We start from the raw sequence: 54,004 nt of genomic DNA, 5'->3' as shown, positions 1-54,004 counted from the left end.
CACAAAGTTATGACAGGATTTAAAACAGCTTTCCTTTATTAAATGTACAAGTACTGATAATATTTTGAGAACATATAGCATTTCCAGCCTGATTGTTTGGGGACAATATTGAATTCTGCTAAGCGCTGTTGTAATTTGTTCATCAATGACAGTGTAACAAAATTTAGAATTACGAACACATAGACTTCTTAATATTTTCCCCGAGGCTACGCCAATAAGAGATTATTAATAAAAAAAACTAGTAATACTGATGTACTCCAATATATATGGGCACTTCCTAGACCTTGCATCATGATGTGTCCTAAGGCAAAACACAATTATCTTCCATACTTAAACCTCACACTGAAGAAATATTTGTTCAATTGATTTTCTTATATATTTGTTGATCTTGATGCTGTTTTAACAAACTGGTGATAAAATTTAAATATTTAATTTCTCCCTTCCTTCTTTGCTGGCAGTTCAAATATTGAAATTGTGGGGAAAAATGAAACCTTTACTTATTTATCAGGAAAGATGAAACAAATATGGATGGCTATTATTTTTTTTAACAAGGTATAGCCTTCAGGACAGGTTAAATGATTAAAAGCAATTTAAAAGCTTTTTTTTAATGATTAATAAGCTAGGTGAACATCTGTATTGATTGTGTCACCACTGCTCAATGTTGAAATTCTGCCTGATTAAAATCAAATATCACCAAAATCAATACGTTCAGGTACCTCAAATAAATTTGTGTGAAAACACAAAACTTTGTCATGCTTCATCTATCCTTAGTATCAGAAAAATCTTAATTCATTTTGATGAAATAGAAAAACTTAAAAGTGGGAGCATTTTATTATTTATTGATGTGAAACAAAACTGTTCAATTTTTTCAGAATTTGAAAGCAGAAATAGAAGTTTCATTAAATTGCTCAATCTAATTTAGCTTAGCATCAATTAGTATGAAACACGGTTTTTCTTTCCGATGAAGATGCATCATTAAATTTTCATCAAAAAATCTGCTCGCGACAGGAAAAAGTAGCATACAGGCCAGGAAATGGAAATTTACAAGGTACAAGTCCATACACACTTCTAAATTATGTTCCATAAAAACATTTTAACATTTAGCCAACCATTAAAAACCAATACAGAAATAAATCGGAGGTCTCGATTCCTTAAAAACTTTTCAAACAAATTTAATCCACACTGTAATAAAAAAAATTTCTCTCCTAAAATTTAAATGCCAGAATCCACTTCATGTAAGAAATCATACAAAAGGTAAAAGAAATTAGGAGACATAAAATTTTCCACGTACCAGTTCAGGTTTAGTGCTGATGGGAACATACTGTACATAGTAGTAAGGGTAGGGATGCATCCTGACAGAATTTCCTAGGAAGCGGCGAGTGGTGACCACCGGTTTGAGTCGAGGTACCGTGGCAGGGGCAGTCAGGGAGTTGGCGGAGGCAGCTTGAAGTTGAAGAGCTGCTAAAGCGTTGAATTGATCCAGATTACTCACAGAACAGCCTGGCCCTATCAGTTCTGGTGAAGTGACTGGAGACGTAGTGGCAATCATATACAAGGCTACAATTAGAGCGCTACACTGTAGCACCTTTCCTGGGTCAATACAGTCCTTCTGGTGTACTGGTAAATATCGCTTTTTGTCTCTCACATCAGTGTATCAGTATCTGCTTCACTGAACCACGTACATATCACCACTTGGCAATTGTTGCAGCAAAATTTCACCCTGTGACAGCCTTACTTGGTGAGAATCAGTTTAATTCAATCATGCTCCGTTCTCGTAGTCAATGCGGTCTTTTTTTTCACTTTTAACACGTTTTGATTCAATTGTAACTCAAGTTTCCTCACTTTGAAGAAAGACCATAAGTGAAGTCCTGAACACAAGTGTCAAAGCCTAGATTGAGATGCAGCAGTTTTAGCCACTAAAAAAGAAAATTACTCTGCACCAATTCAGGCCAATTATCTCCTAACAGACAAAATGTGAAAATGACAGACACACTTTGCCATCCACACACACTCTCTCTACAGCTAACAAAATCTACGTCTACACAACTGACAGAAGTCTCCAAAAACCGTGTAGCCGGGTGAGCGTGACTCCCGGAGTTCAGGGTATATAGTAAGTTAAATCAGTGTACACCGTGAACTGTGATGTCGTCCCTCTCATCAATCAATGAATCATACCATCTATGTTAAAACACGATCCTTTAATCCATGCAGTTCATTCAAGCGTGACCTGCATTTTACACTTTTCCTTCTACCCCTACAAGATACCTATCAGGTGTAACGACAATTATCAAAATTTTCTGTCATTTTCTTTTCATCTCCAATTGAAAAGGCAGCCTGGGACATTCAATTCTAGAGACTGTTTAAATTCAATAGTGGTCTATTTAGATTTAAATTGGTTCAGTATTTTGCACTCCTGCTGGTGTATAAATTATATTTAGCCCCAGACAGGGAAATATCAACTAGTGTTATGATCCTGGCACACATAACCCTCACCAGCCCTCCCTGGGGGGGACACATCAAGAATCAATGGCCTCTCAGTCCCTGTAATCAATAAAGACAATATGCTTTTACAGGTCTTTATTTTCAAACTTTTCTTTTTTAATTATTTACAGCATGGTGGCATTTTGCGGCTGCTGTCCTCGGAGCTGAGTGATATTTTTGACGGTCTTTGACACATTGTGTGTGAGATGGGAGTATCGGGGTACAGATATGGCCCGGCCATTAAATCTAATTAGGAAGAGCCGGGATATATTATGGAGTGATCCCGATGTCACCTGGGAATGATACATCAACAGATCAATAGAAACTGCTGCAGTAACCAACTCCTGTTTTTCTAGAGTTTTAATATACACCAAGCCATTGTTCATCTTTCTAGTATCAAGCTCACTCTTTATTGATTTAATCTTTCAACAATTCTCCCCTATAAATGCCTTTTAGTCTTAATTCACGGAGAGTGAATCTCTAATTAGTTTGCCTTCGTCTCCTGACTGAATCCCCAGGATCAGAAGCTGCTACAAAGTTACCATACATCTTGAGGGATTTAAAATAATGGCAGAACAAGAAACGGGATTCTGGGACCGTGGGATTAAAGGGAGATTACTGGGAAACCAGCAAAGAACTTTGATAGCTGGCTATTAACAGAACCTGGATCAAGTGCAAAACAAAGACAATCCAGTTCCTTTCAATAACTTTCACACAATAAAGCTTAAAATCATGTAAAAAAATATGTCTTAAAATAATTGGGGAAAACAAGTGATAAGCAATTTCATGAAATTAAAATTGTTAAAACTTTCTAAGAGTAAATTGTACCAAGGTATTAGAAACAATTTATGTGGTGACTCTTCACAATTAGGTGAGCTATTACATTCTATACATCATAGATTGTACTGTTCTGTTGGCTATTATAAACCTATCTCTATGATTTCCCAGGACGACGGCAGAGAGTCTCGTTAATGTTACGTGTCAATAATTAACAACGTTAGATAACTTCACGTTAGTACACAGCCAAACTCAACAACTGACCTCAAAATTTTCAAAACTAAAAACAATTTTGTAAAAAATATTTTCTTAAAAAAAAACAACAAGTTTTTACAAAAATAGCTTGATTGGAAGGTAAATAAATATTTTTGATAATTCTGAGACATTCAGATGAAAACTATATACTGCTAACTGTACCAAGCCCAGACATGTATGTATAGCCTACAGGGGCTATACTGGTATATGTAACAGAAGATTAACAAATTATAACACCCTGTAATCAAATCATCAGTGTCCACTTTCTGTGATTAGGGTAACAGGGACAGGTAGATTGACACCTGGTCGTTTTATAAAACCCTCAGAGAGACCTGACCTAGAGTCCTGGCTATAATTGGATCAGTCATTGTACTGCTCTGATGTTTCATCATATTTATTATCGTCCCCCCAATGTTTTTTAACTCTGAGGACACCTTCACAAAGCCCCTACCTGCCTGGGGTAATTTGACAGTTTACTGTTAGGGCCCCAGTGTGGGCAGAACAGTAATTGATCTGGACAATTGCCTACAATGGCTGAGGTACCCTAATCTTTTGACTTCTTTTTAATCGTTGGACTGCGATGACAAGATGTGACCGTTTGGACACAATGTCTCCACAGCTGTGGCATTATTTCACCTGACTCACACACACACTTTATCGTGGATCGAACCTCCGATGCTAATGGTGAAATATTAAACTGACAAAGTAATAGGATCTACAGCTGCAACATTATGTCAATATTTGCAATAAAATCCATCATTAATCACAGGGAATAATGTGCATATTCCAACTTCATTTGAAAAAAAAATGAAGCAGAATTAAACAACAGAACAAGACAAATCCATTATAAGCCTCAATTTTACCTATTGTTCCATACCTCAGCAAATTGCATCAATAAAACTATACAATAACTGTTTTCTCCATAGATGTTACCTTACGTCTGCTTTCCAAGCTGACAAAGGCAATGACCTACAGGAATGTCTACTGGACTAAAGGTATGCACACACTCAGATTTAAAGGAATGCATACTCATCATCAGAAATGCACACTGGGCCAAAAAAATTGCCAAGACATTCAAAAAATGCACTCTGACATGAAAATAAGCATTGGCCTTACAAGATTGCACAATGACCATTATGCATACTTTGTTTAACAAGATTGGTCATTAGGTCTTATCATTTAGTAATGTACTGTTTCATCTACCTAACAGCTGATGTTTTATTGCTTCGAGTTTGTTTGTTCTAGAAAAGGATATTATGATTCCTTAAGCACATATAGGTATGGTTAAATTTCATTTTCTTGGAACCTATCTCAAATGCCAGTGTCATATCAAAGAAGTTTTCATTCCCTACCTCTTTTTCATATTTTATACTAGTCTGCACAAGTTCAAGAAAGCAGGATTGATTTTTTATTGAAAATGTCTTTTTAGATATTAATGTGTACACCCTTCATAGAATTCAACAAGATGAACTAAAAAAAAGAAAAAATGAGCAAAAGTTGTGCATGCATGGTCACAGAAAATTCCAAGTTCAAAATATCATGACACAGTTGAACTATTTTCATTAGTTTGTATCAATGTATGAGGTTTGAGGAAGATACCATGAAAAATTTCTTTTGGAAAGTAAGAGCAAAATGAGGAGTAGCAAGGTCAAGGTCAAACAGAAGGTCATGGCACAATGGAATTTCTTTTATATATTTTCATTAAATTTTGTTGAAAATTTCTTGATCAATGTTCTTTAAAAATGAATTATCAACAGAAAGAATTCTTTGAAAATGAGTTATCAATGAAAGAAGAATGAAAAATGGGGAAGTGGAATATTACTAATTGCTTCAGTCGGATTCATGGCAGGGCATTCAAAAAATCTTTAAAAAAATATTCTTTTTGACTATGTCCTTTTTATCCAGGATAATGGTAATCCCTGATTTTATCCAGGATAATGGTAATCCCTGATTAAAAAGGAAGTTTTATGAAAAAATGTATGGATTCAAAATCTTTAAAGAACATTAAATTATGAACATAAAGAAAGTGTGGAAAACAAGATAAAAAGTAGGTCTTTGCCTGCAGATCTCAAATAAAAATGTGGAGTTGTTTTGCAAATTGAGAATGATAGGTTTCTGGAAATTCATTTTTTTCTATGATAAACCTTAGCACCTTCTACAGAGACTTTTTTCCGGGCTTGGATTCATTCACATGCAACAGTAACCAGTAACCAAAAGATTGATGTCTTGGCGTGCTGGAAAAGAACACTTCATTCATATCTATAAAAACCGCATAATTATGTCCTCTTTTTAATCTCAACATTATAGGATTGAAATGAACCAAAAAAAGAACTTGACACATATTCATTGCGCGAAAAAAGTCTTTGAGAGTGTCACATCCTTACCACTGATCATGAATTACAGATTGCTAACCCTAGTCACTATATAACCCTTTTGTTCTTCATCAGCAGATTCCCCTCCCATCCTTTTTATCCTGCAACCCCCCTTTGCATTGACCTAATAAAGGTAACCTAATAAACCAAAGCTTAATCCGGTCACTGCCCTAATAAAGCCTCGTGCATGTATTCCGACGTTCTAAAAGCATTGTGACGTCACGTATATTGCAATGTTTACGCCATGGTGTCATACTTTCCACTGCACAGATGTGCCTAAATCTGTCAAAAAATAGCTTGTTTTGGACGTTCAAATGTAAGAAATAGGTTGCAGGATAAACGAAATACATGATCACTGTCTTGAAATATAAGCGATATTTGGGCTCGGGCCGAAAACGTAAGAGGGCTCGGCAAGCCTCGCCCTCTATCACGTTTTCTTACCCTCGCCCAAATATCGCTTATATTTCAAGACAGTAACCATGTATTTTATACATATTTCTTTGTAAAAATTGGATCACCAATTGTGGCCCCTACTAGCCCCAGGAACATGTTCTAAAAACTTAAATCTACACTACAAGATGCTTGTTTCACATATCAAGCTTCTGCTTTTATTTAATAACTTTTTTATGTTCAACTCTACCCACCCATTGTGCCTCCTCCTAAACTCCAGGTATGATTTTAACAAATATGAATAACCACTATATACATTGATTTCCTACTTTCAAATCCCCTCATTTGAATGAACTTAAATCCCTTTACCCAAAATTGCTTAGTGGTTGAAAAGACCAAGTTGAAAATTTTAAAGTTTGCAAACATAGACAAAGGACAAAATAAGATCACAAAACTTCAGGTGAGCTAAAACCCTTTTAAACAAACTGGATATGTTTAGTCAGGTTTAACCTCCAGATTAAAGACCAGTAAATGATTGCCCCTTATTCTACTGTATTTTACCAGAGACTGAGAACTGTCTCAAGTCTGGCAATCCCTGTAAGATGAGAATCATTTATTTTTTCTCAATTCATTTGCCTTTTTGTTTAAGAGTTGTAATACATAAATGTAATGATATTGTTCTCTGTCTGTCACATTTTGATGGCCTTTATATTTACAGTTATTTCTGTGTTCATCACCAGCCCTACGCAGAACAAACAAAAACCTCGCACAACCATCAAGTGAAAAGCCTCGCACAAAACATGATCAGGAAATGTCACTTTAGAATCTTATCAAGTGGACTATGATTTGGTTTGAATTGAAATATTGATTAGGATGACAGGAATTCATATCTATGCACAACAATGAATAATTTACATTGCCTCTTTTTTTTTCTCCTCCAATATAATTCTGAAAGCCTTTGTTTCGCTCATGGAAGAGCACGGCAAAATAAAATAATAGGGTAGAAGTTAGGAGAATCGTTACGGGAGTAATTGTCAGGCTGCAGCCATGCACAGCCAACCAATATTAGCAGCGAAGTTTGACACCGGGCCATTTATTATTTATTCCTACTAACTATGTAATGTTTGCCGTAAATCTATAGGCACTTGAAATTTCACCTTCAAAAATCATGAATTGTTTATAAGATGCTGAAAAGAAAAGCTCCGAGGGGAAGTTATTTTTTATATCTCGGCTACATGTCCATGCAGAAAATCCCCAGAGAGTGACGCAGAAAATAATGCTGTGTGATGCCAATGCTTTGACATAAAAAAAAATATCTGTTGTGCTGGAACAAATCAAAAGAATTTAAAACTCATTCAATGCCCTTTTTAATAAAACAAGTCATGTTTAGATAAAATGGGATATCCTCACACAACTGGGGTCTATTGAGGAATACAATATGCTTTATGACAATTCAAAAGTGAGAGGAATCAAACGGAGACCAAAGCATGCCAGCACATGCTTAACGCCACCATATCAAGTACACCATCCACTAACAAAGGGAGTCCCAGCCTTTATCATATTAAATATACTCCAGAGAGAAACGTCATGCCCATACTTTTATCTTTCTCAGTGACATTAAAACAAATCAATTATAGAAAAAGAAAATTACTAATAAAAATGAAACAAAATATCTTTAAGACTTGAAAGCAACCAAGCAATTTTCTATGAAAATTCCTAATTTTAATTCTTTGTGTATTTATATGTATGTTCTTTGTTTGTACATGCTTCTTTATTTTTCTTTGAATCTCTTTCAGATCAATGGATGAGTATTAAAATATTGTTTTAATATAGCAGAATCAGTCAATATTTTTTATGATAAACTTCCTTCCTACATATAATGTACAATATGCATATTTTGTTAACAATTGAAGGTATGAAAACATACAAGGTTCAACATTATCTCCAACATTCAGAGAGAGGAGTTTGATTTTGTGTGAACGATTTTACAGAAGCCAAGCAGACATTGGAATCTCTGTAGATTTCTAAGATTAAAGGCTGTATTTATCAGTACAAACAACGGTCTTCATTAGCAGAACAAGGGGAAAATTCTGACTTCAAAGTGGAGTCTTTTGTTACTGTATAATGAAGTCCAACATTAAGTCAGGAGAGAAAAAAAATCTCTGTGAAAAAGATCTATGTTTGGAAATGTTCTGTACACCATCGAGCAAAGCTTGAATGATAAGATGAAGGTAAAAGTAGTTCTCTACGATTACGATGTAAAAATAAGGGAACAATAGAGGGACATCTGATATACATGCTCTGTTTCTGTTGCTTACAGTAAATAAGTTTTAAAAGTAACAGATCAAACTTGGGACACATGATGGATCACCAGGCATCCCTCTAAAAACCCTTTCTGCTGCATCTTCCTCTCCAACAATCGGAGAACTTTTAAACCGTTAATGGAATCAGATAACTAAAATAGTCGCCTTTACAGGATACGATTATCTCTGGCCCAGTGTCACTGTTGGACTGAATCTTTGGACCATTCTATCTGGCATTTTATCACTGTTTCCAGTGATTGGGTTACATTCTACATGCAGCACATTTCCGTTAGATTCTACAGGGCTGGGATAATACCTATTCATAAAGCGATGATCTCAGTCATTAAGACCTGTCCAATGGGCCGATAATCGCTGGTCAATGGTAATTATCATAATGTCACGCTTTATGTTCCTAGGTAGCTACCCTTTATCATAACAACCTGGCTAGAGTTACGGAGGCTTCACAACAATCACAGAATTAAAATTACGGGAGACACCAAACAGTTCCTGGTGCTTGGTTCATTTCCCAGTGACAATGAATTTATCTTTTTAACAACACATTTTAGACCAATGCATTATTGCATTATCCTGAGTTTCAAAATATAATTAGGGATTTTACATCCATTTTCAATATTGAGCAATGAAAATATTTAAATAAATAAATTTAATTAAAATCTGTAAGCATTTGTCTGTTTCTTATTAAAATTCCTATTCCTTTTCTGTTTGAAAGAATCTTGAATTTATCATTGATTTTCATTAGAATTGTAAGGGAAACACTACAATGTAGAAATCTAAGACCCAGCAGCTTATTTATCAGTCATAGATTTTTTGACCAGAATTCAACTCCTATAAATCCAATTTAAATGCAAGTATACATTATAAAGTACTATAACTTCAGAAACATTTTGCTGTTTTTGTTTGATAAATTGTTTTAGGGGACTGAAAACAAAGGAATGAAATTTCTTGTGTCCTTAACACAATATAAATTTTATTGAAAAAATTTTTTGTAAGGATAATATCAACTTCTGTTTATTTATAATTTAAAATGAAATGAACGTTTCCCATTCAACCTAGAAAAATCAAAGGAATCTGTTGATTAAGAAATGACAGCAAATCAATTTTACTTTAAAATAAAAAATTGTAGAAGAAAAAGATAAATTTGTCTGTAGTTTCAAACTCAGAAATCCTTTACAGAATACAGTTTACTTTAAATTAGAAAAAGGAAAAGATGATACAAGTGTAAGGTTAAGCTGACCTTTGCTCTTCATTATTGATATACAGTTATAAGAAAAAAAGTAAGCAATATGATTTCTTCCATACTGGGAAAAAACAATAGTTGTTGATTTATTCTTTAATTATACGAGTACATAGAACCTTTTTTCGGATTCAATCTTCTGCTGACATTTCATACCTCCATTGTTTATTACGTCTGTTAAGAATCATTAAGAATAGCGAATTCTCATTAATTAAAATCAAAATCATACAAGCAATGAAAAGTGACTTTTTGTGCAGAATTATAGGCTATGACACTTCAATTACAAAAAACATACACAAGATATTAAATTCTAATTCCTAGGGAAAACAAAGAGATATGTTACTTCAGTAGAAAAAGCACTCCTTAAGCTTAGAGAAAAATAGCGAAAATCGGGAGAAATGTGGCCAAGTCCATAATTACGGCAGAATGATAGAATACCCCTCAGTCCTAGGAGAGCCCGCGTTTGTTATGCCATTGGGCCCAGTTTAAATGTCAGATTCAAACAGATAAAAATTGGGGGAACTTTATGGAATCTGTCAGAGTTGCCATTCCGACAGGATCCCCCATTTATCAGTCACATCCTCTGTGATCAATCCATTTCCTGTGATCATGGTTCATACAAATTTCTCACCTCCCGGAATTCGTTTTAGCGGATTCACTCCAGAGGGAGCCACGCCACCTCACGCCAGACTAATGCTTGCCGGTTTTAGCACCAACAATATTTTCCATTAACTTCTTTTCTTTGATTTTTTTTTCATAATCACAGTCTATTTGCTCAAATTTCTATATTTCGCCATAAAATATTTATAATAGACCACATACTGTAAACAAAGGAATATGATTCTTTCTCTCTAAGGATATGACAACTTAAGACTATAACACAGATAAAGCATTTTTTCTCTCTCATTTCTTGTGATTTATCTGAAATTGTAACCACTTTATGGCAATAAGCAATTCCCTTGGTAAATGCACAATACTTTTACACAGAGAAAATGAACACTACCTGCATCAACATAAACATTTAAAAACCATAGTAACCACACAACGCTTAGCAACATACTTTTATAATCCATTTAAAGCAAATAATAATGCTGATGATTTTGTAGTCAATTAAACTTTGTCTAAAATTTATTCTGTGAAGGACCAATCAAACGATCCTCGTTTTTTTCTGGGCATGAACTTTGACCCCTGACCTCTGCATTCTTTCTAGTGACCTCGGTGTTTCCTTTATTTTCAACTAAACTGCCTTAAGATAAAATTAGTGTATAAGATGTTGATTTAAAAGCAGGGATTAAGATTTATTGATCCTGACACTGCAAGGAAAATAATCAGAAAATACTGGAAGTTTTCCTGAGATGACGGCCACCATATTGATCTATTGTTATCTTCTACCATCAAGACACCACAAGTAAAAATACACTGTTCATTTTGTTCTACAGTTTGAATTTGGGAGCAACTTCTCCATTGAGAATTCTGTGGTTGACAAGCACCTTGTCAAAGCTCGCGAAAGTTTTTACAAATGGTTATTAATGACATCAGGATTCTTCACAATGTCCTCATCATATTTCCCAAGGTTCTAATGAATTCAAAATTAGCTTTTTTTCTTGCTGATGAAAATTGGGAAAACTTGTAATTTTTATTGCCTTCACAATCAAATTAAAACATTGTCAATGGTAATGTTGATCAATATGTATGAGAAATCATTTCAGCGTAACATTAAGCTGATTTATTCATAACACCATAGAAGATTATTTGTTTGTCATCATACTTAACAAATTAAAATATTTCTCTGACTTTAACAGATTTAAAGAAAGACAACTCTTCACAAACCATGGCATTTATAGCAAAGAGAGAAAATTGATTAATCTTTCTCAATTATTCTGTGTCAATAGCAACATAGACTACTTTGTTTCCAAAAGACAAATTTATATAAGAAATAAAAATTCTTGAGACCTGCATTTGATTTCACTTCCATTTTACACATCCTAAATATCTTTGTAATGATGCAATTGACTATTTTTCAAAATCACTGACCTTAGACACTTACATGTAAATACAAATTACAAAAATTTTGGGTGATAAAATTAACATTCCTTTTTTTTTTGGCAATTCAGATACAGGCAATCAACATTTGAACAATTCCATTAAAGAAAAATAACTACAGAGCATTGTTTATCATCATTTCAAGCTAAAAACTTTTTTTTCCAATTAAACAGTGTGATTTTATCAGGTTTTAAGAGATTTCCACTCTGATTGATTAGAAATGTTTGCCTTCCTAGATAACATATGAAAATGCCTGATAAGAATTATCAAAATGCTAGCATGTGAAGTTTAATTCTGATTTCATTATTTTTGGTTTAAATGTGGACATTATGATGTCAAGACAGTTAGATCCTTTAAAATAAGCAGTCCAATTTGACTGTCACACATTGCTTAGTTGATGAGAAAATGATTTACGCAAGAATGTTTCAAAAAAAAATTAATGAACTTGTATTTGGTCAAAACAGTTAGCTGATCTCAAAAAACAACATTCTGCTAACCCTTGCGGTATGGTTAACATATTGTTTTCCTCAGCTGCTGTATGAACATATGGATGTCTTACTGTGATACAAATTTAAAAAATACATCTATATCAAAACACCAGATGACAAACACTGAAGTATATCATGCTATTCATATTCAACCTCTTAACTCTGCACTTATACAAATTCATAACATTTCTGACAAATTACTTTATTCAGGTAACATTAAGTCACGAGATGAGTAACAAATCAAACAGGCATGTAACACCACATATGTTGTGTTAGCTTTCATATTTAATGAGAAACGCAGTAATTATAATGACATTAACATATCAAATGTTTCCTTTACCTAGAAGTTTTCATGTGGCATTTTTCTGCATTATATTTTACATTACTAAAAAGTAAAGCTATTTGTAAAACAATTGTTATAAACTTTAATTCTTTTCTATTATACATCATTTCAATCGTATTTTGTTCTATGCAGTAAGTATCTGTTACACAAACGAAACATATGGAGATGAATTAAATTATGTTTTTAAACTTGATTCGGAATCCTGTTTGTCTGTAATTTTGCTTGTGATTTTAAAATAAAATAGGTTTAAAATAAAACACCTACCCTAATGTTAATTATGCCACAAAAATTTTGGGTTGATGGGGGTAGCTAGGTCATAAAATATTATCCTTCATATACATTTATTTTAACATCTTTGTGTAACTTGTGTAACCAGTAACAGGTTTTTTTTGCTATATGTCTCTAAGAGTCTCTGAATGCCAAAACTGATCCACACACAAATTATGAATGTATCTTAAGTTACGGAAGCTTCATCTTCAGCTGACATACTTACCTTGTCACCTTCATCTGTCTCGATCATTACCCCCGTGGACAGAGGCTACTTTTTACATAAGAAATCTGGCCTGTATAACATTTACACGCGGTGACGTTTACTTACCCTTCCCAGGCACATCCTTTTATTCATGGCGGCGAGGGCTGCTGCTGCCGAGGCGTGGTCGTAGAACTCCACGAAGCAGTACGGATCCACCGGTCCCTTAAATAGCGAATAATAAATGTTACCAACATACAGACAGCAACACACACAATATCTACTACTAAATCGCCAGGAGCTGCGACAGCTCTGATTTAGCGAATCTCTTCCCCCCATAAGTTTTAGTTGACCTAGATATCCCATTCTTATGGTCTTCTTTTTTCTAATCTATCCCCCAACCCCTTTTCATTTGTATAGCTTCTTCAAACCTCAACTGTGAATTGTTTAACACATCTGTGAGACAAGCTATGTGGTAAAAAGTCACTTACTTCTACCGACTCCATAACTGGAACTCTTCATTGAGGGAGGTATATAAAAGAGAGGTCAAAGGTCATTCTCCTTAAGAATCAAATGAATGATTAACACTATTACACGTTTGAAAATTCAGATAATTCTACAGGTTAATAATGCTATAACACAGAGAAGAAGAGTAAAATGGTACCTTCCATCAACTTTTTCTTTTCCTGCTTTTTCCCCAGTTGAGGTTTTTTCCTCAGATAAAATAATAAAGATTGGCTTACCTCCCTTGTACAGCACCCATAGGGACAGAACAAAGATCTGACAGAAGGGTTGTTTTTAATCCAATAGGGGGCATTCAATTTTTTTCAGAAATGATTTTAAAGAGGAACAAGAAGAAGCTGACAATTTCAGCTGTAGCAAATGGTTGAAGAACAAGTCGGAGGTCCTACAACCAACTTCTGAGAGAAATTGGGTCAAAAAAGGTACAAAAATGTGATAAAAAGGTCTAACCTGTACAAAGTCTCTGCCCCCGCTGGTTACAGAACAATACACACAGTTAATAAGATTATGATACAATAGTAAAATAAATACATCTCACATGTGAACAGACTAAGCTGGAACCTCGGAAATCATGGCGATTCCTTGTTCCTGGGTTCCGCTGCAACACCCGGCTGTAAAAGCCAAATCAAGTCCTCTCAGTTCTCTATCTCAGGGCACCTGCTCCCAAATAGGAGCACTGCCTTACAGATTACACAACAGTGCAACTACTGACAATATACCAGCATTGCTGATAATGGAATGTGCATTACATACATGCACCATTTTAATGTTATTTTAACAGTTCAGTGGTTTGTTTTTGTTTCTAAGAACAACACAACCGTGTTATATTGCATTCAATGACATGAATGGTAAAGCAGCAAGTCTGTATTAATATAAAGGGTCTTTTCCTACACAGATAATAGAGAAGTGTTTTGAGAACAAGGGACTGATTCAGAAGAACCTCTGCTGTTCCTGAACCTCCTATTTATCTGGAGCTCAAAACAGCAGCTTGTTGTAATATTTCTTGTGTTATTTTACATTATAAAGTTATTTATTAAGAATACATAACATAAATCTTTAAGAAATAAATTGTAGCTTATATACTATGTTGCTTTAAAATCATTCTATACTTTTTGGCTATCGTCATGCATAAAAGAACAGCTTACAGAAAACTTAATTGTTCATATATACGTATATATAAATCTCACTGAATACTGTTACAAGTAACCTAATTAATACATGTACTTTTCATTTTAAGTATGCCAAGTCATCTTTCTTTTTCATCATGATCTTCTGGTTATATTTCAAAAAACATTGTTACTCACTTCCACTTTAATTTGAAATTTGATCACAAAATAGTCATACAAAGAGATTTTTCTGTGTGAAATACTATACACCACCCTTTCTCTCTATTTTTATTACACTTTTTAATGAAAATAAGTTAACATGACTCGTTTGTTTTTCAGGGAATTTGAGTGAATTAGAACAAGACGTATAACCCTGGTTTTAGTGTCAGGAAAAAAGTGCATTTACTTTACCTCATAATTCGGCCCATATTTCGCCTCCTGAAAAATATCAAAAAAATTAATTTAAAAAAAAACATCATTTATAAGTGCAAATAACACGATCTATTATTTTTTTAATAAGAGATGGTTTTGGTATTTTTAGCATCCTATTCTTATTCAGAAAATAAGGAAACAAGAAGTTTTTGTGGAACACTGATGCCCCCATATGGCAGCTTATAGCATTGTTGAATTCTCTAATATGCATGTCAAACTACAAAGGTCAAGGTCAAAAGTGTTGGTACCCAAAGGAAGGTATTTTTACAAGGAATACTCCTGTGAAACATGAAAGCCAAAGTTCTATCTGTTCAAAAGTTATGACCAAGGTTCAAGTTTTTAATAGTTGGTTCAAACTCTTAATAGGTCAAGGTCAAAAGGTCAAAGATATTTATACCTGCTGAAAGGTCTTGTCACAGTGCATACACATGTGAAGTACGAAAACCTTAGCTCCAACTTTCAAAAGTTTTGGCCAAAGTTAAAGTGTGATATTTTTTAGTAAAAATAGGTCAAACTCCAAGGTCAACGTCAAGAGGTCAAATTTAGTGGTATGCAAAGAAAGGTCTTGTCACAAGGAATACACCTGTGAAATATGAAATCCACTCAATAGTTATGGGCTAGTTACTGTTGACAACAGACAGACAGAAAAAAAAAGACAGACAGACAGGACAAAAACAATATACCCTTGGGATCTTTCAATCCAGGGGCATAAGAATGCAAAAAGTCAGTTTTTTTACTTATATCTTAATTTTTTTATGAGCAGTATGATGATCAAGCGTTTAAGAATATCACAAGACTTAATATATACCTAAAGGCAACATTATGTATAATTTATTAACATAGAAACAAGATATTACTCCTATATAAAAGGTTATTATTCTGTGTAGATTTATATTAACTCTAACAGGTTTTTTTGTTTAATACAGCTTGGATATTCATTTAAAGTTTTTTTTTCACGATAACAAAAATTACGCAATCTTTTGAGAATTGTACATTTAAATCTTCTTTAAACAGAGAAGAAAGACACTGTCACCCACCTCATTTGGTTCCCTCATTCCAGGGGTGGTCTACAAATAGAAAAGAACAAAGTGTTACAGATCATAAACAATATTTTATTATTCAATCATTCTTTTGCTCCAAATTACCACACACAAGTTGTATTAGGACACATAAAACAATACAATAAATTTGAATTTAACATTACACCTATTATATATATTAATTTGGTCTAATTGTAAGAAACCCCTGACTGGTAAGAGAAGTGTCCCCAGCCAGTGAGTGTCCTGTATGAGAATTAAGATAAGACTTGTTTGAGACCTAACCTGAATGAGATCACACCCCGCGGCCAGCTGACTTATATCCGTGATGGGGTATACCGTGTACTGAGGGGTGAGACCTAGCATTTCCTCTAAATTAATCCCCGCCATATGGACCTTCCTAAATCACTACCAAACAGCGAACCTAACGTCCCAACACAGGACAGTATAGAACACCCGTATAGGTAAAACACACGTACAATATGGCCTCACTGACTCACGTCAACTAATTACATTCAATTACAGTCGACAACAGAAAAAACGAAAATATTCAGCCTTGTTTGTTATTAGGATTCCATTGTTCTGAAAATTCAACTGTCCCATTATGTGTAAAATCTAACAAGTTTTTGTTAATTTACTCTAAAATTGCCCAATTTAAACAACTGAATGTCTGATCTCTGAAGTAAATTACTCTGTTCAGAACAAATGGAAACCATGAGGATCTACACACTACCAAATAATATTATCTACTGTCACTTTTGGCACACTGTGTCCATGTTCAGAAAAAAAAGAAGCAAGTAGAATTAAAACATTTTTGATTTGGTGAATATTGTGCTAGTTTCATGTCTCCCTCATTAAGACATATACACATGTACTGACTGAATAAATTAGGCCATATAAAATTGAAATCTTGGTTCTCAGGCCCGCGCGCATCCGTTTTGAGGTAGCCGCATTACCGATTTTATTGTATTTTTGATAAAATAAAAAGTTGGTGTTGCTTTGGTAGTTTAATATATCACTTCCAGTAGTCATTTACAATGAGATTTTGGCTACTTCGTTTGAAAATACATTCGAGGACATTTACCTACGATGTTTACACGCTGTCGAGCAATGGATAAAGCAGAAATTTTGACCAGAAATGGAAAGTATATCTGTGATTAAAAAAATTATCTTTATGTTAAAGAAAATTCATCTTCTTTATTGCCAATAAAATGAAAAATAAAATGCCGCCCTCCCGCATCTGTTTTGGATATATAAATTTAGATAGCCTTAGTTGTGGTAACTTTTGACAAATACCTGGGGTAAACACTAAACACATAACAGACTTTTAAACCAACATCTTGAAGTCTTATAAAGTATTCCTTGGTGACAGTTTTTATCACTGATATAGATCTACTAATCTTACAAAGATGCGATACCGTTAATAATGCTAAGGACACAAGTTCTATCAGAAAAACACCAGCTGACACTTCTCTTTGATCTACATTAATCAAAATTATCTAGTATTTCCTACAAAGCTATACATATATAATTTCAGCTTTAATAAATAATACTGTACTAATATTAACATTGTAAGGTGAATTCACTATCTATGATAAAACAAAATTTGCCTTATACCCAGCATTATAACAAACTAAGGAACTTTTGACTACGTTGCTAAGCAAAAACTAAATAAACTATGCATTCAATTTTTACAAGCAATTGAGATTGAGAGAAAATAGAAAATAACATGGTCCTTTCAAGTGTGATCTGATAAATTTTCCAAATCATTGATTTAGAAAGTTTTCAATTCGAAAAGTTGTTTTGATAAAATAAATCATCCAGTTTAATGATTCATCATTCCAAACCATTGTTATTATTAAAATCAAAACCAAAAAATTCTGTCTGGAAGAAGAATCAAATTGTGTGACACTGAACATTTCTTTTTGTTTCACTCTGTTTTGATTTCTATACTATACCTCGTGTATGATTTTACAGCTTTTACATGGTCCTATCTTACTTTCTATACTATACCTCGTGTATGATTTTACAGCTTTTACATGGTCCTAGGTCCTATCTGTCCAAACAAGGCCATGATCAAGGTCTCTGTGACACTGGGGTCAAGGTTACCCACATACCTGGAAATCAAATCAAACAGATTATTATGATTATTAAATAGTTAGGGAACTTTCTGGCATAATTTATCACAACAGAAGAAAGCTTGCATTGCAGGGGGAAAATGGAAATTCAAATAAGACAGACGGACAGACAAACGGACAGAATGACAGACTGTCAAACGGACAGAATGACAGACTGTCAAAGGGGAAAAATCAAGTCCTCCTCCTGTCAAACTGATAGATAGGTCAAAATTCTTGGTTCATTTTATATAAGGCAAAGTTAAATTTGGGGCTGAAACGATTTACCAATATATCAATATTGTTTAATATAATTCTTCAATTCAATATTCAATTCACTACCTCCATTTTCAGTTCGATTCTTCTTTTTTTTTTATAATCAAGTTAGGTTATCCCTTGAAATAGATCAGGTTTGTCCTCATTTTGACAGTTTGACAAACACACGAGGGAGAAAATTTCGACAAAGAAAGTTCTAGAGCAGGCTGCCACTGCTAGTATTGACACAGTGCTATTTTAATCGACAGAAGCACAAGCAGTATTCTCTATTTGTATCACCACCCTTTATGTACCTTTTGCAATCTGAATACATGTTTTCTTTAACCTTATGATCTGTATCTTTTTTAAAATGTATAGTATCGAAAAAATTGAATTCTGACACAAGTATTGCAATATGCATCGTATCTTTGAGGGGGTGTATCATTTCAGCTCTAGTTAAAAGGTGTGTACCGGTCATATAATATATTGAACCCCACGATATTTTGAACCCGGGTTCAAAATATCGCTGCGAAATATTGAACCCCCCTATAAAATATTGAACCCGGGGTTCAAAATATTATGGCCATAAAATATTGAACCCCCCTGCCCTTTAAATTTAAGAGGGAGGGGGTTTAAAATATTATAGTCATAAAATATTGAACCCCCCTGCCCTTTAAATTTAAGAGGGTGGGGGTTCAAAATATTGAACCCCCCTGTCCTTTAAATTTAAGAGGGTGGGGGTTCAAAATATTATGGCCATAAAGTACTGAACCCCCCTGTCCTTTAAATTTAAGAGGGAGGGGGTCAAAATATTATGACCATAATATTTTGAACCCCCCCTCCCTCTTAAATCAGAAGGACAGGGGGGTTCAATATTTTATGGCCATAATATTTTGAACCCCCCCTCTCCCTCTTAAATCAAAAGGGCAGGGGGACTCGATATTTTATGGCCATAATATTTTGAACCTACCTCCCTCTTAAATCAAAAGGGCAGGGGGACTCGATATTTTATGGCCATATTTTGAACCCCCCTCCCTGTAAAATTAAATAAGCAGGGGGACTAATATTTTATGGCCATAATATTTTGAACCCCCTCCCTGTAAAATTATATGGGCAGGGGGACTCAATTTTTTATGGCCATAATATTTTGAATTAAAGTTCATAAATTAAATGGACAGGGGGACTATATTTTATGGCTATGATATTTTGAACCCCCCTCCCTGTAAATTTAAATGGGTAGGGGCTACAAACCCCTCCCTTTTAAATTCAGGGGGATTCAATATTTTATGGCCATAATATTTTGAACCCCCCTCCCTCTAAAATTAAAAAGGGCAGGGGGGTTCAATATTTTATGGCCATAATATTTTGAACCCCCCTCCCTGTAAATTTAAATGGGTAGGGGACTCGATATTTTATGGCCATAATATTTTGAACCCCCCTCCCTCTAAAATTAAAAAGGGCAGGGGGACTCAATATTTTATGGCCATAATATTTTGAACCCCCCCCCCCCCCCTGTAAAATTAAATGGGCAGGGGGACTCAGTATATTATGGCCATAATATTTTAAACCCCCTACCTCTTAAATGAAAAAGGTAGGGGTTCAATATTTTATAAGGGGGTTCAATATATCGCAGCGAAAAAGTGAACCCGGGTTCAAAATCTTATGCGATATTTCGAACCCGGGTTCAATATATCGCGGTATCAAAATATTATGCTACACCGGTATGGGAATGTGGAGATACTTTGTCTTGGGCTTTTTCTATCATGTTGCTTTGGTATTCTTACAATATGCACACTAACAGACTTTACATTTTGAAATTTAAAAATTGGTTATTAAATCCAGTAAACTTTGAAAGAGCTACATGTAGGCGTAAAGTGACCCTGCTCATAGACACATTTACTGATTAAGAACAAGGCTATATCTTATTTTAAACACTACCATAAAGTAGAAGCTTCCAATTTTTATAACAAAGATACCTCTGAGAGTCAATGGTATTAGCAAGAGATGTTTGTAAAACACTTATACCCCCTTGCCCCAAATGATTCAATTTTTTCTAAGTCCAAGGGGCATAACTCTATCCAAAATGACTCAATCACACCCAAAACATAATAAGTTGACCTAGATATATTTATGATATATCTGTATACCAAATTTCATTTTAATATGTGCAACCTCTGCAAAGAAAATGAATAGAAACTGATGGACTGACAGACCAAACGACCGACAGACAGCAGCAAAACAATATGCCCTCCCCTCTTTGAAGGGGGGCATCAAAATATCAGGACTATCCTATGCCATTTTCAATAGATATCTAGGCAGACACCAAGCATCAAAGTAATATTTCATGCACTGTCATCTAAATCTAAGCAGTTCTAATTATCTTTTTCAGAAATTCACAGGACCAAAAAAAAAAAAATCCTAACACTTTGCAAATCTTGGTTATATTAAAGTTCAATACATTTGAAATGTTCTCAACTCAAAATACAGGTTTAACGATTTGAGTAATGTAAACTAAACTTGATAACAAATCTGCAGCTTTGCTACAAAATGCCCCTGGTAAACAAGGAAATCTAACTACAAACTTTCACTGAGTAATTTCAGTATCTGTAGAAATCCCCATTATAAACCTGATGAATTATTGATTAGAGTTCTAGGGACAAAGATCTGTTTACCATGCTCTTGTGATTCAAATCCAAAATTTTCAATTTCAGAAAAATAGAATCAATCTCAGTGGTTCTCAATTCATCATCAAGGTTAACCATGTGTAAACTTTTTGCTTCAAATTGAATTCAGTAATCTAATGTATTCTGATATGTTATGTACAATACCATCTGATTGTCTATTAAATAACATATCTGGTGCAGGTATTAAATTGCAGAGTGTCACATTGAAAACTAGTCTGGAGGTATATTCTACAGGGAAGTAAATTCAGTTTTCATTTTAAACACAAAATGTTCCTAGCAAGCCAAAACATGCAAAACATTGCCAATTTCCTTGTGTATTATACATGAATCTGAGAATCAGACAAAAATGAAATATTGGTATTGATGTTTAAATATCCAATTAGCATACTAATGAGAACACTGGATTTAAACTACATATATTCTGGAAGTACACGTGAAATATTGTTTGGCAGTAGCATTTGCACCTGTTTGTTCTTAATTATGAAACTGCTAATTAGCTTTTTATAATCATGACTTGTAGTTTGAGATTTCAATATTAGATTTTCATAATATTACTATATTAAGTAAATATACATGTAAATATACTATGATGAGTGGTGGGGTGCACATGAATCCATCCAAACTATTAATCAGGCACTGGTTATAAGGATCATCCAAGTGGTCTCACATTAATTATATGAGTACTTTATAACAACATTCATGATATTTCCCTGGTCTATCATGTAATTTTATTGAAATATCCAGAAATGAGGAAAGTGCCAAGCACATTACACAAGATTATGTTTTTTCCATATTAACCTGATCAACTTTTACATATTGTCTGTTTGACATGGAGTAATACCCAGTACTTTTAGTCTTCTTCTCTACTTCAAAGTAAGTTAAAAGAAAATCCATCCATGGGGATTTTTTAAAGGAATAAATGAGGAGTTATCTTTCTTAGTATGTATGATGAGCATGTGTCTCCTTCTGGTGCTGAAATCATTTCTGATTTGTTCCCTTTGCTACACTGACAAAGAGTTATGACAATCATACAATAAGCTTGTTTGTATATTTAACTAGGCCCGATCTACTTGATCTGCACATACGTTTTAAAGCAGCGTCAACTCAGGCACGTCACAATACCCTTGACTGCCGTCACAATTGAACACAATAACGTCACAATTAAAATGACGTCAAATTGCACTAAAATGTTTCGCTGATCTTGCTGACCTGGTAGCTCTATAGACTGTGCATGCATGTTGAAAGCTGGCATTTCTATTATTTACATTTTTTGAAAAAAATATTCGTTTAAATTAATAAACAACTCTGGAACATAATTAATTTTGAGGGATCAATTTTTTGTACAGATTCATTAATTTTATCTTGTTTTATTTCAATTTGTGAGTTTAAAAAAAACAAACACTGCAACCAAAAGTAAACGATTTTAGTCTTTCTCCTTGAACATGTTGAAGTGTTTATACACACTCTTTTTATTGAGGACTTAATTTATATGCATAGATTATCTTCAGTTTTAAAAAATAAGTCTATGAATCATTTAAATGCAACCCCCGAAATATTTTATTTTTCTATATATATATATTACATGATATTAGTAAAAATCGTAATTTTGTCGCTTTTACCCCCCTCCCAATACCCCCTAGCTTTTACACGTAAAACTACGTCGCGTGTTTAGAAAAAATAAAGCATGGAGAGAAAATTATTTCATAATGTAAGAATTATTTATTTTGTAGAAACTAATACAGTATTGCAATCATTTGTTGATGTTATGTAAACCCATTGCGACTTATAAAATACCTAGTTGGATATAATAAATCCAAATTTTGTGCTTTGACATGCCCCCTTTTCACTGCAATAAAGGCTACCTCTAATTTTCTTTTCATTTTTATAAGAAGAATGAAAATTGCATGATATATGTGAAAAACAAAGCATTTCATCATTTATTTTTTTTAAATTTGTCAATTTCTTTGTTTATTGGAGAGTTTTAGTAATATGTAATTGTGTATAAAAACATGAAAAATGGTCCATATCTTGACAGTGCCCCCATTTGACTACAATACAGGCAAGGTAATAAAATTTTATTCTAATTTTCCTCAGCATAAAACATACAAATATATTTCCAAGTATTAAAATTTTTTATCATTCCATTTTCGTAATTTTCAACTAGATCGGGCCTCGTTAATATATCTCTCTCAAGATTTTTTTTTCACTCCTATTGATATGCCACCTGTTTTCAGAAGAGGATCATTGAGCAGGGAGGGATCTTTTTTGTGCCACCACCTACTGAGGCAAGGGGACAACTCTCAAAATCCCACAGTTGGATTTGATTCCATGACTTTAAGAAAAAGCTTTTTACTCTGTGACTCTTGAGCATGTGAGTGATAAGTATCTGTTATAATACTTTAAAAATTTTCATTAACAAAACAGTTTATCTTGGTAACCATTGCTGACTTCAGTTAACTTAAATTGGCAGCAAAATTGTAGAATATCAGCATCAGTTTACACGACTTTAAAATCTGAAGAATAAAATAATGTTCTCTTACATTTATAAACAACATTCATCAAATAACTTGAGCCAATTGTGGGTACTACACAACTATTTAAAATTGAATAGTACAGTGTATTTAACAATTCGATTCACATTTTAAATCATTCATATATTTTTTTTAGATGTACAAATACATATAAAGGAATGAGGAAAATACTAGAAATATCAGCAGAATAAAAGTCATGATTATCTGGATGTGAAGTTATCTGGACATGAAGCAAAATCTACCACTCAATGAATATTCATCCACAGATGTAACTTATTGCAGGTTTGATCTAGTACTTATATGTAGACCAGATGCAGCCATAACAAGTAAGTTTGGTCACTTGGTCACTTTATTTCAAATGCTTTTGACTTGATCGTATTCATCCTGAATTGTAGCTTAAATCCATCATCTATGCAAGTTTGTTCACAATAGAACATACAGTTATTTTGGTGAAAAACTTACTCTTAAAACTTGTACCTGGTCACTATTGAAAAATTGACAACAGATCCAGCATCTGAAGCAACTCCGTGCAAACCTTGTACATTGTGTACCCAAGACTAATGCATCATCTTTAGATCTCTGCAAATTTTGTCCAGATGAGAATTACAGTTAATTGGAAATGCACTTGCACTTGTTACTTATGCTTTATTTGAAGGCTTGCATTGATGTTGACATGGGGGCATATCTAAGCTCATCTCGACTTCATTGAGGTGAGCCTAAAAATAATTTACTCACAAAGATAAAAGTTATACTACATGACAGGTATTATTTACATGCTGCTATTTTTAAAAGCACTTTTTATGTGTCTTATTAATAAAAAAAAGTTGAAAGCATAAATATTCACAGAAGTCAAAACAAACAAATAAAGTTTCGGGTAAAGATTTTCTTTGTGCTCTACCTGTCTTTCACAAATGACTATAACTCTGTTACATGAAGCATAATACAAACAAGGATTTAATGCCATAAAACCCTTCACATCCTCATTAAACATGGTCTTCTACATGACATGCTTTTATAAGATAAATGGTTCAGTTTACTTCCAATTTTGTTGGAAACATCTGAGAAGTTGGGAATCTTGATCATGATACATGACAAGTGTGCTAAGTTTGAGGATATTTTGTAGGCATCAGTATTGTTTCAAAAGTTACAACAGTGTACAAAATGTGAAATTGTTACAGAATGCAGTCACTGGCGGATATAAGTTATGTTTGAAAATTAACATCTTAAAATTTTCATTGCAAGTGCACAAGATAAACTACAAGTTTGACCTGTTTTAAAGATATTTTTTAAAGATGGGTAAAAGTAGGTAGAAATAGCTACTTCATATAGGTTTTATATCTAGGTAGCTACTTATATCTTTGTAAGTACAGTCTTTGGACTTGAGCTGTTAAGTTTTTAAAACAAACATACGTCTATATACACAATGTCTTCACAAATGCTGCAGACCGTTCCCTTACATGTAGAATTTTAAGCGAGCGCTTGTTGTTGTAGAATAATCATGACAAATTCATGTTAATCATCATTAATATAAAATCTCTTCATAACAATTCTCAATAAGAGTTTACCTTTAATATCACTGACAAGTACAACGAGGTGTGAAGAAAAAGAAAATTTGTCTATGTCTGTATAACTACATGAGTTTATACTGATAAAAAATATTCACATGACTGACATGGATTGCTAAATACAAGATTAAACTTATGTTTAAATAGGATACCAGTAAATTTGATAAATTATTCTGAACTGAAAATTAAGTTTCGTTTTGGGTTATCCCTGAAGTTCAGGGTCAAGCTTCAGTATAAACAGTTGAAATCTTTGTAGACAAAGTCAGATGGTAATTTTGTCGCGTTACATAGAGGCATGTTATGTAAAATACTATTCATTCTTCGAGTTTTTAAAATGGTTATTACAGAACTGTCAACCCTTCCAAGAAGCAGGACGTGTGGGTCAGATTTAGTTTGCCGGTGTGATACGTGATCAATATGGCCTATATGGAGGTGATTGACAGTACTTACAGAGTGCGGGGAGACGTTTCTTCGCTTGCCATCTGGAAGACAAAAATAATTGCTTGAACTACGTATCAAATACAGCAAAATAAATAAAACAACCACAAGGAAATAGAAATATACCTCTGCAGAATAAATATTATGGCGACTTGGGTCGAACAGGAAGTCTTGATAACAAATGATTTGTCACGGAACTCTGGGAACTTTTAGTTTTCCGATCCCGATGAAAATTCCCTATTCCAAAAACGACGAGAGCGATTTTTTTTCTTTGTTCACCAAAAATATTGTTGAAACAATAAAGTGCTTAACTTATAAATGTAATGAAGGATAATAAAATGTTATCCAGATTTTTTTAGGCAGATGAAATGTGGGACAGAGGGGAACCCAAATCAAACCCAAAAATAAATAAATAAATAAATAAATAAATAAATAAATAAATAAATAAATAAATAAATAAATAAATAAATAAATAAATAAATAAATATTTTAATGAAGTAATTGATTAATTGATTTAAGAAATTAGATAAATTTGAAATTCTTCTCCCGCAAAAGCGAAAATCCTAGATTTCTTAGGGGTGTACAATATAACATAGATGTAGACAGAGTATATTCCTAATGAATGAATATTGCATATTTCCAAACTATAGGATTATTCAAACTAGATGTACTGTGAGCGATGAGCTCACTAAATGATACCCCCCGCCTCCATATAGTTATAATGACAAAGTCCATGTTTTGCTGTGGCCGGGAAACCCAAAATATGTGTCGAATCAAAAAGTAAAATAGGAGGTGCACAATGGCAATATGTAGTAAAGATTCTGTGAAAGTTTCATCAAATTTCATTCAGTGGTATCAGAGGAGTTGCGGATAAGAGATGGGTACCCCAAAGCGTAACAGACGGACGGACGGACGGACGTACAGACGGACGGAATTAACGATTACTATATACCCTCCCGCTTTTCAAGCGGGGGGTATAATAATTATACGAGGGTTGTTCGAAAAGTTCGTGGACGATGTCAATCAAATTTATATTACTCACTAGAAATTTAAAATAAGTACAATATAATTTGTTAAAATATTTGTTTTGTTGATGTGTGAAGTTTCATTCCATTCGTTTTAACAGAAATCAATTTACTTCAGTTTAAAATCAACATGTTTTGTACCCGCGGAGGACACTTAACGTCAATGTAACGTCAAAACATAGCGTCAAGAATTTCTAAAAAAAAAATAAAAAAAAAAAATACTATCCCTATACAAATCAGAGAGTACTATCCAATGCCCATACATTAAATCCTTTTTCTAATATTTGAAATTTATTTTTTAAGAATTGGTCTAGTTGTATAATTTCCATTGTTAAAGTTTTAATTTTTTTTAATTACGTAACTCTGCTTTCACAGGATAAGGAACTCTGATGCGCCTATGTCTTTTCGTGACGTTCCAACTTTTCAAAGTCTTTCAAAGTTTTACAGTTAAACCGTTTCTTCACAGTTTATCCTCATCCGATACAGAGTCTCTGTCACTCAACTGCCTGTACTATTTGTGCACACATGCACAACTCACTTGTGACATAATTCTTCATTCCTCCAACATTTTTAGTGTTTATTAGGGATTTTTCCTTAGTTAAACACAAAATAGCATCGTTATATGCTGCTCCGTGACGTTCTAAAACGTCATCATTTTTGTCGTTTTCAATAAGGACTACTTATCTCCTCAAGTCGATTGCTTTCCAACAAAAAAAATACAAAGCCATATTTTTTTTTTATACGAATCGATATAAGAATTCTTAATTTGAATTTCTAGGTTGTTTTTCGTTTTTGCTCCATTTTACAGAGAATATGACTACAGACATTATATAGTGTATTGTCTGTAACTTACTAAATTTTGACCTGCTCCGCGATCCGATTTTTGCATTTTTAAAATCTAGATAAGTTTTGAATAAATCGTAATATTTTGAAAAAAATTTATACAAATCATTTGGATTTATTGTTAAAATATTTCTACCAAATTTGGATAACATATGACGTCAAATAAAAAAGATATGAGAGTTGTCCACGAACTTTTTGAACAACCCAGAACTCACATGCGCAAAAAAGATTTGATTTAAAAGCATGAAAAGTTTACAGACGGACGGCTTTGTGAGGAAGGTCTTAGGTCTCTTTTGGTCTTCCTCTCTTTCTTTTTCCGGTTGGTGTCCATCTTAATGCAACCCCTGAGACGGAGGTTGGGTGCATTCTACATATATGCGGCATTCTTTTCTTTATAATTTGGGATATTTATAGAGGAGTGGGGTTAATTCTTTTGTACAGCTCTTCATTTGAGATAGTATTAGGTCAGAAGATGCGTTATTTATTCTGCGAAAACAACGTGTCTGCAGTGGCGGATCCAAAGTGGGGGGGGGGGGGGTTACAGGGGTTGCAACAACCCCCCCCCCCTTTGGATTTGCAAAAAAGAAAGAGAAAGAAGAAAGTTCCAATTTTTTGTTGTGTTTTTACCATAGAAAATGTTTAGTGAAAGGCTAATGTTGTAATATATAAAGATATTCGGTTGTGAAAACAAAATGAAACCCCACCCCCTTTACAAAGTAGGATTTTCAGGTTCGGAGATTTATCTTCCTTTCCTTTTCAAAAACTTTCAGGTAATCCATACAAGCACTTTTTCTCAGGTTGATCAACCTACCACTTTTAAAAACCATTCTCCACCCTGTATCCTATTGATTTATTATACCCCCGCTTGAAAAGTGGGAGGGTATACTGTAATCGGTATGTCCGTCCGTCCGTCCGTCTGTCTGTTACGCTTTGTGGTACCCATCTCTTATCCGCAACTCCTCTTATACCACTGAGTGAAATTTAATGAAACTTTCAGAGAATCTTTATTACATATTGCCATTGTGCACCTCCTATTTTACTTTTTGATCCGACACATATTTTGGCTCTTTCCCCTTCAACCCCCTTTTGAAAAATCCTTCACCCCCCCCCCCTTTGAAAAATATCTAGATCCACGCCTGGTCTGGAAGGCATCTACTGTGGCTTGTTATACCCCCCGGGGAGGGTATATATTTCGTGATTTCCGTCCGTCTGTCCGTCCGTCTGTTACGCTTTGGGGTACCCATCTCTTATCCGCAACTCCTCTCACACCATTGAAGGAAATTTAACGAAACTTTCACAGATTCTTAATTACATATTGCCATTGTGCACCTCCTATTTTACTTTTTGATCTGACATATATTTTTGATTTTCCAGAGCAAAACATGTTCACTGCCATTATATTCATATGGGAGGCGGGGGGTATCATTTAGTGAGCTCATTGCTTCACAGTACCTGTAGTTTGAAATGGCTTTTGTTACTTTCCATGATGCAGCACCATACAGGAGATCGAAACCCAAACACATTACTCTTGAAAATCTTAATTTTGATATGTATATGCTGATCTTGATGTTTCGCATGCAGTGCAACAAACATTTCTATGACTTTAGAAATCTAGCTACCTCAGAATTCCATCTATGGTGGTCTTGCGTCTTAGAAAAACAAAGTCTGTGACCTCAAATTCGGGGGGGAGATAATTTAGGGTGATGGGTACGTCAGATTTAGTGTTGACCTTTATGATGCTAGTCTTGGTGTTGTAACTTGTAATTCCCAGACAAAACTTTCCTGCTTTTTTCGCTAGCTGGCTCATGGTTGTTTTTTTTTATATTCCAATGTCGATGAGTGCTATATCATCAGCAAAATCTAGTTCTTCAGGCATTCCTGACATATCCGAAGTGATTCCCGTCCGCTTAATTATTCTTGGTGGTTTCTCGCATGATCTAGTCTATGCAAAATGTAAAGAGAAGAGGGGAGAGTATACATCTCTGTTTTACTCCAGTCTTCAATTCAATTAATTCCTTTGATAGGTTTGATCCACAGATAACTCTGGTATTTATATCTGTGTACAGCATCTTAATGATGGAGATGATTTTATCTTTACGACCACTACTCCACTTTTCACTATCTTAGCTAGTAAACAGAGTGATTACTAATCATGAAGAATGTTTTACTATCCAACTAGTTATATCAACTAGTATAATGACTGAGATTTTTTTCCAAGTCTAGGCCATCAAAAATGTCAAGAGCTATTGTGAAGTCGATAAAGTTGATGTAAAGTGAAGAGTTCCATTCATTGCTCTGCTCTAATATTTGTCTGAGAGTGAATATCTGCTCGGCAATGACCTTTCCTTTCTAAAACCTGCTTGCTCTTTGATCTGCTTAGTCTGTGATTAAGTATGACTTTGCTTAATACTGTCATGATTACCGGGAGTAACATTATTCCTCCAGTTGTTGCAGTTTGAAAGTCTCCTTTTTTGGTACTTTTACTATAATTATACTACCTGTATTCTACCTATATTCCTATGTTAAACTTTGATCGTCCGCTATGGCCACACCCTACCCTCAGGGATCGTGATTTGTATGAATTTGAATCTACACCACCTGAGGATGCTTTCATATAAATATGACCAATCATGGCTTTGTTGTTCATGAGAAGAAAATTTTTAAAGATTTTTCCTATATATTCCTATGTTAAAATTTGATCGTCCAATGTGGCCCCACTCTTCCCTCGGGGGTCATGACTTGAACAAATTTAAATCTACACTACCTGAGGATGCTTCCACATTAGTTTCATCTTTCCTTGCCCAGTGGTTCTTGGGAAGAAGATTTTTGAAAGATGCCATTAATTTTTCAGTAAATTTTAATTATCTCCCCTTGGAATGGGGCATGACCCTTCATTTGAACAAACATGAATTCCCTTCACCCAAGGATACTTTATGGCAAGTTTGATTGAAATTGGTCCAGTGGTTCTTGAGAAGAAGTCGAAAATGTGAAAAGTTTACAGACGGACAGACACCTAGACGGACGGACTTACGACGGACAAAATGTGATCAGAAAAGCTCACTTGAGCCTTCGGCTCAGGTGAGCTAAAAGCCATTTGAATGGAGCTCGCGGAGTCAGCCGAGGATTACCGATTGACTGATTTCGGTAAAATATAATTTCAAATTATTTCCAACAATTCTGGGAGTTTTTTGATAAAAGAATCGCTCAGAAACGGAAGTGTTACAAACAGACAAACGTTAGTACCTCCGATTACAGTGAAAACGGGTGACAAAAATTGGAAAAAGATGATAAATTTTCAGCAAATGTTGTATTAGTGAGTTCAAGGTCACAGGAAATCTCAAGGTCAAAAGTTTTTGATGCAGTTGAATAGCTCTCACTAATATGTATCAGCATATTAAGTTTTTAAAAAAATTCATCTTGAATGGTTTCTTTAAAACTGAGCTGAGTACTAATTTAAGACAAGACTGATATGTGTGTGAAATACTGTGCCCTGTGGCAACGCACTTTGAAAAAATTACGCACTTTGAAAAAAATTTTCAAAGTGCGTTAAAATTGGGACAAAATCAACGCACTTTGAATTTTTTTTTCAAATTGCGTTAAAATTGGGACACATTCAACGCACTTTGAAAAAAAATTTCAAAGTGCGTTAATATAAACCCTCTGCTTACTCAAATAAAATGTTTCTTTAACTTTTATGATTTTCCAAAAGAAAAGTATATGCTAAATAAAATATAAACAATTTTATGGCTTGCGGGGCACAATCAAAAAGGCACTTCAACTTGACAGATTTTTAAAGGAATAATAGACATTTGTGTCATTAAGAGTTATCTCTCTTATCAGAGTATCAATGTACCTTATTTACATTAACATATTTTACCAAGTTTAACGCACTTTGAAATAAAATATGCATGAAACAAAAAATTCTAGTCTTAGATTTTAATAATAGAGAGAATCAATTTGTAATAATTATATCTTTCGAAAAAAAAAAGAGAGAAAGAATTTTCAAAGTATGGAAAAATCAAAATCGCTCACTTTCACATCCTGAAGTGACCTCATCACCGAAGAGTTATCAAACAGGTTCAATTATTTATCATACCTAAGATTTGCAAGAATATTGACCAAGCCATACACTTTTTCCAAAGTGCGTTAATATGGTCGATATTAACGCACTTTGAAATGAAATTTTATTTTTTCAAAGTGCGTTGATGTGTGTGTGAAATTTTTTTTTCAAAGTGCGTAATTTTTCAAATTGCGTTGTAACAATGCCCCCGTATGGCAACATAGCGAAGGTTAAACTTTCTCAAATGCAAATTAATTATATTAATATATACACAAAATAAGGCCTTCTCAAAAGAAATACAATTTTGAAATATCAAAGCCCTAGGACCACCTTTTCAAAAGTTTCTTTTTAAGTAGGTCAATCTCCCCAGTCAAGATCAAAGGGTCAAAGTTGTTGATTTCTAATGAAAGGTCCTGTCACAAGAATTACATATTTGATGTATAAAAGCCCTAGCTTTAACTGTTCAAAAGTTATGGCCAAGGTTAAAGTTTTTTACAAGTACATAAATTCCCAGGTCAAGGTCAAAGGGTCAAAGTTGTAAGTATCCTAGGAAAGGTCTTGACAGGATTATATATGTGAAGTATGAAAGCCATAGCCCTTACCGTTCAAAAGTAATGGCCAAGGTTAAAGATTTTTTTTAAAAAGAAGATCAATCTACCAATATAAAGTGAAGGGGTCAAAGTTGTTGGAATCCAATGAAAGGTCTTGTCACAAAGAATACGAATGAGAAGTATGAAAAGCCGAGATCCAACCGTTTAAAAGTTATGGCCAAAGTGAAAGTGCGGTATTTTTTGTAAAAGTAGGTCAAACTTCAAGGTCAAAGTCAAGAGGTCAAATTTGGTGGAACCCAGAAAAAGGTCTTGTCACAAGGAATGCACCTGTGAAACATGAAAGCCATAGCCCAACCCACTCAAAAGTTATGGACAAGGTTCAAGTTTTTGTGGACAAACAGACAGACAGACGGACAGGACAAAAACTATATACCCCAAAGCTAAAAAAGTAAGGTCAGTATCAAAGGAAAGGTCAAAGTCAAAAAATGTTGATGCATACTGCATCGGTATGAATTAGCATATGAAGTTGGATAAAACAAGATGTGTTTTTTCTTAAAGTACGAAAATCTCAAAGGTCAAGGTGAAAAGGTCAAAGTTGTTGAAGTCCAATAGAAGGTCTTGTCTCAAAGAATACATATTTGAAGGATAAAAGTCCTAGTATCTAGCGTTCAAAATTTATGGCCAAAGTAAAAGTATGAAATTTTTGTGTTAAAAGTGTGTCAAACTCCAAATCAAGGTTAAAGGTCAAATTTGGTTGTACCCCAAAGAAAGGTCTTGTGACAAGGAATACACGTGTGAAATATGAAAGTCATAGCTCCACTAAATGAAAAGTTATGGGCAAGGTTAGATTTTTTTGCGGACAAACAGACAGATAGATAGTCAGAGACAGACAGACAAAAAGTATATACCCCCGAATCTTCGATTACGGGGGCATAAAAAAATCATGAATTGTTTTATTTAAGACTGAGCTTTGAACCGAGCTAAAAGCAACGTGCGTCGGATAAACAGCTAGGCAGATAGATCGAAGATGGACATTGCAAACTCTATGATAAAGTAACTTTTACACATTCTACCAATTCAGTTCTTCCTACTTTTTATGCCCCTATAATCAAATATTCTGGATTATTTAGAATTTGCCCTGTCCGTCCGTCTATCTATTAGTCCGCAAAAACTTAAGTCTTGCCCATACTTTTGATTGGGTGGGGCTATGGCTTTCATATTTCACAGGTGGATTCCTTGTTACAAGACCTTTCTTTGGGTACTATCAAATTTGAACTTTTATCCTTGACCTTAGAGGTTGACACACTTTAATACAAAAATACTAAACTTTTACTTTCGCCACAACTTTTGAACGGTTGGTGCTAGGACTTTCATACTTCACATATGTATTGAATTTGTTTGTGACAAGACCTTTCATTAAATAGCAAGAACTTTGACCTTGGAGATTGATCTACTTTTACACAAAAATACTAAACTTTATTCTTGGCCATAACTTTTGAACGGTAAGGACTTTCATATTTCACATACACTATATGTAATCCTTGTGACAAAACCTTTCATTGGATACCAACAACTTTGACCTTTTGCCCTTGAACTTGACCTACGCTTAAAAAACTCTATCCTTAGCCATAACTTTTGAACAGGTTGTGCTAGGGCTTTTATATTTCAAAGTTGTATTTCTTGTCAAAGGCCTTACTTTGGATATCATTTGCATTTGAGAAAGTTTAACCTTCACTATGTTGACATACGGGGGCATCAGTGTTTCACAAACACGTCTTGTTTCTTTTTATGCCCCCGTAAACGAAGTTTCGGGGGTATATAGTTTGTGTCGTGTCCGTCCGTCTGTCTGCCTCTCTGTCTGTCTGTTTGTCCGCAAAAAACTTTAACCTTGCCATAACTTTTGATTTAGTGGAGCTATGACTTTCATATTTCACATTTGTATATTCCTTGTGATAAGACCTTTCTTTGGGTACCACCAAATTTGACCTTTTGACCTTGACTTTGGTGTTTGACCCTTTTTTCACAAAAATTCCAAACTTTTACTTGGCCATATCTTTTGAACAGTAGATACCAGGACATTTATACTTCACATATGTATTCTTTATTGAAAGACCTTTCATTGGATACCATTAGCCTTGACCTTTTGACCTTGGAGATTTTCGTACTTGTGAAAAAACTTTAACCCTGGGCATAACTTTTGAAAGGTAAGGGATAGGGCTTTCATACTTCACTAACGTAATCCTTGTGAAAAGACCTTTCATTGGATACCGAAAACTTTTACCCTTTGACTTTGGAGTTTGACCTACTTTTAAAAAGCAAACCTTGACAATAACTTTTAAAGGGTTAGGGCTAATGCTTTAATACTTTAAATATCTAATCCATGTGACAAGACCTTTCATTTGATAGTAAGACCTTTGACCCTTTGACCTTGGAGTTTGACCTACTTTAAAAAAATTTTTAACCTTGACCATAACTTCTGAACGATTAGGGCCAGGGCTTCTATACTTTATATATTCTATGTGACAAGACCTTTCATTGGATACCAATTACCTCGACCTTTTGACCTTGGAGATTTCTGTACTGATAAAAAACTTTAACCTTGGCCATAACTTTTGAAAGCTAAGGGTTAGTGATCTCATACTTCACTTATGTAATCCTTGTGAGAAGACCATTCATTGGATACCAAGAACTTTGACCTTGGAGTTTGACCTAGTTTTAAAAAGCAAATCTTGACCATTACTTTTAAAGGGTTGGGGCTAGTGTTTCATACTTCACATATTTAGTCCTTGTGACAAGACCTTTCATTTGATAGCAAGACCTTTGACCTTGGAGTTTGACCTACTTTTTAACCTTAGCCATAACTTCTGAACGGTTAGGGCTAGGGCTTCCATAATTTACATATTTATTTTTTTTTGTGGCAAATTTTTCATTGGATACCAATGACCTTAAAGATTTCCGTACTTAGGAAAAACTTTCATATTTCACAATTATATTTCCAGTGAGAATACCCTACTTTTGGTACCAAAATGTTAAACGTAAGAAAAGTTTAATCTTTGCTGTGTTGCCATACAGGGGCATCAGTGTTTCACAAACACATCTTGTTGACTTTGTCGTCCTGTCTCAATTTCAAGATTAGAGAGTTATAGAGATATGAAACCCCTTAATCTAAAAAAATGATTCAAGACTTGAAAGTAATTAAGAATGTCAACAAATATAATTAACTTTACTCAATAACTGTTATTTTTGGGGTCATGGGACACGTACCATGAAATTCACAATGTTTGTTTCCCCTTGGCCATATATATTATATTAAAAAAACTTAAAACCAGAATCCAGAGCAGATACAGCATTAAAAGTTTCAGACACGCCTATAGTACCCAACCTGACTGGAACATGTACAATGAGTCCAGGCAACTCTGATCAATATATGGCAGAATATTAGAAGTACATGTTTTTTTTTTTTACACTTAATTTACAGTTCCCGTTTAACTATTGTGTGCAAGCTCAAAAATAATACCTGCCACAATTTATTTTTAAAGTTCCTCCTCAAATTTTGTAAAAATGTAACCTTGAACCTGCTAAAAAGACCTTGGTTAAAATAAGGCTTTCTCTACCAGCAAGTATAAATCTTTCAATGAAATATGGACATGCAATGTTTCTCCATTTGTACATAAAACTACTTTGATGTCACACTTGTATGCCAGTGACCTTGGATCAAGCTCAGGACATACCACTGCCTTTGTCATTTATCTCGAATCCTCAGATATCTGGAAGTTTTTTCTCAGTCCCATCAGGTTCGAGATAACGAAGTTTGACTTTAATATCTCCACAATATGTGTCAACACTAGATACATTTTGGTTTGATTTCATTCAAAAGCAAAGCAAATCCCTAATGCATCTTCATGATTTCAATATGTTCCAATGCACAAGGTATTTAAAAATAAAACTCAAGGTCATTTAATAACAATAGTTTAATATTGAATAACATTTCTTCAGGTCATCATATAACCCGTCATTATTGTCATAATTGTACTAAAACAGGACAATGTCAGAACACATATAATTTACATCAACCAATTCTCTCATTATAATTTAATTAACCACATCGACTTTCCTTCATACAAAATACAGAGATTGATCAATAAAGAATAAAGAGTATTTTGATCACAAGAAGTGTTGAATGCTATGGACAGTTAACCTTTGATTGCATCTCTCTGTGGAATGGTAGAGTTTATCTTTTATGGATATCAATTTCACCTCCGTACTATTATCATTGTTATCAAATACAACTGTACTATGTAAACAAAAAAAATATGTAATGTTGTTTTTTTTTAAATAATAATGCCAGCACTTTTAATACATATTGAGCATCCATGAGCAAATAAATTTTACTTTAGCACTTTAGGGGGTAAAAATCATATGGCAAGTTTATATATGCAGTTATAATAGTAAGGAATGTTTGTGTAAATTTGCATCATCTCTAATTACAACTTCATGGCATCTTATTGCACCTACATCATGTGTGTAGCCACAAAATGTCCGCGTTAGGCTTTAGTATACTGTGACTAGAAACTAACCACAATCTGACGAACCTAACACTTGTAATGCAATACAAAAATGCACCAGAACAGACATGGGAAGGCTTTGGTCTAACAGAACAGATGCATCAACACAGTTATACATGGTAATTACCACTTGGAAGTTTATAGCACTAGTGAGGAATTATGCAAACTTGTACAATTCAGGTTGCAGAAAATATTCCTTTTCCATCATCAACATCATTGTCTCAACTAAAAATTTGTACAAAAATATTGCTAAGCTGATTTTTCACCAGTTCACTGTTTCCCCGGGTGAAACTGCCCAATCTTCCACGTGCACCACCATGCCAGCAATTTGTTAAATCCTCCTAATTTTCCTTGCGTTAATCTTTACTTTGGAAGATATAAAGGTTATTGGTAGCTGCTACGGCCAGGATGTTCTCTAACGGGTGCCAGGCGGTGTGGAGGATCTTTTTATTGAAGTCTAGACAGTCCACATTTATTTCCTCCTTTTTACGCTTGCCACCGGTGCATACTTTACGCGGTTTTAAAATTGTTCGTGGTTTCATGTTTTCTCTACATGCTTCCAGAGTTGTGTCCCTTTTGGCTTCACGGTCAAACATTCTAAAGAAATTATTGTAAGATCCTGTCATAATGTGCCTGAAAAACAAAAGAATATAATTGATCAACTGAGTAGAGTGTCCAAAATCATTATAAGATAGCCCGTGTACTTATCCAATCTTCATTTTTTTTTTGGGGGGGGGGGGTAAAATTTTTAGGACTTTCTCCCAAACAATTTCAAACTTTACACAAAATCACAATAAAATAAAATTTTACCTATCATCTCCACTCCATGAACATTCAAATTTGTCAAATATACAGTCATTTTCATAGAGAGAACATAATTTACTCCTGAGGTACTCGTGAACTTGATACGTTTCTATTGGCTTTGTTTCCATCAGCAAGTCCCAGACTTTGATGGACAAGTAGTCTCGTGTCACCATATAACGTCCATTATGACTAAACTTCACATCCGATATACTAGAAATAATCTCAGAAAAGAAACTCCTATTGGTGGGGTCTTCTGGCTCCTCAAACACTGAAATTAATATACATCCTACCATCAACTTTAATTTCTAGTTAAAAGAAATCAAAATGTATATAGTCATTTTGCAATCACAACAGCAGAATTAATCTCTTCTTTGATAGGTGTTTTTACCATTTGCAAATTGTGTCAAAAATTTAGTGACGTTAAATAAAACCAATTTATCTATATATATATTGTAACTGTTGAATTTTGTTTCTAAAAAAAATTTGAAGAAATTATACTTACATTTAGCGTGTTTATCACATAATGCCTGCTCCCTCATATCACAGAGGCGTATAGTGCCCTTACTACTGCTGTAGACAAACAAGTTACATTCGTGTGGATGAAATTCGGCAGCAGTTATCACTTCTGTCAACTCCTCCATATTGGCAGGCTTTATGTCCACAATATCTTACAAAGTCAAGGACAAATCATTTTTCAATAGCAAAAGAGCAATAACTCTACTTCTCAGAACCACATTTCCCTTTTTTTCAAGCAATAGCCCATTGGCTAACAGCAGCAGTAAAATCACTTCCCAAGTAAAAAGTCAGTAGATTAAACAAGCTCCTTTAAGTGACTGTAAATAATTTAATGGAGTATCTACATGCATTTATAATATACAAAAGAGAGGAGAACAACTGTCTACAGACACAAGTTTGACATATTGCTCAGCAAAATGGATTAGATAATGGAGACTTAAAAATAAACAGAGGCCGCTGCTGAGAATTGGGGTGGGGAGTAGGAGTTAAATAGCAAAAATTAGTGAAAATTTATGCATTTAATCTATGTATTATTATATGGGTAGTTATGGCTTTTCTCTAGCTCAAAGAGCTACCTTTCTACAGAAAAAAATATTTTTTTTATCTAGATTTTCATTCAATTTTAGATGTGTCCTATTAAGGACTACATTTTTCATAAGTTTGCATGGAAATTGCAAAGCTGCAGTTTTCTACAAGTGTCAGGTCTACCCCAGCTAAATATGTGAAAAATTCAAAAGTCAGGTTTGTTATCCTTCAAAATCAATCTAATGGACCAATAATGATGTGGCTATAAATACTGCACTTCATAGTAGCAAAACACACATAAGCATAGGACAATGCTCCCCCCAAAAACATCACATGTTAAATAATAACAATTCTGTATACATGTGCGAGATAAAGGATACTGAAGCTTTGGTCTGTGACCTCTAAATGCCAAAGGTTAATACGTAGGTCGTCAGCTGACAGGTAGGTTTCCTGGTCGCTATTGACGGAGATGGAGTTGATGTGGTAAGTGTGGGCGTTGGCGAAGATTCGGCGGGGACTGGCCTCCACCATCAGTTCCATGGGTTTAAAACTGGGCACCCTGAGGCTGGTCACATTATTGGGGTCCCTCATCAGGCCCGACTCATCCTTCAGGTTATACCCCTCAGGTCGCTTGTCTCTCTCCGTCACCTTCCACAGCTTAATAGTCTTATCTGGAGAGAATATATAGACGTTATCTCAGGCTACCATTAAATAGGTCACAATTATAACACAAAGGGGGAATATATTCACCAAGTCAGCATTCAAAACTTGTAAAAATTTGGAATAGCACAAGTTGCATGTAACGTAGAGTCCTATGATTTGATTCTCAATTCTCTAATTGTCAATTACAATTCAATGATATTTTAATTCAATTGTTGTGCATTACCTTACATGGCATATTTTCATTTTATTCTAATTTTTATCATGTAGTATGCATTCATTCATGCAGATATTTTGTTTTCCTTCCCCAGATTAGTGAAAATTCCCAGACTTGTATTTAATTTGGCTAAAACAACTTCTACATTTCAGGCACTTCTAATTTCTTTTAGGCTTAAATGTTAACAGAGACCAAAGGTTAGCTGAAGGGAGTTTGAAAATGTCTAAATATTGAGAAAGATTCCTATCTGGAAAATTCCTTACAAGCCAGGTATTTCTTGATTTGATTTCTTGGCTAATGTACCATTCTTAAAATGGATTTTCTGTGGAATTTGATCTCAAATCTGGTTAAGATATAAATAATATTTTGACTAACCATTAGTTGACAGTAAGAAATTGGCTGGATTAGATCTCTTTAACCATCGTATCTTGTTTATTTTCTCTTCAATCTCTAAACTTTTGAGGTAGTCAAACTCAGGCTCATGACTTTGAAATGTGCTGTATACATTGTACTCTCCTCGTGGTGGTATCGCAATTTTTCCCTAAAATATATACAAAATTACAACACTTAAACCAGCCATATTACCTGTCAATATACCTGATATTAAATCAATTTAAAAAAAATACAGATTTATCCAAGGACCAACCTAGGGGGCGACTGAGGCGAAATAGTCGCTTTTGGGCTCCAAACTTCGCCGTAATTTATCATGAAAGCGAAGTTTAAGTCGCCTTAACATTTGCAAACCCTTTATTAAAAATCATAAAAAATCTATTAAGAAACATGGTAGAATCGTCAGTAGTTTATAAATCTTGTTTTATTACTGCTGAAATAAACAAAACAGCAGGACACTTGCACCTGTTTCGCTACCAATGACCAAAGGATCGAATACTCTGTCGGGACTCCTCTAGATTTTAAGCTTCCGGGTATGAAAAAGTCCATTGTTACAAGTTATGCACAACCAGACGCAAAACAGCTGGTCAGCTATCGATATCATGCCAACCATGTTGAAGATGATTTTACATCTTTTTATTGCCAAATAATTAATTCATGCTGTGAATATAGACATATTTTTACTGTTAATTTGTGGAGTTATTGACAGTCTAACAAATTACACATCTGATATACAGAGTTCAATCAGCATACGTACGTAGTACATCAAAACTTTTTTCAGAAAAAAAAATTAATATTGAAAACAAATTTTGAGAAAGAGAAAATAACAAAATTATGACTTAGATGCAATGAGGCTGAAAATTTAAAATGTGATAGAATTTAAATGTTAATTGTGCATATCATGCAAGAAATGAAAAAAAAATTACATTGCCATTGGATTTTTTTTTGCTAGATATACCTTGTAATTGGAAAAAAATTCAAATTCCCTTTCTCTTTTTAAAATAATTTTTACAGCAAAACTCGGTTATAACGAAGTCACAGGGACCTATGAAATTACTTCGCTATATCCGTAATTCGTTATAACCGTATAAGAAATTCATTAAATTTATATAGCTGGGGATCCAAGATGACTTCGCTATATCCGTAAATTCGCAATATCCGTGTTCGTACTAAGCGAGTTTTGCTGTATTAGGATGTCAATACAGAAAAATTATTGAAATGTATTTTAAGTTATAAACAAAGAAACAGTTTCATTTTGAAAAAGTTTTGTAATGATCAGTGGGCATCAGGTGCGCCAAGAAGTCTCCCTAAATTTCTCTGAGGGAGAAGTGAAGTCTCCCTAAATTTTGGGTCTAGGTTGGTCCCTGTTTATCTTCATGATTTAATTCACTAATGCTAATGCTTTGTATACATTCAAGTGTTTCTTAGTGTGAAAAAGCAAACAAGACACAAGGAACACACTCCTAAGTTTCTGGACAGGAGTTTCAGATTTATAACCTCTGTATAATTGTTTTCTAACATTTGTTTATCAACCAAAAAAAATTATATAAAGAAGAAGTTATTCAGCAGATCGCAAAGTTAGATGCCATGGGAAAAATATTAAATCGTAGAACTGAAAATCTGTTTGGATGGATGGATCCTAGGAGTCTGTGCGAGTACTATTGGTACTTACAGCTTTATCTTGCTATAATGCTAGTACTTTCGGTCCTTAATGTGAGTACTATCGGTACTTACAGCTTTATCTCGCTGGAAAATGACGACACGTCCCCCTTTGTCTCCTGTTGCTAGTAAATCCCCCGTACTGTTAAACTCCACACAGGAAATTATATCAGCTGTAATGTCAAGATGTTTGTAGGTACAACCTCATAATACATGTGACACACTTATTATCTTCATGCATTCATACAATTATATAACCTAGAGTAATTCATTAAACACAATTATTTTCAAACATTTTTCCCCAATAATGTTCTTCAAATATATTTCAAGGGTCGTAGAACATTTTCAATCAAAAAAAAGTTTTCCCAGTTTTAATACAGCACTGTATAAAGCATTAAGTTATTATTGCTGCTCTTTCATTCATGCTGAAAATGCAACATTTGGGAAATCTCACATTAAACTTACACAGCTAATTCAGAGGGGGAAATTGCAGAGGTTATGAAAATACCAGGAAAATGGACAAGTCTGATACGCAACCACTGCCATGCTACTTTTAGAGTTTTAAAAGATTTTAAGCTCCTTCAGTTATTTAGAAAATTTGTGTTGAAGATTTCCTGAATTGTCATTTAAGAAGAAGAGATTGATTCGCTTTCTGACACAAGACTTGGCCCACCACAAGAATCCCAAAATGGTGGGTTGTTCCATCCAAGACATTGCGAGTATGGAACCAGAGGAAAACTAAAATTCTGCTAATTCACTCAGTATCGAATCCCCTACTGTTCAAGCAAACTGGTGAAAGTTTCATTGAAAGCTTATAAATTTATTAATTTCATAAAAGGACGATACTTATTTATGAATTTAGATGTCCGTAATTTATTCATATCATAATATCATCTATACTCTCATCTGCTGTCTGCGTCAGGCGTTTATCCTTTGGTGTTAGTATACACAACTAAATCTTATTAAAATTTTACACGTAAACGATGTATTCTTGTCCAGACAACCTATTAGTTCTCAATTTTTGCTACTGGAAATCAGGGGCCCCCGCTTTCCGGAAATGAGCACTCGATGTAGAGATCGTTACCTTCAGTGACATCTTCAGTCTCTATGGCACCCTTCACTTGCGAGAAGCACCACTGAATATCTCCACCATTTCCTTCAAATATATAAAGAATAGTTGTTTAATGTAAAATGTATGAATTTAGTGCAGTGTATTACTTACAAAATAATAAACAATCTTTCAATCGTGGGGGTCAATGCAAGAAAAAAATCTTACCTGCCATGATAAGCAAATATTAAGTTTACAAATAGGACCATACACCTCATACAATCCCATTTACATCTCCTTACATTGCAAATTTCATTATATTCAACATGGATGATACTTGATTTTATTCAGTCGCTATTTCCCCAATTCAATATGGCGCACTCTTCCCGAGCACTCAGGCGTGACGTCATGTACATTTGGAATTTTGGGTAGAGACTTCCGCATTTACCTCTGAGTGAACTCAAGGGTAAAACTCGAAATATGAAATGTATTAATTTTATCAATTTTATTTATTGCATTCAAAGTTTTAATTAATTTGATGTCAGTCATTTAGTGTGGACTTATGTGTCTTATGGACTTATGCTCCGCGCCACGGATCTTCGTCAGGACAGGGAATACATGTATATCCTTGATTACAGCTATCATACTGAGTTATTTCTCTTTGTACAGTACATGCACCAATTTGTTATCATTTATAATGTTTCTAAATTATTAAATTAATGTCTTGAAATTCATAGAAAACATTAACTTAAGTTTATTTAGTACCTAATTATTTATCTGTTTATTTTTTTATATATAAATTTATTCATTATATATTCACATATTTATTTATTTATTTATTTATTTATCAGCACTAATCCAGGTGGCATGATAGAAGACCACAAAGGCAGTCTAACTTTACTGAATACAAAATTTACATGAACAATTATCATGCTGGAAACTTTGTATTTAATAACACACAGTAACAAATATATTTACGAATACATTATACATTGGACATTAGAGTGTTGACTGTTACTTATGGGGTCATTCAACTCATTGTACTTTGAATCCGATGTTTTGGACATAGGCTAATGCTGTATTGGTGTCAATGAATCTAAGACCTTTTGAAATACACATTAATTCTCTACAATAACAAAGTGACAAATACCGATATACTGGCAGCATTCCCAGGAGGAAGCATTATCTACGTGTTTTTCTTTCTTTCTTTCAATGTAAAAAAAAATCTGAATAAAAAAAAAAAAAGATTTAAAAAAATATTCATTTTTTATAAATTAAATCACATGATTTTTTAAATACATCCATATCAAATGAAGGAAATTAAAGATTTTTAAATATCGAAACCCCATGAATAAAATATAGTTGTGAAAAAACTTGGAAAACAGAGTTAACGAACAGTAACCAAGTTCAAAAGTCCATCGAACCTATGTAAAAAGAAAGCAAAGCAAACATGGACCTATAAATTAATGAGAGTTGGGATAAAATGGCATGGAATATATATGGCACGCCAAATTCACAAAAATGAGATAAACCTAGTTTCACAATTGATAAACTAGGTTTATCGACTGTTAGCTGCAGATCTGTAGCTCTCCGAAAAAAATATATTGATAGACCGGAGAGCTACAGTGCCACCCATTGAAAAAACTGTATATTTATTGCGCACAAAAAAGTGCGCTCAGTTCTTATAATCAACTCTTCCAAATTCTTACCTCAACTGCAGATAAGGAAAGATTTCAAAAAATTCCTTTATCTTCTATCAAGTATTCTCGTAGTTGACATCCGAACGAAGCATATTAGACCGAATTATCTTTGAAACCAAACTGGCAGTATAAATAAGCGAAATGTTCGATGTTTACAATATCAGGGTCAGGAGGACTATTAACAACAATTATGAGAAAAGTTTGGTTGTGGAAACAGCGAAAGAATATGTTAGGAACACACGGTTAGTAATATTTTGAGATTACATTTTTAAAAACATGGAGAAATAAATCGAGAACCGAGCGCACTTTTTTGTGCGCAATAAATATACAGTTTTTTCAATGGGTGGCACTGTAGCTCTCCGGTCTATCAATATATTTTTTTCGGAGAGCTACAGATCTGCAGCTAATCGACTGTAAACTATAGTATACAAACCGTAAACTATAGTTAACGATTCGTTAAGTATAGTTAACGATTCGTTAAGTATAGTTTTCATCTGTAAAACTATATTTAACGGTCGTTAACTATAGTTTACGAATGTTAATCTAAGTTTATCTGTCTGAATAAAGCGTTAACAATAGATTTTGCTGATAAACATAGATTCACGTTTGTAAACTATAGTTTACAATCGTAAACTATAGTTAAGAGTTGTTAATCATAGTTTCACAAATTGTGAAACTATATTTATCAGATCGTTAACTATATAGTTAACGGTTTGTAAACTATAGTTTACAAATCGTGAAACTGTATTTATCAGATAATCTATGTTTTGCAATCGCAAATGATCGTTTTCGGTGTTAAGTATAGTTTACGGTTGTGAAACATAGATTATCGCGTTAACTATGGTTTACAGATGTAAAATATAGATTAACGTTACTAACTATAGTTTACAGTCCGTAAACTATAGTTTACAACCGATAAACCTAGTTTATCGACTGTGAAACTATGATTAGCTCATTTTTGTGAATTTGGCGTGCCATAAATATAAGCATCCTCTGCCGAGCGGTCACGCCCGCCATGTGCTTCTTGTACATGTGTTGGTCGAAAAAAAGGTACTAAAGACAATTCAGTGTGTAGGCCTTGCAATTAGTATGAGAAAACGTCATTCAGCATTTGACTTGCTGATAGATTCATTTGCTGACAAGGTTATTAATCGACCATAGAACTTGCGAAATGATGACTATAAATGAGACAGCTGATAGCTTTGTTTCATTAACTTGTCCGCCAATAGCTGCTTGGCTAATTCTTCAAAATCATTTTGCATTGTTTTATACTTTTAAGATTCCTGAGTTTCATAAAAAATCCTTACAAACAATGATACAGGAAATACTCTACTAAGCCAATATCTTTACTCCTTACTAAATATTAACTGCTGTGAAGGAGAAACTAGCAAATATAACCCATCGTTGGTTCGTACTTAGGATAAGTTGTGTCATACCAATTGTTAGGCCTTTGTCTATATACGGAAATGACCACGGATATATAGTTCTGTCTACTTGATTACTATATACGTAGAGTGTGACAAATCAACAAGGGATGCTTTCCCCTAGGTACCGGATCCAGCTTCTGCAGTTTCCAGTGGTCCTGTTTTTTGTGCCTTCCGCATATATTTATATTGTTTATGGATAATTTTTTTTAGATCGATCACAGTGCATTATCTTTACCTTTTTACATCATGAATGACTTACTATAGCAAGATAAAATACAGTACAAAGCATAGCGACTTTTGAATTGTTGTTACTTTTTTTGAAAATGAAAAATCATTATTTTTTAATTTATTTTTTTCATGACAAATTATGCAATGATAGAATAATATAGCAAGGTAAAACGACATTGTTAGACATTCAACACCAAAAACCTTGTATAAACTTTTAAAAGTTAACTGTATAAACGTTAACCGGTGAAAGGCCAGCTAACTGTGCCCACAGTTTCACGTATATGTTCTTTTATGGAAAGCTCAAGTTAATTAAATAAAATCAATATTTATTTCCTTCAACATTTACTTGTATAACATTATATAAAGATTTTCAGTCCACAAAAGCATTTAGAAGTAAGAATTCCTGATCAGATAATTTCTTTTATTAATGTGACACGTCAGAGGGTGGACGGTTTCATCTGCCATTATTTCACCATTATCAGAGTGCGTGGGGGGGGGGACCTATTTTACTTGTAACTTTCTCGTCTATGAGTTAAGTAGACCACAGTGTGCAATTAATAACTAAACATTATTATTCTAGAAAGAAAAACTGAAAAATAAGATTACTCAAAAACACAACTTTGTTATTCTAGGGTTATCAACATTTTAATTGTTATAACCTTATATTGAAATAAATTATACATGTATTCAAACATCATTTAAGAACTCTTCAGCCACAAAAGATTACCCTTTAAATTATCATTTAATTTTAATAAATATTTAAGTTTGAAACTGAAATATGCTCATGCAACGATTTTCATTACTTGCATCTCTAAATGATTCAAAATTCTATCACCCGAATGTTATATAAAGAGTGTCAAAGTGGTTGACAATGGGAAATCTCAAATATTTTTCCGATGAGAAAAGTAAAACAGGAAGTGCAAAATGACAGTATGCACATGCAATAAAAATTCATTAAAAAAAAAAAAATCATGAAATTGCATTCAGTGGTGTAAAATGAGTTTTGCGGATAAGTGATAACTACCCAAAAGGTGATCACCCCTCATATTACAGAGACATCAGTTGTGTTCATATCATGCTGGAGGAGTCCTACTTGTCGTATGTGTCAAATCCTTCTTCCAATGAATTGCAGACACACGCTCTTTTTAAAATCTAAGAAATCTTACCATAAAAGAGTTAAAGATTTAATCATTGTTTCAAATCTCATTATTCTTCTATCAAAATGTCTTGCGAACATGCATAAACTGATTGATTTATGCCAGTTATTTCTTTTATCAATAAATAATTTTGTGGATGAATGTGTAAGAAACTAATGAAAACGGAGGCCTTACAACAAAGCATGTGGATAATGAAGCTAGAATTGGCTGATTGGCTAGTGTACTCCATTGACTAATTCAAAGTGTAATAAAACATTGTCTGTAAGTGTCAAATCGGCTTTTCTAACCCTGAAATCAAGTGCAAATCACAAATCAAGCATGTACCAAGGAATCCATGTAGGCGCAAATCATATAATGCAGCGAATGCACTCATATAATGCACAGTCAAGTCTTCATTTAGAAATACAGTTATGATTGAAAAGTTAATCTTACTTCAAAGGCCATGGAGAAAATCGTCTAGTATGTGGCATTACAGGCTTTATTGATTAACTGAATTTTTTTGCAGAGTTTTCTGGCTTTTCATTTCTTCTCTGAGCCTCTGAACTAACCCCATCATCACTGTTTATGTCAAATTTTGATGCATTTACCGCGTTTCTAACAAACTTAATAAATGTGGGAGTGTATTACAAACCCTCCGGAATTCAATTTTTGAAACTTTGTTGTTATGAAAATCGAAATTCCACAAGAAATTTTTTTTTCATAGAAACTATTGTACAGAAAAGAATTTACTACACTGAATTTAAAAGAGAATATTGATGAAATGGTTATGAGTCGTCGTGTTAATTGTTCTGAAATCTTTTCTCATATAGAAGATGAGGATTCACCTTACCATTATAAATTACACAATTAAGGTTTACATTCGATGATCTTCTTCTTAAGATTTTGTTTCGAGATATTTTTAAGGAAGCAATTCTTCAAATTCATATGTCAGTTTTTAATATTTTTATTTATTTTTTTAATATTCCAAACAACCAAAATGAAAATCGAATTACAATACTTATATTGGATTCCGAAATTTCATAAAAAATCTTACAAATAAAGATACATAGCAGGTTCCAGTAAATGTTCGACCAAGTCTCTTTCTTTACTCCACATTTATTAACTGAAAGATATTAACAGTGGTGAAGGAGAAACTTCAAAACTACCGTGCAACAATATATTCGAGAAGAGGTGTAAATCAAATGTGGATACTTAAAAATTTCAAGAAACGTTTGGAAAATTTGAAATCACAAGATATTACAAAATCAACAGCTTAAAATTTTATTATAACTTTTCAACTTTATACACAACCATTTCACACGATAAATTAAAGTCCATGCTTTTTGATATCATTGACAACTGCTTTTTCAATAAAAAGGGAACTCGTTAATTTACTTACCTTGTCATTGGTCATTTTCAAAATTATTTTGTTAAAACACATTGTTTTGTGATTGTTTTGTGTACTTGTGATTGCACACACAAGTACTCTGAAGTTGACATAAAAAAGATGCTAGAATTTTTAATTGACGATATCTCTGTGGTTTCTGGAGACCTGTTGGAAAATCCCATACGTACAAATTGCACCCCGGTATTAGTAGACCTATTTTTGTATTCAAATGAAGCAGAATTTCTGCAAAATCTTATACGTGAAAAGAAGAAAATAACTTGCAGTGGCCTTTAACTCGATATATTGATTTATTGACGACGTATTGTCAATTAACATCGGTAATTTACTAATTTCTATTCTTATGTCGATTATATATATCCTGGTGAGCCTGAGATAAAAGACACCAAAGAGTCTGACACTTCTGTTTCTTATTTGGATAACTTGATTGAAAAAGACGTTTATGATAATCTAACAACCAAGCACTATGATAAACGAGGTAAATTATTGACAAACAAGTTGATGAAACAAGAATATCAGCAGTCTTTTCTTAAGTTCTATGGTCGATACAATGACCTTGTCAGCAAATATAATTTATCATTAAGTCAAATGCTGACTGACGTTTTTCATACTTATTGTTTGGCCATTATTTGTACACATAATTGACGAAGAATTTTCCCGTTATTTCTCTTATAATGACCAGGAGCAAACGGTGGGTGTGAGCGGTCGGCAGCCATGGCACCCGATCCCACCTCTGATGTGTTGGAGGTCCGTATTTGCTCTGCTCCTATTTTGCATTGTTTTAAGGACTTTTTATCTGTAATATCTGTAATATTGTTCGCTATCTTCATATGTTTATCTTTGCTAATTTGATGTAATATTATTGTTGTAATTGGAAGGCCCTGGGGAAGAATAGTGTGTCACACTAATCAGGCCACCATCTCTAAATAAAGTATTATTATTGTTATTATTATGTTTCATTCATTTAAAAAAATCTGTAATTCTCTCCAAAATATGAAATAAAGAAAGTAAATACTTCAGTGGGTTCGAATTGCTTTGATACGATACTTGTCTACGTTAATTTGCTGTAATTAACACACAATATAGAACTAATTATGTTATAAATTGAATTTTGAAGAAATGCGACTAGAATCCTGATCAGCAAGGTAACCGAATTCACACAGTTTTTTCACGAAGTATTAAGAAGAACTTCCTGGCCAAACGTCCATCTCAATAATTCGATTGGTCCGATCAAACCCAATTCATTCCATTAATCCGGAAACTAAGTCTATATAATAAAATTCAGTCCCTACAGATAATAATACGGGCCGACAGTAGACAAAATCAAATCTGGACATTTTAGCAGAAAACCTCATTTAAAACAACGTGCTTCCGCAAATGCTCGTTCTTGAAGGCATTATAATGGTCCTCGTGGTGCAATTCCTCGTATGAAGCCAGACATTACTTTCTCCGGCAAGTGCCCCGTGTCTATAAATGGGAAACTGGAAAATTAACCTTAGTTATCCAAAGGGCCAATAGAGGCTAATTCTGGACTCTTCTGTCAAACTGGTTTCCTCAAAACAGCCATCCCTGCTCATAAGCGTTAGGGATTGTAATATGAATGCATTCACTGCGCATGAGCATAGGAGTTTGTTACAAATCGTTTATAATACGTGAACTAAATTTTCAGATGAAACCAAGGACATCAGAAAGCAGATTTTACCTATTTTTAAAAGAAAGCTTCTCTTTCTCACAATTTTTGATTTATTGACGACTTACTTTTCTATCGCGTCAACATCCCTTGTTTATATAGCAATATATCCTTATCACCTACATATAGGGTTTATGTTTTTCATTTGATTCGATGCATGCCATGGCATTTACGTTCGAAAATATCTAATGCGAGGTAAGCGATTGACAATCAAGTTGATGAAACAAGGATTAACAGTCTCGTTGAAAGTAAGCATTTTGCAAGTTCTCTTGTCGATGAATGATCTTGTCGGCAAGGATTCTGACTGAAATTTCCATACAAACTGTTAGGTCATTGTTTACAAAGTGTATATTTTAAAGGGATTTTTATCCTGATCATGACAAAAATCACACGGCGAGTAGGGCCGATCAACAGGGAGTGCAGTTTAGCTCTCCATGATCTTACCTCCGATGTTTTAGAGGCCCCTGATCTGTATTTTCAATAGACATTTGAGTCTGGTCACTGTTCTTTTGTCATATGATATAAAATTGTAACATTGCTGTGGAAATACTCAGTATCGGGTTTAACGGTTGATACACAATATTATCAACATCTTTTCCTCTGTCTTCAATGATTCAGTACTGGTCTCGGCTGAAAAAGCAGTGAACGACATTAAGTTCGTACTTTGCTCTTTAGTCATTAACGTTGAAACAGTATCCATATACCAAAATTATTTGCTACTTTAACTAGGAAAGTCATTTAAGTATGATTGCATTGGCCGAATGAAAAAGTAGGAAAGCTTTCAAGTCCACTATGTGCCGTTCTGTGGTCGATTTCAGTATGAAAACAAAGGCCTAAAATTTTGTGCGAAACATATAAGCCGAATAAGAACTCAATGATTGGTTATATTCGCTCAAAAACTCATTCTAACGACCATACAATTTAAGAAATGCTGACGAAGATATTAAGATTCCTGTAACATCAACGTTTTTGACGTTAATCTGCTTCGGTTTGAAAATTGATTATATTTGGATCATGCTTTTGAGTATAGAATAAGTCGAGAGAGTTGAACACCACATTATACTGGGATATTACTACAAAAATATAAGCAAGGAAAGATGACACTGGAAAAGCTGAAATTGTGTTGTTTGTCATTATATTACCGGGTATCTGATATTTCAGGTTCACTGGAATATATCGAGTCGACAACTATGACTAATGAGAGGGTTACAACTTAAAAATTATAAATAAGAGAAGTCGATAAAAACGGATAAACCAATGGGTATTGAATATAGGTTAAATGCAACTTTATCACTTCATTTTCTCAAAAATTTAAGAAAGCACATTGCGGAATTTATCAAAATATAAAATACATGTAGATTGATATGTTCATTTGAGGTTTAGAAAATTTATGTACCAAAAGTAAAACATATATAATGACGCAAAAGTAACAACCCTTTGAGCCCTTCCCCGACACACGGACATCTAAATTATGACAAAAAGTAGCAAAGCAACCACCGAACTTGTTTTTGTGCTTTTGGGTGTATTTTGCTTTGCACTATTTCTGTTATGGCACAGGCGATATAAAATGTCGAAACAAACATAATACAGATATTTCTTTTTTGATTATCTAGAAGTATCTACAACGTTAAAGAGGATAGAAGCATGTCATTATGTTCTTCCTCCCCCTCCATTTTCAAAAAAAAATAAAAATAGATAAATTAAGGTAAATTCACAGTTGAGAATAAACTAATGCAATCTGAGAATCGGTATCCATGAACTCGTTACATATCCTTATCGTATGTTGAAGAAAGGAGGTGTGTTACATTACCGTGAGCCTTTCCCTGATTACGGAGCATCTTCCACATATAATACGAGTATATTTGATATTTGAGAATGGTTTATTAGATTAACGAAAAAAATGAGACCGTCTGAAATATATTATTTATTATACATCAAAATATTACTTTTGTTCATTATTTTGTTCATTATTATTTTTAAACACAATGTAATATTACTCTTTTAGTATCGTTTTGAAATGTCATCTTAACTCTAAATGAAGTCTTAACACCCCACACTTTATGATACAAAATATTACTAGATGGCATGGAATATATGAAGATAAGGAAAGGGATCAGGTGCCATGGAGGAGTGAGAATCCCCTGCAGACCGGTTACACCCGCCGTGTGCTCCTTGTCATGATCGTGAAACAAAAAAAATTGTCGATAATTCAGTGTGTATATTATGGCCTAACAATAATTGTTAACAAATGAGATGAAATATATATTTGGACGTAAATAATAGAATGTACCAATAATTTGGATTTCAGACAATAATTTTAAGATAAGGAGAGTCTATGTGTGAAATCAATTTATCAATGTTTCAGATGAGGAGTAAAATTAATATGTGCGAAATCAATATAATAGACATGTGGTGAAGTGGCATTTTTCATTCACACGCTTCCTGTCAAGTACGTCATCACCATTTTACTGAAATCTAATATTTTGACTGGTATTTACCCCGTAAATGACAAAGCAATTCTTTATGAACTCTTCGTTAAATGATGTGTTAATTGATTGGAGGAAACGTTGACTTCCTTGTCACGTGATATACCTGTCTCTTCCAGAATGTCATTGACATTGCTGTGATACAATTTCTCTTTGCTATTGCAAAAACACAAAAGTATTTTTATGAAAAAAATGAAAATAAGGTACAACGACTGATCGGTCATTTTAGATACTAAATCATCATATCTCCAGTCTCCTGAAAACTGCTCACTTGTCTGAATACATTAGGATAGGCTACCAGAGGGGCAAAATAAAAACCAAGCATCCTTTTGCGTTCAATAATTCAGAAGTGAAAAAAGAATTAGATAAATTACACGATTAGTATGTACTTGTCTCTGCTGAACACGCAGGTAACAACATTGTCTTTATTTGTAAGGCTCATTATTTAAATTGTATTTTAGAACTGATTTAATTCTACAAGTGGATTCAACTTATACCAACAGTCTATTTCTAAAGAGGAATTTCTTAGAAATTAAATGTCATTTTTGAATATTTGGAATATTCTAAACAACCAACATGAATTTGAATAACCATATCTATATTGGATTTCAAAACATCATAGAATTCCTTACAAACAAAAATATACAGCGGGTTCTGGTAAATGTTCTACCATGTCTCTTTCTTTACTCCTCTATGGCAAGCCCTTTTACTATTTATTCGTAAAATAAATTTTTCTTTCAATTTGAGAGATATCTCTTTAGCCTATAGAGATATCTCTTTGACTAAAAGAGATATCTCTTTAAACAAAAGAGATATCTCTTTTTGATAGAGAGATATCTCTATAGGCTAAAGAGATATCTCTTTTTGTAAGAGAGATATCTTTATAAGCTAGAGAGATATCTCTTTCAGCGAGAGAGATATCTCTTTCAGCGAGAGAGATATCTCTTAAATCTTTCTAAGCTAAAGAGATATCTCTTTTAATGAAAGAGATATCTCTTTTCAAATCACCCGTAAAATAACATAATTAATTCTCCCGTTGAAAACGAAAGCGAAACAGGAAGTAATGATTGTTAAGTCGTTCGTTTTTTTTTTTTTTTTGATTATTGAAAAAGAAGGAGAAAATGGATTGATTGATTGATTGATACAGGTAAACAACGTTTAATCGCTTTATTGTTTTAGTAAATGACGTACATACAAGCTATTCCAAAT

General features: G+C 33.8%; 1 protein-coding gene and 1 long non-coding RNA gene across 3 annotated transcripts; both read right to left on the bottom strand.

The window, feature by feature from the left end:
• Nucleotides 1-13,296: 13,296 nt before the first annotated feature.
• Nucleotides 13,297-26,079, bottom strand: LOC134242065 (uncharacterized). 2 transcript variants are annotated; one of them, XR_009986795.1, is made up of 6 exons: nt 25,987-26,068; nt 25,873-25,904; nt 18,287-18,390; nt 16,274-16,303; nt 13,668-15,242; nt 13,297-13,401 (listed from the first exon to the last, which is right to left on the bottom strand). It is a non-coding gene; the product is annotated as an uncharacterized LOC134242065 (long non-coding RNA). The 2 variants fall into 2 exon arrangements; XR_009986794.1 differs by lacking the exon at nt 13,297-13,401 and having other exon boundaries at nt 14,468-15,242; nt 25,987-26,079.
• Nucleotides 26,080-36,295: 10,216 nt separating this feature from the next.
• Nucleotides 36,296-43,137, bottom strand: LOC134242055 (serine/threonine-protein phosphatase 2A 55 kDa regulatory subunit B alpha isoform-like). The gene is made up of 8 exons (XM_062724079.1): nt 42,952-43,137; nt 42,760-42,831; nt 41,751-41,848; nt 40,002-40,167; nt 39,130-39,420; nt 38,211-38,375; nt 37,715-37,976; nt 36,296-37,537 (listed from the first exon to the last, which is right to left on the bottom strand). Exons 1-8 carry the CDS (start codon nt 42,956-42,958, stop codon nt 37,261-37,263), a joined length of 1,338 nt encoding a protein of 445 aa, XP_062580063.1. The 5' UTR covers nt 42,959-43,137; the 3' UTR covers nt 36,296-37,260.
• Nucleotides 43,138-54,004: the final 10,867 nt, after the last annotated feature.

This window comes from Saccostrea cucullata, unplaced genomic scaffold (assembly GCF_032062105.1).
Source record: "Saccostrea cucullata isolate Sc308-1 unplaced genomic scaffold, CSIRO_AGI_Scuc_v1 ctg587, whole genome shotgun sequence".
Lineage (NCBI taxonomy): Eukaryota > Metazoa > Mollusca > Bivalvia > Ostreida > Ostreidae > Saccostrea > Saccostrea cuccullata.
Note: the sequence above shows the minus strand (reverse complement) of the source record. Positions and strands in the feature narration are given on the sequence as shown.

Bases quoted from the DNA above. Each gene is read 5' to 3' on its own strand.
- LOC134242055 (XM_062724079.1), bottom strand. The intron at 39,421-40,001 runs GTTAGTCAAAAT...TATTCTCTCCAG, and splicing joins TTTCTTACTGTCAACTAATG to ATAAGACTATTAAGCTGTGG. The intron at 38,376-39,129 runs GTATCCTTTATC...TGACTTTGTAAG, and splicing joins GGTCACAGACCAAAGCTTCA to ATATTGTGGACATAAAGCCT.